We start from the raw sequence: 70,895 nt of genomic DNA, 5'->3' as shown, positions 1-70,895 counted from the left end.
GCATGACTGACCAGGAGAGGCTGGGAAGGGCAAAAAGAGATGAGGATGAGGAGGCCTCAGCCTGGGTGACTGGGAGGATGGCTGTGCTCTTGTTAGAAATAGACGCATTTGGAGGAAAGATGTGTGCGGAGTGAGGGGTGCAAGTGACCAGTTCTGTTCTGGGTATGTTGAATGTGAGGTGCTTCCAGGACATCCAAGTGGACATGTCCAGCAGAACTTTGTTGACAAGGGAGGGAGAGCAGGACTCCCCAACACACAGTACATCTATATCCAGGCACTGTCTACACATGGCATCTGTCTTGGAGATACTTTTCTAGGCAGTTCCTTGAGATCTCCATCTGATTACATTAACACTGGTTTTCTAGGAAACTGACTATAGCCTTCATTTATTTCCCTGCGCCCCCAGAGAGACAAAAGGAGTAATTAGAATTCCTGGGATGGATGGCCCCATTCCACAGTCAGTGAGAGAGGCTATAATAACCACACTATTGAGATAAAGGGGCAAGCCAGAAATGCCTTTTTTTTTTTTTTTTTGCACAGCCACAAGAGCAGGAATGAGCTATACTTTGCAGAAGTATCCATCCAAGTGATCTCAACTTAACCTTGTTACAGAGTTTCAAAGACTGACACCCAGTTCAGAGATCACATACATCCTTGCTGTACTGACCTATCCCCAGAGAGATAACTTTGTGTTTGCTTTCCTTACCCCTAAAGGGCCGATCTAAGGGAGTGTAGGATCTGAGCTATAGAGCTGGGTGAAACCTTTAAAAGCTATTTAGTCCAATCAACTCATTTTAGAAATGAAGGAAATGAGACCAAAAGCAAGGAAGCGACTTACCAAAGGCCACTTTTTTATTTTTTTATTTTTTAATATATTCATTTCCTTTATTTTTAATGTTCTACAATCACTACCATAAAACTTAGATTTTTTTCCACCTCCCTCCCCAAGACGACATACAATTCTGTATAGGATCTACACCTACTTTTCTATTGAATTCATTTTCACTATAGTCATGCTGTGTGGAAAAACTAAAATAAATGGGAGAAATCATATAACAAACCAAAACATAATACACACACACACACACACAAAAATAATCTGCTACATTCTGCAATTGAATTCCGTAGTTCTTTCTCTGAATGTGGAAGGCATTTTGACTTAGAAGACCACTGGGAATTTTTTTTTTAAGTCCTTGTATTGCCATGAAGATCCAAGTCTACCAGAAAAACCTCTCGCACACTGTGGTCATTGCTGTGTGCAAAGTTCTCCTGGTTCTGCTCCTTTCGCTCAGCATCAGATCATATAAGTCCTTCCAGGCCTCCCTGAAGTCTTCCTATTCATCATTTCTTATGGCGCAATAGTATTCCATTACATTCATATACCATAATTTACTCAGTCATTCCCCAATTGATGGGCATCCCCTTGATTTCCACTTTTTGGCCACCACAAAGGGTGCTGCTATGAATATTTTTGTACATGCAGGACCCTTTCCCATTTTTATGATCTCTTGGGGATACAGTCCTAGAAGTGATATTGCTGGGTCAAAGAATATGCACATTCTTGTAGCCCTTTGGGCCTTCCAAACTGCTCTCCAGAATGGCTGGATGAGCTCACAGCTCCACCAACAACGAATTAGTGTTCCAACTCTCCAACATCCTCTCCAACATTTATCATTTTCCTGTTCTGTCATGTTTGCCAATCTAATAGATGTGATATGGTACCTCAGAGTTATTTTGATTTGCATCTCTCTAATCAAAAGTGATTTAGAGCATTTTTTCATATGATTATAGATATCTTTAATTTCTTCCTCTGAAAACTGCCTGTTCATATCCTTTGACCATTTATCAATTGGGGAATGACGTGTATGGTTGTACATTTGACTCAGTTCTCTATATATTCCAGAAATGAGGCCCAAATACCACTTTTCTAATTGGTGGCAAACAGAATGGCCCAGATTCAATATGGAACCATTAGCCAAAGTATCTTTGGAACCAGTGAATCAAAGGAGAAGTCTGTTTGGAGTTTCCATGGTAACCTTCCCTAACTTGGAACAGGGTAATTCTCCATGCTATCAATTTATCCAGTTCATCCCTCCATTTGGGACAGGGTCCAATGAATAGTGTTCCATTCATTAACAGAGCTAGTCCTGAATGGACCTAGATGTGTCAGGGTTTCATTCCCAAATGATGGAATGGACAAGTCATGAGCGACAAGCAATCCTGAGTGAGGGAGCAGGGGGAGGCAGATCCATCAGGATTCCCGAGGGAAAGGGCCCCTCACAATGTTCTTCTTAACAAGGTACCAGGACGTCATAAGCAGTGTTCCGTGACGATCCTTGACCTGCTAACATTTGGAGGCCCTGAGCCTTCCCCCGTGAATGACACATTATGGGTTGTGACCACAGGCCTTGCCCAGTCTTGGCCCTGTGCTCCTACTCTAAACAGAAGAGAAGAGTGTTGGTGTGGTGAGGGCCAAACAGCTCCATGGATACGGCTAAAATGGGCAGGGTTCTCCTGGAGTTCGAGCTCTCACTGTTAGCCTTGGCTAAGCATCAGAAGCTTACCAGGCAGTGAGCACAGTAGAGAGGAGAAATGAATATCTGCAGTTGACTTCCATGGCCCCACAAATGGAATGAATTGAGGCAAACTCAGGTCTCCACATCTTCTGGGGACTTTGGGCTCACAGTACTTGAGGTGCAGAGCTTGCCTTACAAATCTCCACTTTAGAAGTCCTTCCCTCTTCTTTCTAACCAGCCCCAAATTACTGTCTCCTCTGTGGAAGGTAGAAACAGGTGACTCATTGCCTTAGATTTTCCTTTGAAATGAGCCATTATCTGCCACAGTGGGGAAAGGACTCATATTAGTGAATTTCATGTTCTTGAGGGACTGAGGTCAAGGGAAAATGGGTTTCTGCTTTAGACTACAGAGCTATTCATCAGTAACTGAGGCAATTCTATATCTTTAGCAAGTGGGATTTTAGGGGAAAGTGGAATTATCAAAAACATATCACTGCAACTTTGGGCAGAGCACAGAACAGGCCAGGAAAGATGTTCAGCACATGTGATCTCAGCATCACAATATCCCCTCTGCTGATCCTTCTCCACACACATGGTCCCCTCCTTATGGAAGCCAAAGAAATCTTTGCCTTCAGGGCCCTAACTTCCATGCATGTTTCTGATCCAAGTCAGTTCGGAGGTTTCCCAAACCATCTTTATACTGGGTATTTCCAGGGGTAACTCTGGATTGATCTTGGAGAAAAGCAACTAGAATGATAATGGATGAAGAAAAACATGAGTGTGTAGGTAGATAAATGACAGATGGTGGATGAAGAGAGACCAAGAGATCATCCTGAGGTATATGGCAATAGAGAAAGAAGAAAACAGTCTTTAGAGTGAGGAAGACTGAGGTCAAATCTGACCTCTAACCTATGTCCTGGGCAAAACAGTCAGCTTTCCAGTGTTCCAGGAAGCTCTTTAGGACAAAAAAGAGGTGAGAAAAGGTTCTGACATACATTGGTATAAGGACTTTCTACACCAAGAGTTCCCAACACTGATGATATCACAGTTCCAGATGGAAAGAGAGAGAAAGTGAAGAGATGAGAGGACAGGAGAGGAGAGGAGAGGAGAGGAGAGGAGAGGAGAGGAGAGGAGAGGAGAGAGGAGAGGAGAGGAGAGGAGAGGAGAGGAGAGGAGAGGAGAGGAGAGGAGAGGAGAGGAGAGGAGAGGAGAGGAGAGGAGGGGAGGGGAGGGGAGGGGAGGGGGGGAGAGGGAAAAGGAAAGAGAGATGAATATGACATCGTCTACATCTTTCCTTAATTCTTTTCTATCAAAAAAAATTATTCTTAACTTCTTGGCTCTTGTAGAAGCTTGTGAACTGTTCAGAGGAGGAACTACATAACCAAGATACTTCAAAAGCAGCTGGCATGACCTCAAAATCCTCTCTATTCAACTCCCAAATCTACATATCTAGCTCTCTTGTCCTCTTTTTGAGTTTTCGTCCCACATCACCAACTGCTTGATGGCCCAAAGATGGTTGTTTTATAAACAAATGCAAAATAAATTTCAGTTGCAAATTCGTAGCAACAAGCTTTGGAAGTACAGGCTGTCCATAACTCAAAATACAAATATTTTTATAACAATAACTTACCAATATAAACATATGATCGTTTATAATTTCATTAGAAATGTAAACATTTTTCACACTTTTCAGTCATCTCTTTTAGACAGTGATCTTTTTATGAGTAAGAATTTAAGAAATACATAGCTTAAGTAAACCTCTCTCATAAACTGTTTGGTATTGAAAGCCCTTCACAGTCTGGCTTCAGCCCAATAATTATATATTTTGCATTACTTTCTCTCACACACTCTGTTCTCCCACCACCTGTCTCCCATCTCTCAAAAACCTGGAATTCCTGGAAATTCTGTGAACATGGCACTGCTCATCTGAAATGGCCCGGCTTAGAGTGATACAGAAGATGAAGACCTCAGGGCCCTCAGAATTTCCAGCCCTACCTTCCCAGAACTATGGGCCTACCAGAAATAAATCTACACATCATTGGCTTTAAGAGTAAGCAATGCAGCATGATTGGAAAGGTACAAAAATCTGCCTTTCGGAAATCTTGCCAAGGCTGTCCTCCAGAATTGACAGGAGAGAGGCCTAGGAGCTCAGACCAGGCTTCAATTCATCAGAAGCCTGTGTTGACTACAATCAAACAGCAGTGAGCAAGACAGGGGCTCATGGAGCCCACACCGCTCCTCCTCTCCATCATTTTTCTCTAAATCCAACATAAAGTTCATGTTTAGCTTCGTTTGGTACCTTGTCACACTGTTGAATCATATTGAGTTTAAAATGCACTAAAATACCCAGGAGAATTAAAATACCCACCTCCCTCATTTCCTGCTTCCACTCTTGATATTTTGAACCCAAGTGCAGATTCCTTCTCATTCATTAGGTGATTAATGGTTAGAGCACTGGTCCTGGAATCAGGAAGACCTGAGTTCAAATCCTGCCTCAGACTCAATAGCTGTGTGATCCTCTACAAATCACTTCACCTCGTTGCACTTCAGTTTTCCCATCTGAAAATGGGAATAATAATAGCACTAACCTCAACTGCAGGAGATCAAGTCTGTCAATTTCTATGTAAAAGTGGTATATAAATGCTAATCATTGTTATCATTCGAGTGCAAAGACCCAAAATCTTCAATAGAATGAAAATAATTCTTTGAATTCATAAATATCAAATCAATGATACAATGGGTAACAACCACTTCCAGATAAAGAGTTTTGGGCTCTAATCAAAAAGATCTTGAAATCTCAGCCCACAATAACTTCCCCTCCCCCGCCCCAGGAAGCTCTTCAAGGAAGTGGACTGGGACTTCATAAGCCCCCAGGAGCTCTCCATGGTATGGGACTGGAACTTCTTAAGCCCTCTTTGACCTACTACACCAAAATATTTTTTTTTCTGCCTGATCCTCCCTACCACCACCACCACCACCCAACACCAATTCTCTGCCTCTACCTGTGTCCCAAAATGTTTAGAACAAATGAAAACACAGACTTAGCTCTCAAAATTATGACAAATTTTTAATCGGTGTGGTACAGAAAGGAAGGATTTGGTGTGTCAAAGATAGGTTCTTACCCCCCCACCCCAGCTCTGCTCAGTCTTGCCTGTGAAATCTTGTGAATATGGTTCTACCTGTCTGGTCCTTAGTTTCCTCCTCTGTAAATGGGGGGACTTCTAAGGTTCTTTTCAGATCCCAGATTTACCCTTCGGCCAAATGAATGCACTTTTATAAGACAGCAGTACAGTATAGTCAAAAGTCGAATCCTGGGACCTAGTTGTGACTCTGATGCTAGCAATCTCTGTGGCCTTGTGAAAAATCACTTCATCTCCCTAAGCCTCAGTTTCCTTATTTATAAATAAAGTGAAATAGATAGGCTCAAAAGTCTAAAATTCTATGAAATATCTCTGATCAAAAATTTGGAGAGTGGGATGTTTTTGGAAGCTTCCAATGACTATCATGCTGACCTTTTTATTTGGGCACATTCAGGGGGAAGTGGCGAGCACCTATCCCACATGAATTTCCCCATAGGATTGCTATTTCTTTAATACTTGGAGGGTATGTGGTTTCATGTGTGTGCAGACTCCCTCCAACCTACACAGCATGGTCCTTTATTGATGGTCTTCTAGAGTTGTTGTGACTGAAAAAAGTATTACACTGAGACAAAGCTGATGGCAAGCCTCCTTGGATTTAGCCAGGCTGACCCTCAAATGGCCAGTGGATGGTTTGTCACTGGGCAAGACTCTAATCTCTGCAGATTTGTAGCACCTGAAGAGCTTGATTTCCAGTGGCATAACTTTCAAGAAACAAGGTCATCTTCACACTGTAGTAAGGCATCAATCAAAAAGTATTTATTATCCACCTAGAATGAGCCAAGCATAGTTTTTGCTGTCATGAATTCCATAAAGAGAGATGATGTTCATGCACACATAAATACACATAATAGTTAAGATAAAATTACAAGGGATAGAAAAGAATTCTAGTGGAAGTTGAAGCAAATTCACTTTTGAAACAGTGTTAATAGCTATAGTTTCCATTTTTAAAAATGCGCATTTTCACCATTGCCAGCAGTAAACATTATTTGTCATACACAAAGCTTGGGTGAGGCATTGGTCATACAAGGAGTATGAACTATGCTCCCTGATTTCAAGAGCCTTGCAATATATTGGGAGAAGGGAAAAACCTCCACAGACATAAAGAAAAATTCCCATGTAAGGCCCTATCTGTACACTCACATGTAGCCAGGCAGTTCCCTTTTGGGCAGGACGGTACACACCAAGTGTTCCCATATGAGGGGTTAAGCAATAACCCTGCAACCCTTGAGACAGAAGCTCTACATGAATTTTGATCTACTTCAGACCAAATCTAAATGGGATTGTATGATGCTCTTCTGGGTCTAGAGTACGAAAACAGGACAATTCAGCCCTTATTTTTCAGGCTTGAAGTAAATAGGACAACTCCTGACAGACTAATTAGTTGGTTTCAGTGTTCTCATCCAGCTGTGACACTCTACCTAGATACCTGGGGCCATGTTCAGCACTCACAGATCCTCACTTTCTGCAGCTTTGGCCTCAACAGTGGTAATGAATCTTCTCAAATGACATTCAGCCACTATGCACACTTCACCTCCCACCAACTCTGTCCTACTTCACTGTTATATTTCTGAGCTTCAAGACAGGAAGAAAAGAAAGGAAGGAGAGAGGAGGCCCTCTCCTATTTTTTCCTGGTATCAGTGCTTGCTTCTGAGTGATCTCTCCACAATCATGCCCTTAAACACTAATCAATGTAGCTCCATCAGAACTGAGTAGTTGCAATGCACCAGAGATTTTTGGTCCATAAATAGCCTTCAGGTTATCATAAAAGTGCTTTGGATTGTTACTATTAGCATAAAACTGAATTTCATCTGACTTCTTACTGAGCCAAGATTCTTGCTTCTAAGTTTTGCTTGCACTTTACTTTTGACAGAGTTAAGCACTGCCTTCTTAGAGATAAATAAATTATCCCACTGGCAAACCCTGTTGAGTTCTCATTTTTCATTCAGAAGTTTCTGAATTTCCCCATCATTTTCATCAAACCAATCTTGAATCTTCTCTGAATCTTGCAGACCATTTCTCCCTCACACTGTTATTAAACCTTTTATCTTTAATTAAACTATACACTCCTAAGGGTAGGTAGGAACTCTGTCTTGTGTCTTGTATCCTTAGCTCAAAAAGAGTCTCAGACACACTTAATACTCCACTCCTCAAAAGATTCATCCCATCCCTCCAGGGGTACAGATTGCAGCTCTTCTGTGGCTTAAGACATGGCCCTCAGCATTTGCTGCAGTTGAATAATCCTCACTGACCCTCAAGTGGCCACTGAGGCTCTCCATATCTTGAAAGGGTCATGCTTCACCCAGATATCCAAAGGGAGACCCTCCCCCTTCCCCTGAAGCCTCTCAGGCCAGGTAGGAGCCACCAGAGTTTGTGCCCCACCCCCAAACTTTGAGAATTCACGAGTACCCCAACACCCTGATGAAACATCAGAGAAGCCTGTCGAGGGGGTCTCACAGCAGACACTGGCATTACCACCTTGACACACTCCTAGGACATGCTGGATGGTGACCAGGAGCACAATGAGACCCTGTGGACTCTGTTTCCTCATCTGCAGAATGAGGCAGACTGGAATAGATGGAGGGCCTTCTATCTCAAGATCTGTGATCCCTCAATGAGATTACAACCTGCTTCATTTCAGTTCAGTTCTTTGGATTCCAAATGTTTCAAGATTGTCTGTTTGTGTACATTGTATATGGCGGCTCTGCCAAGCAGAATATTCAATCCACTCTCTTTGCTGTGTGTGAGCACACATTTTTCTGGGTTCCTGTTGCCACACCCCAATAGAATGCAAGTTCCTTGAGGACAGTCTCCTTTTTCTCCTTGCATCCCCAGCACCCAGCCTAGGACAAAGTATATGTAAGAAATCATTGTTGAAATGAACTGAAATAGACAAGAACAGTATGAAATGGAATGATCTGGACCTAGGAGGTGTCACTCCTTGGAGGGGCAGGTAAAGGGGAGATATCATCAGCCCTTCTGCCCCCACTGACATAGCCCTCCAGACTCCCACTGAGGCCATCAGGGCACAGCAATGGGGCAAGACTTTAGGGCAAGGTTATGATTCAGCAAGGCCCTCAAAGAGCTTTGTTCTGGGGCCAAAGCAGATATCTCAGACCCCTGAGACCACCGTATTACAAAGCGATTGGGTGGGAGCCTTGGTGGGGGCTAGGAGCATTTTAGAAGCTCTTCTCATCGTGGACTCCCTGAGCTCAGCTCTACTCAGGACCCTGCTCTGCCTCTGACTGAGGCGAGGAATCGGACTTCTAAAGATTCCACCTTAGAAAGGGAGAAAAAGATAACTGTGATTCCCCAAAGTTTTTAGTCACCCTCTTTGTGTGTCTGCCTGTCTGTCTGTCTGTCTATCAACTATTATCAGTCCGGCTCAGCTCCCTGGTGCAGCAATTTAGTCAGATGCCAATATCCACAGCCTGTTTTACGAACACATAGCCACAGGCACCAGGAGACCATTGCTGCTGAATCAGCAATCTAAGAACATAGTAATCCCATTAAAAACAACTGTTCTGCCAAAAAAAAAAGAGAGAGAGAAAAGAAGAAGAAAAAAAGTATCTCAGCTTCTCCTACCCACTTGTACAGCTCAGAGACTCACCACGACACCCATCTGAGTCACGCGTTATTGCTGGTTCATGATGGAATGTGTAATGTTTTAATTTGATTCCTGGGTACTCCCTGGTGAAAGGCAAGCGATCCTTAGAAGGGGGAAGAAGAACATTATTTCTGTCTGGCAAGACATAAATGAGCAAGGGAAAATTTGAAAGCAAAATATCTGCTTCAATGGACTCCATGTCTCCATGGGCCATAAATCCCAGGCCAACACCCAAATCACCCAGAATCATCTCTAGTGACTAGAGATGGCACTAAACAAAGTGACTATAGAAACCACCCCCCTACCCCTACCCCCTCCCACACACAAACATTCTGGGAGTTTTCCATGAATAACCATAGGGGACACTAGACTAGTGGGGAAATGTTGAGAACACACACACTGCACAGGGGAAGAGCTGGGCAAACCACATAAACATCCTTCTCTGAGAGGACTTGGAGACAGCAATGGCCCAGTCTCCAGAACAAACCTGAACACCCTTCTCGCATACCATTGCATGATGTGCACAGAGCTCCCTTCCAGCCCTTCTCCTGAGTTCTTTACCACATCTTTTGTTACTATCATTTGACCTGACTCCAGATACTTTAATAGTCCCTAGGGATCAACAAGGAGGCTTTCCCAACTCCTCCATCCCTTAGTAGATGTCATGAGTCAATATGGCTAAGAAAAATCCATGCCATGATGGCCAGTCTCCTAGGGATGAACAGCTCCAACTCTGCTTGGTCTAATCTTGAACACATCATGGATCAGTAAATCCATGCCAAAACAACTTGGAAGCACCTTCCAGAGCTTTGCCCTGAACTAGAAGAACCTTGGAAAATCCAGGTTGACCTTCCTGCCACCCTTAGGCATTGGAAAGGATGGAAGAATGCAAATGGCATTTATGAAGCATCTCCTGTGTCCCAAATACTGAAAAGAAGTTCTGGAGATACCATTCACCTTGAAGAAGTTCAGACCCCAAATGAAATGTTCATAAATTCAGTTTTATCCCCTAAATCACATTTTGAGATGCTCCACCCATTTTCCTTAGATTTATTAACTTCTTTCTTAAGTAGAAAGAAGAATACAAGTAGAATATGAGTCTCCTGAGGGCAAGGAACACTTCCTTTTTGCTTTTTGATCCCCAGTGCCTAGAAAAGGACAAAGAATATGGTAGGGACTTAATAAATGCTTTGAAATCTTTCCCAAATTTTCAACCTTATTCTTTCACTTCATATCCTTTCAACCCCCAGTGCCCAGGAACAGTCTAGGGGGGAAGCAGACCCCCTCAACAACTAGAATGATTTCCAACACTCAGGACAAGAGGAAAAATCCACTCTCTCCATTACCAATATTGCAGCACTTCTTTCTGCCAGTTTGAGCTTTGGGTCAAAATGGAGGTCAACCTGGGACTGACTCCATTATATCCTCCCCCTAATCCACTGGTTTGGCCATTGTCCCAGCTCACTCAACCCCAAGGCTAGATCTGTTCTTCCTTTCTCCATCTTCCTGTTTTCATTCTTTTTTTAAAATTTTATTATATTTTATTTTTCCCCAAATACATCTTAAAACAATTTTTGACATTTGGGGTTTTTTTGAGTTCCACATTCTATCTCTCCTTTCCTCCTCTACCCCCTCCCTAAGATGGTACATCTTCCCATTTTCTTAATGCCATGGCACTCACCACTCCTCACATCACATCTGTTCTCTGAGCCTGGTCCCCCTTCCTTTGCATGCTTATAAAACTCCACATTTGCATGGTTGGTTGGTTGTTATCCTTCATTCTTGCAGAGGACCAAAATGACATCACCATAATAAAGTGAAATTTCAGTGTGTCTGACTGTGACTGATCAGGCCAATATGAGCTCAGACTGCTCTACCACAGGTTGGGCACAGATACTTCGGGTGAATATTTGGGGTAGATACCCCAAATTTGTGCATCCTACTTTTACTTTGTGCTGTCTCAATTTGCTTTACTTGTAGAGTATAGCACCCTTTCTGATGTGAGTACACCATGCTAAGCAGTCCTGTGCCAGTGACTCCCATGTTGCAGAGTTAAATCCAAAGTTCTTTTTTTTAATGTTTATTTACTTATTTTTAGTTTTCACTTGCACAAAATTTTGAGTTCCGCATTTTCTCCCCATCTCTCCCTCCCCCCACCCCAAAATGTTGTGCATTCTGACAAATTGGCAGATTCTCCCAATCTGCCCTCCCTTGTAACACCCCTCCCTTCCCTTATCCCCATTTTCTCTCTTGTCTTGTAGGGCAAGATAAATTTCTATACCCCATTTCCTGTATTTCTTATTTCCCAGTTGTATGCAAAAACAGCTCTCAACATTTGTTTGTAAAACTGTGATTTCTAATTTCTCTTCCTTCCTCCCTTCCCACTCATCCCCACTAAGAAGGCAAGCAATTCAATATAGGCTATATGTGTGTAGTTTTGCAAATGGTTTCCATAATAGTCATGTTGTGCAAGACTAACTATATTTCCCTCCATCCTATCTTGCCCCCTGTTTATTCTATTCTCTCTTTTAACCTTGTCCCTCCCCAAAAGTGTTTCCTTGTAACTCCCTTCTCGCATTTGCCCTCCCTTCCATCATCCCCTCCACCCCACTTATCCCCTTCTCCCCTACTTTTCTGTAGTGTAAGATAGATTTTCATAACAAATTGAGTGAGCATGTTATTCCCTCCTTAAGCCAAATGTGATGAGAGTAAGCATCACTTTTTCCCTCTCACCTCCCCCCTTTTCCCCTCCACTGAAAAAGCTTTTTCTTGCCTCTTTTATGAGAGAAAATTTACCCCATTCCATTTTTCCCTTTCTCCTCCCAATATATTTCTCTCACCCCTTAATTTTATCTTTTAGATATCATCCCTTCCTATTCAACTCACCCTGTGCTCTCTGTCTATATGTTTGTGTCTGTGTGTCTGTGTCTGTGTGTGTGTGTGTGTGTGTGTGTGTGTGTGTGTAATCCCTCCAACTACCCAAATACTGAGAAAATTTTCAAAAGTTACAAATATTATCTTTCCATGCAGGAATGTAAACAGTTCAACTTTAGTAAGTCCCTTATGATTTCTCTTTCCTATCTACCTTTTCATGCTTCTCTTGATTCCTGTGTTTGAAAATCAAATTTTCTATTCAGCTCTGGTCTTCTCATCAAGAATGCGTGAGAGTCCTCTATTTCACTGAAGGACCATTTTTTCCCCTGAAGTATTATACTCAGTTTTGCTGGGTAGGTGATTCTTGGTTTTAGTCCTAGTTCCTTTGACATCTGGAATATCCTATTCCACACCCTTCAGTCCCTTAATGTAGAAGCTGCTAGATCTTGTGTTGTCCTGATTGTATTTCTGCAATACTCTAATTGTTTCTTCCTAGCTGCTTGCAATATTTTCTCTTTGACCTGGGAACTCTAGAATTTGACTACAATATTCCTAGGAGTTTCTCTTTTTGGATCTCCTTCAGGAGGGGATCGATGGACTCTTTCAATATTTATTTTGCCCTTTGGTTCTAGAATATCAGGGCAGTTTTCCCTGATAATTTCATGAAAGATGATGTCTAGGCTCTTTTTTGATCCTAGCTTTCAGGTAGTCCCATAATTTTTAAAATGTCTCTCCTGAATCTATTTTCCAGGTCAGTTGTTTTTCCAATGAGATATTTCACATTATCTTCCATTTCTTCATTCTTTTGGTTTGGTTTTGTAATTTCTTTGTTTTTCATAAAATCATTAGCTTCCATCTGCTCCATCCTAATTTTTAAAGAACTGTTTTCTTCAGTGAGCTTTTGAACCTCCTTTTCCATTTGGCTAATTCTGCTTTTTAAAACATTCTTCTCCTCACTGGCTTTTTGGACCTCTTTTGCCAATTGTGTTAGCCTATTTTAGAGATGTTATTTTCTTCAGCATTTTTGGGGTCTCTTTTAGCAAGTTTCTGACTCACTTTTCATGATTTTCTTGCGTTGCTCTCACTTCTCTTCCAAATTTTTCATCCACCTCTCTTACTTGATTTTCACAATCCTTTTTGAGCTCTTCCATGGCCTGATACCATTGCATATTTATTTTGGAGGTTTTGGATGCAGAAGCCTTGACTTTTATGTCTTTCTCTGATGGTAAGCATTGTTCTTCCTCACCTGAAGGGATGGAAGAAAATACCTGTTTCCCAAGAAAGTAACCTTCTATAGTCTTATTTTTTACCTTTTTTGGGCATCTTCCCAACCAGTTACTTGATTTTTGAGTCCTTTGTCAAGAAGGGGATATACTCTGGGGACCTGTAAGTTCTCAGTTCCTCCAAGGTGGCACAATCAAAGGAGAGGAGTTTATTCCTCTCCTGGCCTGTGCTCTGGTCTGGGAGCTACCAAAGCTTTTCTGCCCAGGATCTGCAAGTAGAATTCTCTTCTCAGAGCCTCCACCAGCTCCACCATACCAGCCAGCACTCTTTCTCACCCCCGGGCTACCACTCAGGGCTGAGATGCAGATTAGCCACTCAATTCCCCTAGGGGCTTTAAGCCAAGGGCTCCAAAAATGGACACTGTTGCTGCTACCGCTGCTGCCACCACAGCTGCCTGGGGCTGAGGCTAGGGGAGGACCCTGCTCCCTTCTCACTCAGGTGAAAAACTTTCACACTGACCTTTGAAGATATCTTTGGCATTGTGGGTTGAGGGATCTGAGAACCACAGGTACTGCCAGGGATTCCGCCCCCAAGGCCTGTTCTGGTCCTATTCCTCCTGGTGCTGTGGGGCCAAGACTGGGCCAGGCTCTGCAGGCTACACTCCGTTCCATACCCCATGTGATAGACCTTTCCTGTCAGCCTTCCAGGATACCTTGGCCTGGAAATCTCTTTCACTCTGTCATTCTGTGGCTTCTGCTGCTCTAGAATTTGTTTAGAGTCATTTTTTATGGGTATTTTATGGGCTATGAGAGAAGAGCTAGAGTATGTGGCCAAATACAAAGTTCTTGAGAAAGACCTTGAGAGTGTCCTTGTATCATTTCTTCTGGCCACCATGTGATCACCTGCCCTATATGAGTTCTCTATAAAATAGTCTTTTTGGAAAGCGTATATTTTGCATTCAAACAATGTGGCAAGTCCATCAGAGTTGTGCTCTCTGAAGCATAGTTTGAATGCTTGGCAGTTCCGTTCAAGTAAGGACTTCAGTGTCTGGTACTTTATCCTGACAGTTAATCCTCAGAATCTTCCTAAGGTAGCTCAAATGGAAGCAATTCAGTTTCCTGGCATGGCACTGGTAGACTGTTCATGTTTCACAGGCATATGACAATGAGGTCAGCACAATAGTTCTATAGACCTTCAGTTTGGTAGTCAGTCTAATACCTCTTCTCTCCCAAACTTTTCTTTGGAGCTTCCCAAACACTGAGCTAGCTCTGGCAATGCATACATCAACCTCATTGTCAATGTGTACATCACTGAAAAGTACACTATCAAGGTAAGTGAACTTATCTACAGCATTCAAAATTTCTCCATTTGTTGTAACCAATAGTTCCACTTATGGATGGTGTGGTGGTGGCTAATGGAGCACTTGTGTTTTCTTGGTGTTAATTATTAAGCCAAAATTAGCACTGTCAGCAAAGAATTGATCCATACTTTGTTGCATCTCAGCTTCAGAAGCTGCATTGAGTGCACAGTCATCTGCAAACAGAAAATCGTGTACCAACACTCCCTCCACTTTGTTCTTGGCTTGTATCCTTTTCAGATTTCATGTGGCAAAGCACCTGGTGCTGATTCTCTTCCAGCTGAGATTTACAAGGTATGGGGACCATTGTTCATACAAAAGCTAACTGAAATTTTCCAGGATACATGGCAAGAGGAAGTTATCCCCCAGGAGTTCAAGGATACCTTCATTGTCCATCTCTATAAAGGTAAAGGAAATAGATTGTCCTGAGACAATCACAGTGGGGGGGTCTCTCTTTTAGTCATTTCTGGCAAAATTCTTGCTAGAGTCCTCCTTAATAGGCTGATCCTTCACCTGGAAGATGGTCATATACTTGAGAACTAGTGTGGCTTCAGAAGGGGCCGAGGAACAGTCAATATGGTGTTTGCTGCCCAACGACTCCAGGAGAAGTGCCAGGAGCAGAACAGAGGTCTGTACACGATGTTTGTAGATCTGACCAAAGTCTTTGACACTGTTAGTCATGAGGGTTTATGGAAAATTACGTCAAAATGCCCAGAGAAGTTCATCAATATTGTACGTCAATTTCATGATGGCATGTTTGCCTGGGTTCTGAATGGTGAACAATGCTCTCATGCCTTCCCAGTTACCAATGGAGGGAAACAGGTTTCTGTGCTTGCTCCTATGCTTTTTAGCATGATGTTTTCAGCTATGTTGTCAAATACTTTCAATGAGGATGAACACGGCATCAAGGTCAACAACCGTACATTTTTGCTTATGGTCTTTCTGGAAAGGAAAGTGACCATTTTCCCTCAAAATCTATTTTCAAACACTTCCTGCAACCTAAAATTCCACTAACAAAGTCATCTGGTTAGACTGGGCCGGGCTCTGCAGGCTACACTCCGTTCCATACCCCATGTGATAGACCTTTCCTGTCAGCCTTCCAGGCTACCTTGGCCTGGAAATCTCTTTCACTCTGTCATTCTTTTCTGCAACTGCCTGCATGCAGGTAACCCATGGAAGTGGGAACTTAGAAGCTCCTGCAAAGCCCAAACTCCAGTTGTCTTCTCCAGGCTGGAAACCTCTGAGTACTGGGTCCATGAGTGGGCCATCCATCTTTCCCCTTTGGAGGTCCAGCCTGATGATGTCCAGAGTGTGAATCAGCAGAAAGAAAGTTGGACACCTGAGGGTACATTCTCTTTATCAGAGCAGCTTGGGAAGGCCTGCTCCTAAAGTGAGGACCTGTGTCAGCAGAGCATCCACACCCCCTGAAAGGGGCAAGGATCTTCCAAGAAATACCAAGAGCTTGGATTTACCCTGTTCTGCTTGGCCCAGTAATGAGAAGACCCGGGAGCCAGAAGAAGCTGCAGAGGAGTCAATTTAGGCTTTCAGGTTGTTGTTGTGTGTTTGTCCTTCGTTTTCAAAGAAGACCATGACATCAGAGAAATTATGACATGACTTGTACTTGACTTTGTTTTGAGTAAGAGAGGGTTGTGCAAGGTCACCAGCCTCACTTCTGCTCCAGAGCCATCTGGATGCAGTGACCAGATATTCACCAGGATGACTGAACGTGGGCCAGGATGCAATGGGAGACCTTGGCCTTTTCAGGTACTCACTGAGAGGGAGATAACTGCCACTGAGTGAATAGGCCTCTTTAAGAAGTAGTCAGGGAATGGCCCTTTTAATGAGCAAAAGAAAAAAATAACTAAATTACACCAGGAGGGAATGAGAAACTGTTACTATCGATAATCACGCTAAGTCAGCCATTAAGTGGAGCATGGGTAGGGACCTATTGTTGTCAAACCTATGGCCTTCAGAGTGCACTGGGTTTAAGGTTTAGGGAATGACGAAGGAAGGAAGGAAGGAAGGAAGGAAGGAAGGAAGGAAGGAAGGAAGGAAGGAAGGAAGGAAGGAAGGAAGGAAGGAAGGAAGGAAGGAAGGAAGGACCAGTATACCCCAAAGGAAGGGGAGAAGGGGACAGAAGGGAAAGGATGAGCTGGGTTACTCCACTAGCTAGGTCCCCACTCAGGCAGCTTAGTCTACTCACAGGTTGTGTTTGTCCTTCATTTTTGAAGAAGACCATGATATCAGAGCAATTATCAGGCTTTCAGGAAGGAAGAATCAAGAGTGTTGGCTGTCCCAAGAGGATCAGGCTGGCTGGGGAGGTGAAGGGGGTCCCTCAGGCTATGGGTTGGATTCAGTGGCTGCTCCCAAAGCCTCTGATCTGGTGCTGCTGAGGTAACACCTCCCCACCCTGAACCCCAACCCAACCAAAGCTGGAAGGCCCATTCACCACTGGGGAATCAATGGCCCCACCAATGGCACTATACCACTTTGCAAGGCTTTCAGTCCAGGTGGAGGACAGAGGGACAGTCTAGCCAAGAGCTGGCTGGCATGGAAGTTCAGCAATGCCCTGTTGTCTATGCATCCAGGTGAAACTAATCTTGAGCTTTGAAGCCTACATCATCCCTGCTGTTGTTTTCATCCAGAGGGGGCTAGCCATGTTCTTTGGGGCTTTGTTTCTAGCCTCTAGATCATAATCCAAGGGACACCATGGTGGCTGCTGAGGAGATGAGGATCATTTGGACACCTTGAGCAGAGAATCACCCTGGACAGTCACAGCTTTGGGATGAGGAGAGATCAGAACCTGAGAATGGCATTTGTATAAAACACACCCTATGACTGTCAAGAAGAGGCCATGCAAAATGCATACAGTTGGGCATCACAAGATATTCTCCAAAGAGGAGTTTCCTAATATTAAAAATATGTACATTTGTCAAATTCACCCCCAATGAAGCCCTTCTCCAACATGTCATGTGTAGTACGAAGATGATCCTGGGTTCTCCAAAGCTAGGCCACTGGGGCCCAAGTTTGGGACAGTCCTGACAAGTTCAAAAAACTTTCATGATCTCTCTTTTGGTCTGTTTCTTCTTTCACAACATGACTAATGTGAAAACATGTTTACATGATTGTACATATATAACCTCTATCAGACTGCTTGACATCTTGGGGAGGGAGAGGAAGAGGGAAGGAGAAAGAATTTGGAACTCAAAATTTTATTTAAAATGAATGTTGAAAACTATCTTTACATTAATTGGAAAAATAAAATACTATTTACAAAAAAACAAAACTCGTTTTACAGTGGAGACACCTGGGGCCCAGTGATGGTTAAGTGACTTGTCACAAAGGATTGAAAACCAAGTCTTCTTGCAGCCTGGACTGGCGCACTCTCCACTTCCCTACCCTTCCTCTATTCCTGTGATGCTAGAGCCGGTCTTCCTTCCACTGAGCCATGCATGTTTCTCTCTCTCTCTCTCTCTCTCTCTCTCTCTCTCTCTCTCTCTCTCTCTCTCTCTCTCTCTCTCTCTCTTTCTCTCTCTCTCTCTCTCATACACACACACACACACACACACACACACACACACACACATATGCACAAAACACCTCTGAATTACCAAAATATGCACAACTAGCTGTGTGGCTCCTTGATTTCCCTGGTGCAGATCAACACCCCTTTGAGCCTTTGTGAGTGGTCAATGCTTGGGTAAAGAACCTCTCCAAACAGGGCTCAGTGGGGTCATCAGGAACCATGAGGCCCAAATTCGAAGTCTTCCTTGCTCAGGAGGACCTGCAAGACTTCACACAGAGGCATCAAGAACCCAAGGTCACTCCCAAAGTGGGAGGAGACACTGGAGGAGAATTTTAGAGGAGACATTTATGAAAAGTCCTACTTTTCATTGTGCCCCCACTACTTCTGTACTCTAAACAAAGGTTCGCTTTACCTACCTCGAGTCCTGGCTCTGGGAAAGGCACTGAACTGTCATACCCTTTCTAGTCATACTTGAGTTTTGGGGATATTCTGAAAAGCCGACCAACTTAGCAAACTACTTATCTCCCTAGGAAGCAAAGCTATAGGATTGGGGAACAGTTGCAAGACTAAGCTTCACTATTGCAGGAGACAGAGGCAGGCTCCCTGGGCATCAGCCAGAGGGAACTTGGGCAGGGGGACAGGGCGAGAAGAGGTTTTTGAAAAGAAGCTCTATGTCAGTCTTGTATTGGGCATCAGACAGCCATCCAGTGAACAGGGTTCATGAATCTACTCCTGGGACAGGAGCAAGAGTTGTCATGACTAAGAGAGTCACTGGGCACCTCAGAGCCCCAGATTTCTCTTTGGGAACATTAAGGCCACCACATACTTCACCAAGTTGCCATGAACCCCAGGTCTTGTAAAACATAAGGGGCCACCAGAGTGGAAGCTACTATCCACGTTGTTATAAAGATGGGGTGGGGGAGGTGATGGGGGAGATAGGTTCCTCCTATCTTTCTACCAGCCATCAGGATCACTTCCCACAACACCTTCTGTGCCAGCCTGAGTTCTGACCAGCCAAGATTTCTTACAGGGCCTTGCTGCCCTCTTAAACGAAGTCCAAAACTGCCTCTGCAGGGAGGCAGAGGCAGAGGAGAGGACAGAGACAGGCAGGCAGACAGAGAGACAGACAGACAGAGACAGGCAGGAAAAATTCTGCATGAAATCTTTAACATTGGGTCACTGGCACAGGAGAAAGGAGGCAGGCCAAGAGTGGTGGCAGCCCAGGAATCTGCAAGGATCTCAGTCTGTGGATGGCCAGCCCAACCAGGCTCCGGAGGAGGAATGAAAACAACCAAAGGAAAAAGGGAAAGAAACGGGAAACACAGAGTTAATAGTTGAGGCAGGGTCCAGGACAAAGGCATTTCAGTATGTGAGAAGGGGCCCCTTTGAAGGGGAAAAAAAAGTCTCTTTCCTCTGCTTTTTAAAAATTTCTTTAGAAGATCTAACGGAGATTTTCCAGCTGAACCCCACCCTTCCCTGGCCTCCCTTCTGGAGAAAGCAATGTACCCCTCCCCCTGCTCCGCAGCAGGCGGGGGGGGGGGAGGGGGGGGCAGCCTGGCCCCCTGCCTTAGGGCCGCCCAGGAGGATCGGTGGATCTACAGTGACACCCAGCGGCCCTTGTGGGCCAAGGCCGCCTCAGACCCCAAAGTGGTGACACCCAGGGGGAAGGAGAGGAGGAGAATTATAAAGTAGGCAGGGACTTACTTGAGGGCCAGACAGCTGGGCAAGGCAGAAGTTTCGGCCACTCCCAACAGATTTTCTCTCTTCTTAAAAAAAAAAAGTCCATTAGGATTGCGAGAACAGCTCGGAGGAAACGGATCCCAACTTTTTTCTGGAGAAGATGCTCGGGCCGTACTGAGTCCCGACGCTCCAGAAAGTTTCTTCTCCCCTGCCTGCCAGAGTGTCTCCAGCCCCAGCGCCCTTGGATGACCCACTTCTCAGGTAAGCTGCCCCGACTCTACAGAAACACACTTTCTGGGAGTTGAGTCCCAGAGGAGGAGTCACTTTCTTTTGTAAAAGAAGGTGATGGAGTGGAGGGGGCAGAAGAGAGAGGGAGGGCTGACTTGAAGGACGTTTGCGGATCTAACACATGCCCTGGGCTGCTCCAGGACGCTCGGTCAGCCTCCAGCTCTCCTGCCAGCCCGGCTCCCTGGATCTATTTCAGCATCTCCCCTCTCCCCCACACACACACCTTGGATCAGTTTCATGCTGTCGGGCCCTCCAGAGTCCGGAAAGTGACTAGCCGGGGCTGTGGAGAGAAAACTTTCGGGGAAGGGAAGGGAAGAGAACGGGGAGAAGGGAGGGAAGGCAGACCTTCCGAGGCTGGGCTGAGAACAGCTCCTTGATCCGCCCGCAGACGAAAGCCGCGGGAATTCCAGTCTTTTTTGCTGCCTGCGGGGGCGAGCTAGGCTTCCTAGAGTAGGGCAGAGCCCGAGGTGCTTCCACTCCCAGCCCGACTCCCTCCCCAGCCCCCAGTCTCAGCGGCGGGAACAATGAGGGACCCCCTCCCGCCGTCTCTCTGCCCATGGCATCCCGGATGCCTCAGAGGGCATCCAATCCAGTCGCCTCATTTTAGAGAAGAGGAAACTGAGATCGAAGCCTTCTTTGGGTCCCCTCCAGGCAATTAGCTCTTCATTACGCCCTGTCCTCTCCTCCGCTGGACTCTACCCCGCAGCTTAACACTCTTAGAGCTCTGCAAGAGGCCCTCTGGGTGATGGTGTCCTGGGTGGGGACCCTCTCCCTGCTGTGGCCGGTGGTGGCGACAAGCTCTGAACCTTTGGGGTTTGGAGGCTGGGCACAGGGCTAAGTGCTGAGTGATTCCTTGCTGACTGGAGAACTCATCAGTCGGATAATAACTGACATAAAATCCAGTCAGTGGCCTTTTCCCTGGAGTTGATGCTTTTCTGACAAAACTTGAGCTTGGGGACTCCTAGCGAGGATAACGCTGCCTCATTCAGAATCGGGCAGACCTGAGTTTGAGGAGTGCCTCTGACACTAGTTGAACAAGTTACTTAGCCTCAGTTTCCTCATTTGTAAAATGGGTTCAGGAATGCCTGTCCTGCCTGCCTCAAATGATTGTTGTGAATTTCAAATGACACAGAGAAAGTGTTTTTGCAAATGCTAAAGCATAATAGAAATATGATTATGATGGTCAGAGACCATGGCTTCCTTCTGGTAGTAGGGGTCAGTCAGCTGGGGGGAGGGGAGGAGAAGAGGGGGAAAGGGGAGGAACTTTTCTGCCTTGAATTGTTGGGAGCAGACATTGGTGTCCACAAAGACTTGTCTATCTGGTCAATGGTGCCTCTGCATAAGGGAGTCAGGATCCTAGATATCAAGGTAGAACAGACTTTGGGGACTCCAGACCAGAAGAGAAATATGAGGCCCAAAGAAAAGGTGCTTTAGGGCCCAAAGTGTACAGACAGTAGCTGACTGAGCTGAGCCAGGATTTGAACCTAGGTCCACATATTTTATTGTCTTCCCACTGGTACTGAGACTGCCCAGGACACCCTGCTTTCAGGACTGTGTGAATCCCCAGGTAGATTTCATCTTTCAGGCAGGAGCGCCCAAGGGACCCTGGAAGGACTGGGAAGTGAGCCGCCTCCTTCTTCTCCCTGGCTTTGCACCCTTTTCTCCTGTTCTCAGGATATTTGTACTCAGGGAGACACCTGGGAGCCTGCTTGGAGCTCTGAGGCTCCAGGATGAGGAGGGGGCTCATCTTAGGCAGCAAAAAGGATCAGGGGGGATGAGCAAAGCCAGGGGCCAAGCTGGGTGTGCTGAGCAATCCCACACTCAGCCAACATTCACTAAGCATCTACTGTGCTGGATCTGGAAGGCCACCTCATCCAACCTGGCCATTCTACAAAGAAGGAAGCTGAAGCCTAGAGACAGAGGAAGTGACCTCAGAAGGTAACACAACTAGTGAGTGGCTTAGGTGGGATTTGAATTCAGGTTCTCAGACTCCAAAGCCAACACTCAGTTGTGTTCTTTCTTTGCCTGGACAGAAGAACATGCACATGCAAGTGTGAGCTTAGTCAGTGGACAGAGGGCTAGACCTCAGTACAAATGTAGTCTCTGATGTACTCTCCTAACTGTATGACCCAGAGGAAGTCACTTAGGGATGGCCCCTAAGCCTTTATTTAAAGGCAGTGGGTTACAGAGGAGAGTGCTGGATCTGAGGTCAAAAGTCAAGGCTGGGAGACCTTATAAGACTCTCTCTTCTCTGGGTCTGTTCCCTCATTTGTAAAATGAAAAGGTGGGACAGACCAGCTCAGAGGTTCTTGCTAGCTCTGCCTCTAGTCCTGGGAACTACTGAGTGTGGATGCTCCTATGCAAGTGTATGTGTGAGACAGAGAGAGAGTGAGTAAGGATAGGAATGAGAGTATTATGTGATAGTGTATGTAAGTGTGAAAGTGTTGTTTGACAGTATGTAAGTCTATTGTGTGAATGTGTGTGTGTGTCTGTGTGAATATGGAGTGTGAATGTATGTGAGTCTGTAAGTATTTGATAGTATGTGAGTGTATTGTGTGAACGTGAGTGTGAATGTATGTAAATATGTATGAAAGTATAAGAGTGTGTATATATGTGAAAGTGTGTGTGAGTGTATGTATGTGTGTGAAAGCATTATGAGAGTAGGTGTGCATGCTCGTGTGTATGTATGTGAGTGGATGTATGAGAGCGTATATAAATATGTGAGAGTTGTGCGTTGTGAGAGTGTGTATGTTTGTGAGAGATTGTGAGTGAATATATGTATGAATGTGTGAGTGTGCGTATTGTGCAAGTGTGTGACAGTGTTGTGAGAATGGGTGAATGTATGTGAGTGTGTAAGAGTGTGAGAGTATTGTGAGGGTATGCGTATATGTGTGAGGGTGTGTATATTGTGAGGGTATGTGAGTGTGTGTGAGATGGTCTGGTAGAGTGTGTATATATTGTGAGGGGGTGTGTGTCTGTTGTGTGTGTGAGTTTGTGTGTGTGTGTGTGTGTGTGTGTGTGTGTGTGTGTAATGAGCAGTTCAGTGTCTGATCTGTTTGACCCTCAGGCGCTCTTGATGGGCCTTCTGAAGAACCTGGTACCTGCTTGGTGGCCCTGGGGAAGCCCAGTATTCCATCTGCATCCACACGGATGGAATCTCGCGGGTCCCTCTCCTAGAATTACAGCAACTTTGCTGACTTGACTGAAATGCAAATATGCTCAATCTCCAGGCCAGACTCACTTTGAAAAGTGCCCATGGGCTTTGCTGAAAGCGCTACGGCCCAAGGGAGGGGGAGGGGTTCCCTGTTCCCGGGTTGAGATGGGATTCCAGCCCAAGGGCTCTCATGCGCATGAGCGACGGGGGCTAGGGGAGGGCCAGGTCACCCTCCAACATGGGATGGGCTGAACGCCCCCACTTTGGAAAAAAGAGAGGGCACAAGACCTTGGCTAAGAGCGGTAGAAGGGGACTGAGGCAGGAGAATCCTCAGACGTTTAAGTTGGAGAGGCAGAGGGGATCCTGGCCGGAACTCAGGATGGCAGACTCGGAAAGTCTTTCACATCTTAGATGAGAGGTGGTTAATAAAGCACACTCGAGCACGTGCGTGCATACGTGTGCACACACTCACGGGAAGCTCATTCTCTTCCCATGAGTCGCCTCCCAACTTGGGAGCGATCCTGACAGCGGCCCAGAGTTCGTGCGTCGGGCGGGGTCCAGGCTGGGTCCAGGCGGGGACATCCCTAGCTCTTCAGCCCGAGGGATGTGGGGGTGGAGGAGGAGAAAGGCACAAAGCGTCCTCTCGCGGGTTGGGGCGGGGTGTGAATATCTCACCTGGACAGTAACTAACGGAAAACTGTGAGGAAAGATCCCCAAGGAGAAACCAATCCGGACTTTGCCACAGGGAAGGGCAGTCCTTCTAGCCTGGCTGCCCATCAATCAGCCAATCAACAAGTTTGTATTAAGTGGGTAGGAGGAAGGAGGAGGGGGTCTTTCAGGTGTAGACCCCCTTCTGCGCCGCCTTCCAGGGTCTGCTCCGAAAGCGGTCTTGGAGCTTTCCCTGGCAGGAAAGGGTAGATGTAGAGTTGGGTCCGCTCCCAGATCCCCCTAGAGGCTGGTTCTCACCTTCTTCCCCTCTCCAGACTTTGCATTTACTTTGTACCTCTCTGTCTGTCCCTGCACCCTAAGGAAAGAAAAGTCTGCTCCCTTACGAGACTTTATTTTGTCCGTATCTCCATGGTGGCCGGCCCATAGTAGATAGCTTAAGAATGTGAACTGGATTGAATTGGATGGGTTTGGAGTTTCTAGGTTTTCTTGTAGTCCAGCCCCTACCTAAACAAAAAACAAATCCCCTACCATATCCATAATTTCTTCCTATCAGCTGTATCATCCAGATACTACTTAAGATGTCCAGTGACAGGAAGCAGGCTGCCTTTCTGGACAGATCTCCAGTTAGGAAACTTTTAGAGTCTTAGAACATTAGAGATGGAAAAGCCATTACCAAACATCTGACACTGTGAGTCCAAAGATGGTTGGAGACACAAGCATTTCAGGATGTGAGGAGCTAAGTGACTGATAAGGAACTGGGACACAGGTGTCCTGACCTCCAGTCCCGAGCTCTTCCCAGTACCTCCCACACCCTTGTATAGAACTGAAACTGGTGTATTTCTTCTGGTCTTCTACTAGGTCTGTCCCCTGGAGCCAAGTCTAGAGTGTGTTAGTTAGAAAGGGTCAAATAAAAATGGAGCCTGGGACAAAGCTGGGGAGTAGCCATCACCAGACAGCCAATGAACAAACCCACCCAGAGACGGAGTGGTCAGATAACAGAAAACCTGGGCAGGAGTCAGAATGGACTGGAAGGGAGATAGGGGAGAGGTCAATGCAGAGAGCCAGGCCTGACCAGAGAGGACCTGAGCTAGCTGGTGGCTGTAGGAGTGGGGAGGAAGGAGCACAAGGTGCCCTGGAATTCTCTCTCTTGGCTTTCTCCTTCACACCTATGGCTTCACTTACCAACTCTATGCTGGTGACTCCCAAGACTTCAGTCCAGCCATCTCTTCTGAGCTCCATCTGTCACCCAAGGCCCATCAAAAACTTGCTCCATCTTTGTCCCCACCCCCAATCCTGCCCTCCTCTCATCTGTCTGCAGCTCCACCCTTCACCCCCACCCTTCCATCTGTAATCTTTGCCCCTTCTCCCTCCCTCATCTTCCTTAGCCAGTCAGTAATCAGCTCCTTGGGATTTCATTTCTGAAACATCTCCTAGATTCCCCCCTCTCCTCTCTGTCTCTGCTGCCCCTCCTAGCTGCCCAACTCATCTCCACCTACCTGGTTGACTTACAGCCTCCCTCCACTTCCCCTTTCATATTACTTCCAGAATGACTTTTATTTTTTTCTCCTCTCAACTCTCTCTTTCTCTCAGCTAACAAGAAAATGGAGGACATTTTCTTTCTTTTACTTTGGGGGATGATGTCCTCTGACCCCCTCCTTTACCTTCTCCTATAATTACTCCACCTTCTCCTGTAATTCCCATGGAATAGTGATACTGATACATTAATATATTAATTGATATACATATATACATATTGATAAAGGAACCCATAGTCCCCACCCAAATCTCAGACATATGAGATACTCTGACTAGTTATGGCTATGACTGAATTATAATCTGAAGCCAAGCCACTGGTTTGAAATAGATGGCCATAAAAAAAAAACTCTACCTAATTTAGCTTACTCCATTCCGTTCTGACAGCATTACCAAGTATGTGCAGAATGACCTTTCTTACTCACAGCTCTGACCTCTCCAAGGACAGCCTCTCACCCAAAATCCACAGTGACTCCCTAGCACTCACTGAGTTCAATCCAACTTCTTCTGCTTAGCACTGAAGGCCCCCCACCACTGAAACCACCCTATCCTTCTCAGTTGTCAGACGCTGTCCAGAAAAACTGGATGCCTTTGCCCCACCTCTCTGTCAGGATGCACTGAATCCTCCTTGTGCCTAGAACATCTTCCCTCCTTCTCTTTGCAGGGCCTATTGAGGGCCCATCCATTCTTTAAAAGATTAAGGACAGGGACTGATGTTTCCCTGGTTTAAGAAACTCCCAGATGAACAAAGTTCCTCTACTAGTGAAGGCTGGCACTGACTCTGTAGCCATAGGCTTAGGGGTTGCCTGGAACATTCACTGTCTGAACTGGGAGCTTCCTAGGCCCAAGGCCAGGTCTGTCCACTAGGCTACACTGTCTCTAAGACTACCTCAAACAGAACCCCCTTCTCTGGACCAAACCTACAAAGCACATTACGATGACTCGGGGGCTGGGGAGTAGTGTGCTCTGATGCTTCACTCTCTTATGAGACTGTGAGCTACTTGAGGCCAGGTAGAAGGATTGAGCATCATGAATCAAAGAGGATCCAGGATTGGTCAGTCAAAAAGTATTGATTAAATACCTATTACATAGCAGGCACTGTGCTGGGCACCAGGGTACAAGTACAAAGAATGCAATGATCCCTTCTCATGAGGGAGAGATCACAAGAATATATGAAAATGTATACAGCATAAGTATAAACTGAGTAAATACACCCAAACTCCATAAATCCAAGGTCACTGGGGGAATTGAGGTGGGGAGAGACAGGGAAGGGCTTCCTGCAGCTGTGCCTTAAAGGAAGAGAGGGTTCTGTGAAGCCAAGGCAAGGAGGGAGTGCCCTCCCGACATGGGGGATGGCTGAGGCCAAGGCCCGGAAACTGGAGACAGTGTGAGGAGCAGAGAGAAGGAGGAAGGCCAGAGAGATCAGTAGGAGCCAGCTCGGGAAGGGCTTTGAAATTTGAACAAGAGAGTTTACGTTTGATTCTAGAAAGCCACTTGTACAGACTGGACTCCATGGTCTGAACTGGGCCTGAGGAAAGTCATGAGGGCAGCAGCAGCTAGGATGGGGAGGGGCAGGAGAGGCAGGGACACCTGCAAGGCGATGGAGGCAATAATAAGGGAAGGAGGTGGGGCAGTGTGAGTGGAAAAGAGGGGCCATATCTGTAGGGAGAAGTAGTAGCCACCAGGAGGGAGAGGGAAGTCTGGGAACTGCCGGGGGACTGGAAGGATGATGCTGCTTGCAATGGAAGTGGGGATATTGGGGAGAGGGGAGGGCCTTGAGGAAATGAGGAGTGCTGTTTGGGATCTCCTGCCTTCAAGGAGGCCGAGAGTCATCCAGTCCGGACTGTCTAGTAGACCACGGGTGATGCATGATGGACACATCGAGTGGGACAGACTCAATTCACACACCTGGGAGTATCTGCATAAAGACGATAGTTAACCCAGAAGAAAGGATGAGGTCACAGACACACAGAGAGCCAGAGACAAAGACGGAGAGAGAGGAGAGGGGAAGGGAGGGGAGGGGAGGGAAGGGGAGGGGAGGGGAGAGGAGGGGAGGAGAACCATGTGGAACAGTCACACATGTGTGTAGATCAGAAGTCAGAAGAGCCACATGGCCTGAAGTACATCCAAGCTTGGCCTGAACCAGACTAAGATGTAATTGGGAAATATTTAACAAGATGTTTACAATACAGTAAATACAAATACAATAAAACATAGGTGACGTGGGTATGTGGTATTCTGAGTAAATATGCAGCCCCCAGGGATCCTTAACTAAAGGAGGTTAAGAAGGCCTGACCAGAAGATGTTGAGCCAGGAAAGAGGAAGGGCATGAAAACCCATAGAGGTGAGATGATTCGAAAGGCGAGGGGGTCCCCCGCCCTCCAAGCAGAGCCCAAGACTGAGAAAGGACCAGCAGCTGTGGCGACTAAGGGATCACTAGTACCTTTGGAGAGAGCCCTTTGGTGTGGGTTAGGATCACTCACCTCCTGCATGCAGGCTGATGAGGAGAGTAGAATGTCTAAGGCAGATGCCAGGACTGTCCTCAAGGACCAGAAATGACATGGAAGGTGGTGAGAAGGGGCTGTCCAGCTCTCCATCTGTGATTTCCATTTTACAAGTGAGAACACCATGACTTGAAATGGGAAGTGATCGACCCAAGGTCATGTAGCTGGTAAAGGACAGAGCCGTGGTTTGAAGCTGGGTTTCCTGAGGCCCCCAGGTGACCTCTCAATGAAGACAACCTTGAGGAAGTCTGAGGGGTTAAAATCCTGCCCTTCTCATTTCCCAGCTCTGTGACCTTGGGCATGTTACTTCCTCTAATGAGCCTTGAAGTTCAGGGAAGCCTCTCGATTCTGATCTAAAGGTACTCATGAGCAAAGGTACAGAGGTGGGACTGAGTGAGGCCAACAGGGGTCTTCAAATCCACAGTAGGAAGAGTGTCTGTGTCCACCTTTGGCCTTGAGAGGATTTGAAGTGAGATCCTAGGGATGCTAAAGGTGTTCAAACACCCCTTTGCCTGAGTAAAGTTAGAGACACAGAAGTTATGTTTCTGGTGAGTCTCCTGTCTTCACTTCTCCAGCCCCTGAACTGGCCAGACTGCAAGGCCAGACTGAGCTGCCCCTGACAGGCCTGGGGCAGTATGGGCCAGGGCACTTGGCTGCTCCTGGAACCCTTTCTGTGCAGCCCTGAGGATATTCCCCCTTCCTCCCCCTCCCCCTTTCCGTACCTCCCTTTCCCTCCTCCTCCCCTGACCTTTGCCAACCTGACTGACTTTGCTGATGGACTCCCTCCCTCTCCACCTGCCTGGCTACCCCCAAGTGGAAGATCTCATGGTCAGAGTGATCATGATGGGACTCTTAAGGCCAAAGGGCCAGCAGCCAAAGAAAGGAGGAAGAGAAGTGAACCAAGCACCCAAAAAGGGTTCCGATCAATCCTGTAATGAATTAATGGAAATCAGGACTACTCTGACCTTTCTTTCTTTTTCTTTTTTCTCAGGAGGAAAATCCCCTTGAAGTGGAGCCTCAAAGATGTTCCAAAAGCTCTTCGCCACACTCCTGGTCTGGGGCCTTCTGGGCCCCCTTCATGTCCAACCACAAACAGCATTGTATGATATTAACACCACAGACAGAACCAACAACTGCCCAGGTAACAGCGTGGCAGAAGCCTTGCCCAGACACTAGGGTCCCTAACTCGGACCCTTTTCTATCCAGCTACTGTCCCCTCTGGTCCCCTGCTCATTCTCCCCGCCCCTAACTGAAGCCATAGAAAGTCCTAATGGACACAAGAAGCAACTGAGCTGGAAAGGACCTTAAGGTCCCTCACAATCAAGCGTTCCTTTTAAAGAGGAATAAACTGAGGCATGATGTAACTTGCCCAAGGTCCCACAGCTAGTGACTGGCAAAGCTAGGATTCTAAGTTACATTTTCTGGTGCTAAACCCAAGGCTCTTTCGAGAAGTTCTAGGAATATTAACAAATTCTTCTGGCTGATAATCCTCCAGTGGGCAGGACCAGGGACCCAAGCAACAGTGCCACCACAGTGCTGAGTGAGGTCATTTTCTGTCTCTCCCTCCCCTCTTCTCCTACTCCCTCTTCTTCACTACTTTATCCTCCAGATTCTTCCTCCTTCTCCTCTTCTCCTTTTCTTCCTTCTCCTTCTCCTTCTCCTTCTCCTTCTCCTTCTCCTTCTCCTTCTCCTTCTTCTTCTTCTTCTTCTTCTTCTTCTTCTTCTTCTTCTTCTTCTTCCTGCCATTGATATTATAATCATCATGAATGTAGACTCTGGAATAGCAGGAATCTGAGAGCCAGAAGGAAACTCAGATGTCTTCCAGCCCAAACCCATCTTTTCTCACTTGAAGAAAATGAAGCTTATCTGGACTCAAGTGGCTAAGCCATGGTCACATGGGCAGTAAGTAGAAGAGCTGGGATTCCAGTATAGTCCTGGGCACCTAAGGGCACCTTCTCTGCCCCATGAGAGAAGAACCATGAGGTGTCTGGTGCCTTTGGCAAAGGAATATCAATCAAAGCGTTTGACTTTATAGCAAACATATCAAAGGTTAAGCACAAGCACTCCAAGACCCTGGAGTCCTGCAGCCAAAGAGAGAACCCACAGTCACTCAGGCATCAGAAAACCAATTCCCTGTGAAGCAAACAGCAATCTGTGATGATCACAAAACCAGATCTGAACAATCCACAACCATACTCTTCACCATTGCATTTGCCAGCTTCCCTTGTATCTGCCTTTATGGTAGTCACAAAATATTAAGGGATAGAGTGGTTTGGTTTGAATACCAGAGATGGAAGGGGCATTAGAGGAGACATAGCCCAGCCCCACCTGGCCAAGGATCTCCATTCTACCACAGCCAACAAATGGCCATGCCACCTTTACTCAAAGACCTCCGGTGCCAGAGATCACTCTCAAGTTGTGATGTCTCCACCTCTTCATGCCTTATAAGGTTCATAGTGGTCTATTTGCTTATTCTCATTCTGAGACCCACAAGGACAGGTTACCAGGCTTCCCATGATAAGATCTGTCTTGTTGCCTTTCGGGCTTAATGAGAACAACTCTGCCAGGTTCTTTGGTGACCTCCATGAGTATGGACCTTCCTTCCATCCAATCCTAACATCTTCAGACTTCACTTATAGCAAGAATGTCAACATGTGCATAGCTCAGGTGCCCCAGCCATGTTTCTAAATCATCAGCCACTGGACAAAGGTCTCACATTCATTGGAGCAATACTTCAGTAGATGGAGGCTCACAGATAGTCTCAGTGTGATGCCATGTTTATCCCTTGATCTTCTGTCAGCCTTTCATGATACCTACAACAACCAGAGGATGCTGACCAGGCCTGAGCTTCCTTGGTCTTTTAAGGATTTCTTGGGTTCCTGAGAATTCATCTCCTGTTTGTGGTAAAGAGTTTTTCTGCATTTAGCGAGGACAACCTCAGACAATAGACATAGCCTATCCCTGGGACCTGACTCAAAGCATTTCTGGCTCAATAGGATCTTTCAAATCCTGCCCTTCATTGGGCATCTAGAAGACCTAATCAGGCATCCAAGAACTTTGTGGCATAAACACATTCTTTGAGAAGATACTTGGGAGGTCAGAAGAGCCCAGAAACTGACTCAGTCATTAAATATCCCACCTCTTTGTCATGTCAGCCAAGGGCAACCCTGCCTTGGGGGCCCAGATGAATTTGTAAAGCATTAAGGAGGAAGATAATCATAATAGCTAACATTTCTCTAACTCCTACTATGTGCCAGGCACTGGGCTAAGCACTTTGTCACTGTTATCTCATTTGATCCTCACAACAGACTTGAAAGGCAGAGGCTGTTATTGTCCCTATTTTATAGAGAGGGAAACTGAGGCAAACAGATTTTAAGTGACTTGCCCAGGGTCACATGGCTAGTCTAAGTGTCTGAGGTCAAACTGAACTCGAGTCTTCCTGATTCCAGCCCCAGGCTTATAACGACCGATCCACCTCTCTGCTAGGAAGATAGAAGTGCTGTACATGTCAATGAACATGCCGGTAATCTAGACAGCAAGACTCAGAACTCGGCAAATGGCCACACACAAAGAACAGTCACATATGATTCCATGTCACTTGAGATGGAGGCAGGGTGTACGAGAGCCACCTTGTACAGGCCCAGTTGTTCAGTCATTTCAGATGTTCTCTTGGCAGCAATACTGGAGGGGTTTGAAATTTCCTTCTCCAGTTTATTTTACCAGATGAAAAAACTGAGGGTTGAGTGACTGGCCCAGGGTGAAACAACTGCTAAGAGTTTAAGGCTGGATTTGAACTCAGGGAAAGGAATCTTCCTGACTCCAGGCCCAGTGTCCTGTGCACTGTGGCACCCCCTTGTACAATCCCACTATTGTTAGATAGTCAGTGTAAATACTTAGACCTTGGAAATCAGCAAACACTATAAATCAAGGCTTGAGTTATTGTTTGGTTAACTGCCCAGACTTAGTAAAGTGACAGAGAGAATGTGGATGACTCAGGTTAAAACAATGTTGTTTTTTTTCTTGGAGAGCCAGTTGTTAAACGCTTACCAGCACAGAACTGGGGACAGTGCCCCAGGGAGCTGTCCTTAGTCCTGGGTTATTTGGTGTGTTTCTCTATGATTTAGACAATGAGATAGAGGAGATGCTGCTCAGATGTACAGGGAGACATCCAGCTTGGTAGGAAAGCTGACCTGACAGGCATCAGGACCCAGAAAGAAATTAATCCATGACAATCTTGGTTCAGATCTGAAAAGATGAACTTAAGTTGGGCAAACGGAGCATTTGGCACATCAGCTTCACAAAATGGAAGAGATGTCCTAGACAGCCCTTCATCTGGAAAAGATCCTGGGATTGTGGCAGATGGCCAGTTCAGTACAACCCAGTGTGACGTGCCCTACTAGGAATGCTAGTGCCATCTGAGGCAGCCTTCAGAGAGGGATGGCTCCTGGGGTACCCCTGGGTTCTTCCCTGGAGCACCAAGTCACATTCAGTTCTGGGAGCTCAATTCTCAGAAGATTTGGAGAAAGCCCAGAGAAAGGTGAAGCGATCAGTCATAAGCATTTATTAAGCACCCACTGTATGAAGGCTCTCAATAGATGTGAAAGAATTGGAAGTCTGGAATGTAGAGTGCAGTCTTTAAACTTTTGAAGGACTGTCCTTGTGTTAAAGTGAGATCCCACTGGTTCTGGTTGGTCTTTGGGGGCAGAACTCCGAGCAATGGAGGAAAAATCCAATGATACAAATTGAAATTCGATGCAAAGAAAACCTTCCTAACAATGAGAGTTCCTCAAAGGAGAAGGGGCTGCCTCGAAAGGTCCTGACTTCCCTCTTGCTGGCACTCTTCAGACAAAGGTGGGGCCACCATCAGACAGGGATGGGGAACCAGGGGAGGTCACACCCAGTCATGGTATTCAGTGATTCTGTGATTAAAAGCAGCATTGCCTCACCAGTAGTGGAAGACTGCACAGGAACACAAAGCTGCAGAAATCTCGGTGGTTGAGCCAATGAAGCCAGACCCTGCCGAGGTCAATCCCAAGAACAACCAAAGAAAGTGAAATGGCTGGATCTGCGTTGGGAGCCAGGCAGTGTCATAACCGGGGACAGGAGCAGGGGCCTGGGCAGAGGTCCTCTTTCCAAAGCCAGAGCCCTATCCACTGTACCACATGACCTCTCACACAAGAGGACAAGGAGTCAGGTCCAAGAGAATGGAGAAAAGCCCGGTTGACATCCTTTCCCACAAACAAGAGACCTCCAGACGCACAGATCCCTATATGCACGCTCTTACCTTTTGAAGGAGAAGAGGAAAACCCTGGACGCTTTGAGGAGACTGGCTAGGCACACTTTGAGGGCATCCTTCATGAAGCCACAGGAAGAAAGGGGGAAGGTTTCTGGAGCAATTCTGCACAGGAGGCCACATTGTCACCCTCAATGAGCCCAATGCTGGGCACACACCGCCAGAGACTCTCTGAATGCATGTTGGCTGACTGAAAAGAAAGTGGCATGACCCTGGCTCGCAAGAATTTTATAATCTACCAGAGATAGAGGAGAAGTTCAATTCAATTCTTCAATTCCATAAGTAGCAATGAAGTGCCAGTCCCTGCACTAAATTCCTGGGACACAAGTAAGAAAAGAAAGCCAGTTCCTGCTCTCCAGAAACTTCTAATTGAATCAGGGAAGACAACACCCAGCTGTAATGGGGAGGGGTCACCAGTGTGAGGGCATCATGTTCCATGGAGTCAGAGCCAAGCAAAGCCCTCTCTAAAGGAAGGCTGTGGGAGCCCTTCTTAAGCCTCCGCCCTCCAGTCCTCCACCCACAGAGGAGAGGCACTGAGAGTGGGGGAAGAAGGTGCAGTGTCCAAACCTAAGTTGAGCTGTACGGTGATGAGATATGAGGAGAGGAGACATAAACAAGAGATTCGGCAAGTAGGAATGATGGGAGGGGACAAGAGACGGCATATGTAGAGTGAGGACAAGGGAGGTGTCCAGAAGGACTCCAGAAGTCATCCTGGCTTACTAGGGAGTATTAGTGTCTCTGGTAGCAATAGAGATGTTTAGAAGGTGGGGAAGGGAATTCAGGGGAAAGAGAATGGGTTCTGATTGGGACCTATTGAGTTTGAGAGGTCCACCAGTTTGAGATGTCCAAGAGGTGATGCTGCCCCAAGTCTCTCCCCACTCCAGCCCACCAAGGTAATGTTCCTAAAACACAGGTCCAATCATGTCACACACACACACACACACACACACTCATTCACTCAATAAACTCCAGTGACTCCCTATTGCTTCTAGGATTGAAGCTCTAAATCACTCCACACCCCCATCCCCACCTTTCCTTCTGACTTCTTTCTCCCCTACACACCCTCTTTGGCCTCTTGGCTTTCCCACCAAGACCCTTCCTTAGTCAGCTTTGGCTGTCCCCCAGACCTGTAACACTCTGCCCCTCTGCTCTGATGCTGACCTCTCTGGCTTCCTTTAAGTCACTCCTAAAATCTCATCTTTCACTGGAAGCCTTCCCAACCTTTCTGAATTCCTTTCCTCTGTTAATTGTCCCCTACTTATCTTGAGTATCACTGGTTCTGTATCTGTTTATTTTCATGTTGTCTCTCCCATGAGAATGGAAGCTCCTCAGAGGCGGGGTATAGCATAGTGCCCAGAACACCATAGGCACTTAATAAATGCTTATTGATTGATTGATGTGAGGTGTCAGCCAACCAGCATGTGCTAAGTGCTAGGGATATAGAGAAGAAGAGAGGTCGGGGTTGGATACATAGGTCTGAAGATCATTTGCAAAGAGATGACCGTTGATCCTGCGTGCATGTGTATGTAGGTATGTCTGCGTAGACAGATTTTGAGGCAGGAAAGAGACACACATATGTATCTATAGACATGTGATATATACACACATACATGGGCACATTCATATCAGTATGTGGATGTGACCCTGGGCCGGCTGTTCACCTCGCTGGTCCTCAGTTTCCTCAAACCTCAAGTGAAGACAAAGGCCTAATGACTTTTTTAGATACTTCAGCTCTGTGTCCACAGCCCTTATCCTCCCACCCCCTCACCCTGACCTGGACTTTTGCTACAGTCTCCTGATTTGTCCTTTGACATCATGTCTCCCCTCATCGATCCTAGAACGTGCCCTTGAGAAAGCACTATAGCCAATGCTCATATATAGAAAGATGCTGTCAGGCAGTGATTCATCAAAGCCCTTCTGGGTGTGGAACAGTGACTGGAGCACTTGTCTTGGGGCCAGGAAGACCTGGGCTCCCATCCAGCCTGTGATGCCAGATATGGGGCTGGGGCGAGGGAGGCTGGTCAAGTCCCTGAATTTTGATGAACCTCAATGACCCATCTTCAAAATGGGGAAAATAAGACCCTCGGTGGGCACCTCATAGGCTGGTTGGGAGACTCCTCCCTCTATCTGGAGTTGGAAGGGACCCCAGAGGCCCTCTAGCCCTTTGTTTTATAGATGGGGAAGCTGAGGTAGGTGGGCTAAGTGACCTGCCTAGGGAGGGCCAAAGTGAGGATCAGGCCTGGGTCCTTGGAGGCCAAGTCAGGGCTCTCTGCACTGTCCCCCACTGAGTCCACTCATCTTTTGATTGACCATGTGGGGAAAGGCCTGTAGAATGGGACCCAGAATGTTGGCCACTGTTCTTGCTTGGTGCTAAGCTTTAGAGGGTGCCGTTGATAGACAGCTATAATCTTCTGTTCCCATGCAGAGAAAACAGACTGCCCCATCAATGTGTACTTTGTCCTGGACACCTCAGAGAGCGTGACCATGCAGTCTCCCATTGACAGCCTATTGAGCCAAACACAGCAGTTCCTTCTCCAGTTCACCAGTGAACTAAAGAACCACAACTACCGTGACCAGGTGGCCATCAGCTGGCACTATGGAGGTCTTCACTTCTCTGATGAGGTGGAGATCTTCAGCCCCCTGGGCAGCGATGAAGCCACCTTCAAATCCAGGCTCCAGAAAATCAGGTCCTTCCGCCGAGGCACCTTCACAGACTGTGCCATCGCCAATATGACCCAGGAAATCATGAGAAACCCCAGCAAGGGCATCAACTTTGCTATAGTGATCACTGATGGGCATGTAACTGGAAGCCCATGTGGTGGCATCAAGATGCAGGCTGAGAGAGCCCGGGACATGGGCATCAAACTCTTTTCGGTGGCCCTCAACCAGAACAAGAATGAACATGGTCTTCGGGAAATCGCCAACCTCCCCCATGAGCTATATCGAAACAACTACCTCACCATCAAGGAGGACTTATCTATTGACCAAGACACTATTGACAGGATCATCCAGGTCATGGTAAGGGGATGGATCTGGGAGGGATGGATGGCTCTGGAGATCTGACTTCCAATTCCACCACTGCGGGTCCCAAGCTGGGTGGCTGCGAACTCCCAGCATCCTCGGGGGGTAAGCACGGGGGGAGGGAGGGAGATACTACAGGGCAAGAGCCCTGGACCCCTCTCAAACAGGGGCTGCTCCCTCCAGCCTCATGGTGCCGCTGTGAGCAATTAGTCAGCCTGACTAGGACAATGCCTGCCTGCTTTCTCTTCTTTCTGGAAGGCTCAATCCAGGGTCCCCCGTCCAATGCACTGCTCAGAGATGGGGGAGCTCTGGACCAAGACTTAGCAGAATGACTTCTCCAAAAAACAAGTCATTGCGCTCATGCCAACACAGTGAAAAAAATGCTTGGGGTGGTTGTCCAATGTAGTAGTCTCAGTGTGACCATGTTTCCATAATGAATTTAACCAGTTTTGCTTTTTTATTTCCCTCCTGGCAGAAACACGAAGCATATTCAGAGGTAAGTTGGCACTGTTTTCTAGCCTGTTATCCAGTGGTAATTGGGGTGCAGGAGAGGGTAACTGGCACAACTCAAACCAAGAATGTGGGGTGAGACAGCCTTTCTGTGTGAGCTCCTACCCAGAGTCTCCACGATCACTCAGTTCTTCATTATTTCTGTTTTCTGTGTGTTTGCTGAACTCCTGCAGGTGTGATAGAGCTGTAGGTCCTGCCTCTGACCCCGCCCCTGGGCTCAAAGGCTAAGTGCTTCCAATCCCATGGGCCCAGGAAAGAAGGAGGCTACGATAGGCTCAGCAGAGTAAGATAGTCCTTCACAGGGGTTCAGTGGGTTGGGTCCACAGGCACTCATGTGAGACCGAGCACCCTGCAAGCCTCAGAGGCCAGGCACCCCCAAGGCTGTCTGCTGCTCACAGAGCTGGGAAGACAGCAAGGTGCAGAGCTGTGGGAAGAACCCTGTTTGGGGGCCAGAAGACTTTAGAGTTAGCTGAATGGCTACCCTGATAAGACTTGTCTGATTTGGGCTAGTTGTTTTGTCTCTCCGGGTCTCAGTTTGTTCATCTGTAAAATGGGAGAGTTGGACTAGTCAACAACAGAGATCCCCTCCAGTCTAAACATGATGTCACTGCCCTGGCCTGACAAAGTGGACTCTTTGCTGCCATCTCATAGGCTTGACTTTCAAGACCAGTACATGAGAAGGCATTTCTTCTGAAGAGTATTATAGTGAGGGTTATGCTGCTTCCAAGATATCAGTAGTCTCGCAGCTCAAACAACTGGGGTCCTCATAGGATAAGTAACAAAGAGAAAATAACTAATTGGTTCAATAATAATTTAAATTTTATGTATTATAATGCTGTGTTAAAACAGGTCCACATAAATGCCCATCATTAAATAAGGCTTGCAATTAGAAGTAAGATTTAAAGAAATAGAAATACCTAGGTATGTAACATTCTCTCTAAGCCCAAACTTTTTGAATATGAGGACCCCTTAACAGCAAAAAAACTTCAAGGGCCTCCACATTATAGCAACTGCATTCCTAATATATATATATACTTTGTGGGAATTAAATAAAGAGAGGACTGGAAAGGGGAGAGGTCAGTTGGGCAAATCTACCATCTACCACCTACCTACTTAATAAGCCCTTCAGACCCAGGTCTCAATCAGGGACTCACTCTGTGGTTTAGCCTCTGTCTTTCTGGGTTCACTTACTGACCACATCACTTGACCACACTTCTCTGCCCTTCTAGAGAAGTTTTGGAAAAGGTGTAGACAGGTGTTTGGCTTCCTTGGTAGTCCACCCATCCTGACACGGTATCTCTTCTGACTCTTTTCAGTGCTATAAAGTGAGCTGCCTGCAGATCCAAGGCCCTCCTGGTCCCAAGGGTTATCGAGGACAGAAGGTGAGCCATGACAACTCAGTCATCCCAAGCATTAGGACAGTGTCCTCAGCTAGCCCTCCTGATCTGGGACCTGCCTCCCTTCCATTCACCCCTCCATCCCTCCATCCATCCCTCTCTCTATCCATCCATCTTTCCTTTCCATCCATCCATCCATCCATCCATCCTTTCTATCCATCCATCTATCCATCCTTTCATCCATTAGCCTGTATGAAAGCCAAAGAGCTCCCTTCAGAGCCATACTGCTCCTGATCATCGAAAGGTAACAGAAAGGAATACTGTCTATGTGGATTGATTAAAATCATGTGTTCTCTTTTCTTAACTTTGAGAACCACTGAGTTTAGCCTGTTTCCATTCTCACCTATGCATTTTCTCTGAGTCTGCATTCACTTTTTAAAAGAGAAAGGACAATATAAGCATGCAATGAATTACAGAAAAAACCAAAGAAGAGCTGTGTGGACATTTCTGTTGTTGTGGAGAGTCACTTATTTTCTAAACATGGCTAATTAGATGATCAAGTCTGCTTAATTGGCTGTAAAGTATGTTTAATTCAACATGTTTGCAGCTAATTAGCCATGGTTGGTTTGTTGCTGTGTAAAGTTAAGGTCATAAATTATTTCTTGAATAAAATCAGATGAGCTTATGCAGCTTTGAAATGGAGGCACTCTCTGCTTTGCTGAACTAAAAAAGCCTTTGGCCAATTAGTCTGTCTTTGCTTCTACGCAGACCTCTAGCGATCTCTAGCGAGCCTCCATAGACTTTCTCAGAAGGAGAGCCCCTGGCCAGTCTTTAGAACATCACAGTGGGGGCTGCTGTGGACTGACCCAGACTGACAACAGAGATCCCCTCCAGTCTAAACATGATGTCACTGCCCTGGCCTGACAAAGTGGACTCTTTGCTGCCATCTCAGAGAGCCAGGACCCACAGATCCAGGGGAACCCACTGGGTCAGAAGGGGTAGATTCCACATGAGAGCTAACAAGAAGCCAGAATAAAGTGCAAAGAGCCAGAGGAATGTGGAGTCAAATGGGGTCAGCCAGCATTTCTTAAGAACCAACTCTGTGCCAGGCACTGAGTTAAGAACTGGGGATGCAAAGAAAGGCAGAAGTCCCCGCCCTCAGGGAGCCCCCAGTCTAATGGGGAGACAACATGCAAACAGCCGCGTACGAACAAAACACAGATAAGACAAAGCAGGGGCCAACGAGGGACAGTGGCTTTAAGAGGAATTAGAAAAAGCTTCCTGGGGAAGGTGGAATTTTCGCTGGGACTTGAGGGATCCAGGGAAAGAAGGAGTCAGAGAGGGAGAAAGGGAGCCCTCCAAGTACGGGAAACATCTGTGCTCCAAATGGCCCAATTCCAGTGCTTAATAGATGTATGACCTTGGACAAGTCATGTGCCTTCTTTGGACTGGAGGCTCATCATCTGGAAAATGTAGCCACTCCCTCATGGGCTGTTGAGAGGCTCAAAGTGGCCGACATCTGGAATGGCTTTAGCCAGCCTTGGCAAATGGTCATTCCTATCAACTCATTGCTTTTCTTGTGCTGGTTTTCAGGGTGCCAAAGGGAACATGGGTGAGCCAGGTGAACCTGGACAGAAAGGACGGCAGGTGAGTGTCCGACTCCCTCTTCCCACTCCCTGAGGACCACGGAGCTGGTGTGGCATGGGGCCACGTGTGACATCCCCACTAACTGCTCGGTCTTTTCTCTGCAGGGAGACCCAGGCATCGAGGGCCCCATTGGCTTCCCAGGACCCAAGGTAAAATGTTCTGGGCTTGCAGCATGTCTCTGATAAGGCATGAAAGTTTGGGGTGGGGGGCAGTAGCATCAACCACATGTTGGCTCTGGTTCCACATGGGGTACTTGAGTTCAAATCCCACCTTTGATGTTTACTGTCTGTATGACCATGGACAAGTCCCCAGCTCTCTCTGGGCCTCAGTTTCCTCCTCTGTAAAAAGAGGACTTTTTTTGGACTATGTGGCCTCTGAAGTCCCTTCAAGCCCTAGACCCAGGATAACATCAAGTAGCTGCCCCAAAATTCAAGTAACTGTGTCATAATGGATCAAGCCTTTGGGAGGCTTAGACTAGGGAGTAAAGGATCATTTCTTTTTTCTGTCTCTGATACTGATCTTGGGCCATTGACCTCTCCACTCTGGCCCTCGGTATTTGCTTCTTAAAATGAGTGGGCAGGACTAGCTCTCCTCAGAGCCTCCCCCGTAATAGTCTTTGGTTCTATCATCTGCTGGCCTCAGATGTGCCACCCCTCTGGGCAACAGTTTCTATGTCTGTAAAATGGGGGTAAAACGGTTGTTATAATCAAATATACTCTGAAGTGGCCTGGAGAAACTTGGCCCGAGCCAGTTTGACCCAAATCAGTCCCAGGCTTCTGGGACTTCCCTCTCCCAAGGCCCTGGCTTCAGTTGCCACGGAAGTAATGCCCCATAGGGACTATCCTGAAAGTGGGGGAGAGGGAAATGGGGATCAGAGAGAAAGAGGCCCCTTGCACAGGGATACACAACCCCTCAGAACCAGAGACTCTGCCATCTAAACTCAGCAAGAGGCAGCAAGAAGACAGTCAATGGGAACCCTGTATGAACCGTCCCTCAGCCTGGCCTAAATCACACTTCTCTCCCCCATCAGTGTCTCTTTCAAGAGACTGGGTCTGAATCTCGGCTGTCTCCATTACTCTGGGAGGATCCTTTACCCATGATGGCCCTCACAATCCTCTTCTTGTCAAATGAGAACAAGCAGCTTACCAGACCATGGCAGGGTGTGCAGACCATTGTAAACCAACATCCAGGCCCCGTGGGATGGACTTGTCTTCATCCTCCTCTTATTCCTACTCCTCTTTTTTTCTCCTTCCTGTCCTTATTCCTCTTCCTTCTCCTCTTCTCTTTCTCCTTCTTCTCCTCCTCCTCCTTCTCCTTCTTCTCCTTCTCCTTCTCCTTCTCCTTCTTCTCCTTCTCCTCCTCCTCCTCTTCTTCTCCTTCTCCTTCTTCTTCTCCTCCTCCTTCTCCTTCTTCTCCTTCTCTTCCTCCTCTTCCTCTCCTTCTCCTTCTCCTTCTTCTCTTCCTCCTTCTCCTCCTCCGCCTCCTCCTCCTCCTTCCCACCTCACAAGCAGATTTTCTCCTCAATATCTTCTCCATTTCCCCCTATCCCTTGGTAGCTTTTATTAGTCAAAATGGGATTCATTATAATCTTTCTTTTTTTCTCCTGCCTTTAGGGTGTCCCTGGTTTGAAAGGCGAGAAGGTAAGACTTTTCTGGGTTTAATCATCGTCAGGGAAGCCCCCTTTTCCACGAGGGCTTCCTCGTCCAGGGGAGCCCCCTTTCCTTAAAATAGGAACATTTTTGGTAAAGTTATTATGCTCATAAATGATACTAGTGGGGGAGGAGGGGGTAAGGAATGAGATTAGGGAGGAGGGGAATTAGAAAAAGAGCCTTGAATATTTTGAGCTGTGTGAGCTACAGAAAGAAGAACATAGCTCTGGAGGCAAAGGACTTAGGTTCAAACCCCGCCTCTTACTTTTGTTATGAGACCTTGAGCAAGTCACTTTTCCTTCTGAATATTAGTTTCCTCATCTGTAAAGGGATGTTGGGTAAGAAAGCCCGATAGCCCCTCCCAGCTCTAAGTCTGTGAACTACGACCACCAGAAAGTAAGTCTGAACAGTGTAAGAAGAGCTGGGCCTAACCTCATGTCCTTTTTTGTGCAGGGTGAATATGGTGGCGATGGAAGAAGGGTAAGTCAGCAGCCAGCTCACCCTGTTCTTTGATGTTCCCTATCTCCATTGGAGAATCACATGTGACAAGCATGTAACTTCCTTTTCTTCATCCCAGGGAGCAGCAGGGCTGGCAGGCAAGAACGGGACAGATGGACAGAAGGTAATGATCCCCATGACTATCCCTGCCACCTGCAGGGCTTCAGGGGAAGGATGGCACAAGCATGGAGGGATGGACCCTTCCCAAATCCCTTTTGATAAATGGGCCCTTGGAGAGGAACCATAAAACCAGGAGGCTCAAGGAAGCCCTGTGCTGAGGTAGGACCAAGCCCAGCTAAGCCCAAGCAGACAGCTGTCCTGCTAACTCAGTGCCTGCCGAGAGGGACCTTGGCCCTTGGTCATTGGTCTAGCCTCCTTCCAGCATGATGCTGCAGCCCCTGGCCTGATGATCAGCCTCCTCAAGATCGCCAAGCCTTCATCTGCCGCTGTAATCTAGGTCTCTCCCACAGTAAACTCACCCTGTCTTTTGGTGGGTCTGCAATATTCCCAGGGAAAGCTACTTGTGCCACCTACCCCTCCCCAGACCTGAGGAAAGTGGTGCTGTGAGAGACTTTTACATCTCCCATGAAGAGCCCATAACAGAGATTCAGAATAAGGAAATTTGAGTTTAACGCTAAGTAGCTTAGGCAAATCTCCTCCCCTTCCTGAGTCTCATTTTCTCCTTCTATATAATGAATTGGCTGACCCTGATGACTTGAGGTCCCTTCCATCCACCTGGTCAAGCACTCTGCAGAGCGAGGGGCTGAGATAAGGTGACTTCTAGGGTACCTTTGGCTCATAGCCTCACATCAGAAATGCCCCTGAGCCCCTGAGGGACAGCGATTCCTAGACCTAGGCCTGCTCTAAGGGCAAATCTTAAGACAGAGATATGCCTTCGAGACTGTTCTGTGAATGCGCAGTCACCAATAAGCTTTCTGAGGACAGGCTGCCTCCTGCCTGCTGACAGATGGTGCCCAGGAGCCAGAGTGCAGTCCAGAGGACCAGGCACATAGTGCCACCATTGGCTCTTCTGTTTGTGTGACCCTGGGCAAGTCCCATAGCCTCTCAGTGCACCCAACAACTCCTGAGACCATAGATCTACAGGAAGTCCCCACACAGCGTCATCCAGAGGCCCAGGCCAAAAAGAATCCCAGAACCTCTCCTCATTCCATGTTATCTCTTTTGCTCTTTGTCTAGGGGAAGCGGGGACGCATCGGACCCCCTGGCTGCAAAGGGGACCCCGGTGACAGGGTAAGCCCCCACTTCTGTTGGAGTCCAGTGCCACAGTATGCCCTCCACCCCAGAAGCTTGAGCCTTTTCCTGGGGGGTGGAAACACAGGGAATGGCCTGTGGAGATGTGGAGGCTGGGCTAGAGTGAAATATGATGTCAGAAGCCTGGTCAAGGGGGTGGCCAGACCCAGCGACTGGCTCATACAGCCCTGATAGGACTGGGGCACGCCGTCCCCCACGTCTGACGGGGGCTGTGATCAGCATCAGCGCAGGGCAGGTTGGCACCAGTGATGTCTGGAGTGCCTGAAGGCTCTAAATAGAACAGGCTGTAGAGAAAAGGAAAGCGAAGCCTGTAGGTCACAATGTTTGCTTTTGGAAGAATCCAGCACCAGACGCTTTGTGCATAGCCAATAGCAGGGGCTCCCCATGGCAAAAGATCTCCAAGCGCAGCCCCGAGTCCATGGAGCATGATGGATGCATTCAGGACTCCTGCAGCTGCTCCATGTGGCATGTCCCGAGCCCTCCCACTCCAATCCACCACAGAGGGGCTTGAGGTAGAGCTACCCTACCCACCACAGGGACCAAGGGTTCTCATTCCTGATCCTGTCTTCCACAGGGCCTCGATGGTTACCCAGGGGAAGCCGGAAGCCCAGGAGAGCAAGGAGACCAGGGCAGTAAGGTAGGTGATGTCCCCCAAAAGGCCCAGCAGGCAGAATCAGGGTCAGGATTGGGGGCCTGCCCTCCCAGGCCTTTTCCCTGCCTGTCCCTCTCATGAAACTTTTGTGGGTGCAGCCAATGAGAAAGAATGGTTGAGGGTGCAACCCTCAGCTTTTGTGTGTAGAGAACAAGGTAACGTGAAGTCCAGGGCAGTGTCTCTGGTCCTCTCTCCACTCATGACCACCACCCTCGTTCAAACCCTCCTGACCTGGAACCTACAGCAGCTTCCTAATGGGTCTCCCCTCCCCCAGCGGTCCTCCACACAGATTCCAAATGGGCTTCATTGCTCCCCTGCTCAAGAAGCTGCCATGGCTCCCTCCTGCCTCTAGGATCGAATTTAAAGTCTTTTAAAGGCCTTTGGTCTAACTCCTACCTACCTTTCCATCCTCTTTCACACTCCTCCAGATGTGCATGCTAAGTGGAATGACTACTGGCCATCCCATGAAGTCCATCCAACATCTCTTACCTGATGGCATCTGCCTAGGCCACTGCCCTTGCCTGATGTGCCCTCCCTCCCTGCCTTCAGATCTTTGTCTTCCTTTGAGGTTCCATATCAGCACCACTTCCTGAAGTTTTCCCTAATGGTCCCAGTCATGCATGCTCCTTACCACCCCCCGTTCTCCATGTTCTGTCCTTACCCATGTTCCCGTTGTATTCATCTTGGTGGCTGTCTCGCCAGCACCTCCCGGTACCAAGCACGGGGTCTGTGCCTATCAGAAATGTGCTGGTTTGGACTGAATTGAATTAAACATGGCACTGGCCTCAGAGCCAGAGGAGTGGGGCTTCTGCTCCCTCTATCAGCTGTGTGACCTTTGCAAAGCCACTTAACCTCCTCCCCTGCCTCAGTTTCCCCATCTACCAAATGAAAATGCTCTTCCTTTCTCAGGCTCATGATAAGGAAAGCACTTTGTCTTGAGCTGTGAGCCAACCCCAGCCATCCTCATGCCCCAGCTCTGTGAAGTTTCCTCTGAATATTTTGGAGGGACAGGATCCAAACCCCCCTCCCCAATCTGGCCATTTCCTCCTCCATGAAGGAATGCTCCCCTCTTGGGTAGGGGCAGGATGAGGAAGGATGGCCTGTTCACAAATGACCCTGACACCTGGAGAATTTACCCAATCAGCTCCCTCCGGGAAGGATATCCCAGGGAAGGGAGAACATTCAATCTGGACCTGGGATCAGAGGACCTGAGTTCAAATGTGACTCTATCATATACTTCCTTGGTGACCTTGGGCCAGGCATTTCTTAACTTCAGAGCCTCAGTTTCCTTCCCTATAATGTGAGGGAGCTGGGCTAGAGGACCCTTAAAATCCCATCCAAGATAAGTACTGACTTACCTGACAGAGAGTACCTACTCAACCATCTCTGACAATCAGTCAACCTACAAACATTTATATATTGAGACTTCATTGGGTGCCTTGAACCACTCTCTGCTGAGATTACAAAAGAAAACACAAGACCTCCAGGGATGGGGGACTCGCCCCTTTCCTACCTTTTCCCTCCTCTCCTGGCCAGGCTCCTCCAGTCCAGCCTCCGGGGCCCTGTGCTGTCCCACCTTGGTGCCCTTCTTTCTAATGGGTCCTGAGAGCAGGCCCCCTGAGCTGGCAGTAAGTGGCCCTGGGCTTGGGGGTCTCCTGGCAGGTTCTTATGACCCACTCAGGCTCCAGAGAAAGCTGCTTCTGAATCCTCTCCTCTTTTCAGGGAGATTCTGGCCGCCCAGGGCGCCGAGGACCCCCAGGACTGGATGGAGAGAAAGGAAACCCGGTAAGTGGTTTGGGGGCCTGCAGGCTGCTGGCCAAGTCCCCCCAGGAGATCTAGAGTTAATGGGGAAACCACAGGGGCCTGTTCTGTCACTCTCTTGTCAAGGAAGGCCTTGCTCCCAGTCAGCTTGCTGTGCAAGGCCTCTGCCCTCTCTGAGCCTCAACAACTCTGCCAACCTTGGAATTATAGCTGGATTGCCAGACTGGCAAAACTCCCCCAGGTCTGTGACAGACTGATGTATGCTGAGCATCAGGCCTGATACCTGTAAAAGCAGGGGCCTCCTCTGCCATGTCCCCTGTGCACAGACCCCAGCCATGGAGCATGGGGGCTCCTGCCTGGCCCCCACCCCTTCCAGCTGCCCACCCACGCAGAGAGGTTGACGTGTGTTGGTTGACATGTGTTTCTCCCCTCAAAAAGGGTTACCAAGGCAACAACGGAGCCCCTGGAAGCCCAGGCATAAAGGGAGCCAAGGGAGGCCCAGGACCCAGAGGACCCAGGGGAGAGCAGGTAGGTCCCTGACAGCTTCAGGAGCTCTGATTCCCCGCTGCCAAGCAGAATGGAGGTGCTTTGTATCCCCTTCCCTGCCAGGCTAATTTTTCATGATTCCCCTCTGCACTCGGGCTCACAGCCAACTACTTCCCCAACTGGCAAAGGTCTGCTCCTTCCAGCCTTCCAGGAGTCCTAGGCTGTCTGCCCCATTCCCGGAATGCTGCCCTCCTGCTCCCTCATCCCCTCCACTCAGAATCACTGCTTTCCAGGTTCTGCTCAGGATGTACCTTTTTCCAAGGTGCCCACCAGGGCTGCCCACCCCACCCCCAGCAGCAGTCAAAATTCTCTACTTTTCAGGCCCAGATTCAGAATCCCCCTCCCTACTCCTGGGAGTCCCCCAATCCATCAGTATTTGCTCCCTGCAGAAATATCTCTGGGACACCAAGTCCAAAAACTCAACCTTAAGAGACTGGAAGCTCCCAGAGGCCAGGGGCCACTTGGTTCTGTGAGTCTGTGTTTTCCTCATCACGCAAAGCTCTCAGCAACAACAGTCGCTTTCTAAGCACTGGACTGAAGTGACTGAACCTGGAGGGCACTCAGGATATCCTGGCACCACCTGTACTGTCACAAATCCTGAGTGTGCTTCCTAGTAACCATATGGGCTCCCACTGAGCTGCAGGGCAGTAACAGCATGCCACTTCTAGGTGCCCAAGGAAAGCTCTTGGTGCTTCCTAGAGGATCAGTGCCCCCTGTATCAGCCACTGTCCAAGGCCACTATACCTGTGGGCATCATCTGTCCTCTTGTGACTTTGCTTATTACAAACCAGAGCCATAACTAGGGTGGGGCAATAGGACTTTGTCCCAGATGGAAGATTTTTAAAGGTCCCAGGAGCACTTTCTCAGCTACCTTCCCTATCTACTTGGCAGTGGAGGCCTTCTCCCCCACCCCAGCAACCATGCCCTTTGTGAGTTCTGTCCAGACCTCCCTGCGCTTCCATTTAGCCTAGGTCCTGGCTCTGTTCTGAATGTTGGCTAGTGTTTGTAGAGTCACTTAGAGGAGACCATTTCCTTCAGTGGCATTTCTCTCTGCCAGGGCCGCCGAGGAGACCCCGGGGCCAAAGGAGGCCCAGGAAGTGATGGACCAAAGGGAGAAAAGGTAAATGAGTCTTGATGGTGTGAGGGAGGGTTGGTCATGGGTCTCTGGGCTAGGTTCAAAAGAGCAGAGGGCTCTGAAGCAGACTTTGAGTCTGGGCGGGGGACTGGGCCAGGAAACAGTCATCCAATCTCCTCTCCCTCCCCCATCACTATCATCTCCCTGCCTCCTCTCCCCCTTCAAAAACCTCAGCCAAGCGCATATATGGGTTCTCCTCTCAATATTGCACTTAGGGTAGCAGCATCACTAACAAGTCAGGAAATGTTGGACAAGGCCGTTTCCCTCCGTGGGCTTCAGTTTCCTAGTCTGTAAAATGGGCTGGGTATAGAAAAGATGGCATTTAAGGTCTATGTGCTAGACAACCTCTCCAAGCCTCGATTTCCACATCTGTAAAATGAGGGGCTGGGCTAGTCGCATCCCTTCCAGCTCTCCATCTGTGATTCTATGAATGAGACACAGAGAAGGAAAGAGGGAGGAAGGGAAGACAGGAGGTCTAGCTGAATACCAGTGGGGCCAGTAAAGATCTCTTATAGAGGCAAAGTGGCGAGTGGAGAGAAGGCTGGGCTTGGAATCAGAGAACTTAGGTCCAGTCCTGGTTTTGCTACCTTGGACATGGATGAGTCTCTCCAGCTCTGGACCTCAGTTAGCTCATCTATTAAATGGGCACCTGGGAAGAGCCCCAGGGGTCACATCTTTTGGCCCTTCCCCTTCACTCCGGATAAGGCTCTAGGGAAACAGCAAAGTTGTTCCTCTGCCCCCAAATCCCCCAGCCCTTGGGGGGCAAGTGAGCTCCAACACCCTAATGGAAAGCTTTGTCCCTGAGCCTTCTGATTCTCATGAGAAAGAGCCAAGAGATGTCCAGCATCCAGAAACACAGGCCACTCTCTCAGAAGACTAGCAACTTGGTGTTTCACTGGGATTTAAAGTATAGGACTTGTCCTGGTGCTTCTTTTCCAACAGGGAGACCCTGGCCCTGAGGGACCCAGAGGCCTGGCAGGAGAAATTGGAAACAAAGGAGCCAAGGTAAGTGTGCCCAGCCACCCACCCTTCCCCACCACTATCCACACTGCTTCCCATCTGAGCTGGGTCTCAGTGGGACAGAGGAAACCCCAATTGCAGAGATGCCTGTAGGGCCCCTGGAGCTCACAACTGTCTTGGATGGGCAGGAAGGGGGGGGTTGGAGCACAGGAGGCAGGTACCCTCAATTTCTGCTCCAGTGGGTGCCTGGACAGGCTCTGATGGACCATACATGTCCCTGTAGAGTTGTATGCAACCTGAGTGGCTGACCCTGGGCAACCCTGCCTTTGGCCTGGGATTCGGAAATGCCAGGGGTGCCAGCCAGGCCTGAGAAAACTCTGGGCTCAGTCCTCACACTTTCTGGCTTCTTCCTTACTCCCATTCAGCACCTTTGCCCAGGTCAGAGCTAGCCTAACATACCCAGACGTAACAGTTAGCTCATCCCTTCTCTTACACTATACTACCCAGGCTATGTCTGAGGGATGCCTATAAAACAGAGGTGGCAAGCTTTGCTGCAGTTCCCCAGGAAGACTGCCAGGGTACCAAAGTTCCAACACCTTCTGGGAGATCTAATGTATAGGGAAAAAAGGTCAAACCCCAGCCTTGGGTCTGCTACCTTGAAAAGAGTGACTGTCATCTCTGAGTTTTGATATATTCAAATGTTTGGCACAGTGAAGGCAAAATGCCAGCAAGAGAGGCTGTGTGGCATAATGGGTAGAGATGCAGTTTTAGAGGCCAGTAGCTCTGAGTTCAAGTCTTACCCCTGACACACACTGATACACACTGACTCAGTGACCCTGAGCAAGTCACTGAATATGTCTTTGTGCCCCAGGGAAGTCTCTGAGGTGCTGACAACATGCCCACTTGTGCTAGGAGAGAGAATAGCATTTATACCAATGAAGTCATAGGTCTGATAAACAAAAAGACAATCCCTCTGTTGGAATCCTTTAGTTTCCACCAAAACACCTGGGTGCCTGGAGAAGCATCTTGTCCATCATGTCTCAGACATGATACCTCAGGTGCCCCACCTCAGCAGCAGGCGTGGGAGGGGGCTCCCAGATAAATGAGCATAAGGACCACTTCCCTTTCCCCACAGGGTGACCGCGGCTTGCCTGGGCCCAGAGGACCTCAGGGCAGCCTTGGAGAGCCTGGGAAGCAGGTGAGTTACCTGAGAATCAGGAGAGCAAGCCCTCAGGGAGGCTGTGGCTCAGACCTCTGACTCCAAGTCCCAGGAGCTATTCCCTCAGCACCCCCAAATGGAGCCACCTCTCAAGGCTAGGAAATGGTGATGAATTGAAGGGCCAGGGGATGTCATGAGGACAGACTGGGCCTTGAGCAAAGAGAAATGCAGAGTGTGACCTGAGGGGCATCTCTCAAGAGCACTATCTCCCGTGTTCCCATGGGGCTACCCACAGCTGTCCTGCCCTTAGCCTGTACCAGCTACCTCACCTCAGGGGAGGGCACCCTGATGCCATGACCATTTGGCTTGGGGTGCTCCCAACAGGCTGCTCCCTGTCACATCAGGATGAGGCATCAGCTTGTCCACCATGGGTAGAGCCAGCTCTTTGCTTTGCCAGTTCACCAAATGTTCCTCCCCTGCCATCCTTAATTCTTAGTACTCCTCCATCTTACCCTGCTCCTCCAAGACTGCTGACCCTCCTGCTCCTGTCCCCCTCTCCCCAGAGTCCCACACCCCAGGAGCCACTGGACCAAGGTCACAGATGGGGGAGTAACCCCAGTAAAGGAGGGAGGTGCTTGACTGCTCTGCGGTCTAGCTCAGGCTGGGAAATGTTGCTCATTGCTAGAAATACAGCCAACTGATTAATGATGAGGGGGCTGCTCACCTTCCACTTTTCTGTCCCTTCAGGGATCACGCGGGGACCCAGGTGATGTTGGTCCAAGAGGAGATTCAGGACCTCCAGGACCCAAGGTAGGTGTGGATGGCTGACTGCCTGCTAGTGGCAGATGCAAGCCTGGCTCAGACCATGACATTTTCTTGGCTGGGAGAGCTTGGGGTCACCCTGGGGGCATCAGGAATTCGGAGGGAGGGAGGAAAAGAGGGAAGGAGGGAGAGGAGAAGAAGGAGCAAGGAAAGTCGAAATCCCTGAACCAGGGAAGTAATCCAATGGAGATGCTGCCTCCCCACCAGACACAACAGGAGGAAATCCCTCGTATGTGCTCCAAATGCAGTACTTATACCTCTGATACTAGGGGCGCTCCCCAGCTCTGTGGCCTCAGGCAGATCCCCTCCCCTCTCTGGTGGGCTCACTCTAAGAGGAAGCCTCAAAGGCCCCTCCCATGTCCAACATTCTACAGTTCCGATCCACATGGCAAGACCATGTTCATTCTCTTCTGGCTGTCTGGCCAACCCCGCCCTGGAGAAGCCCAGATGGCACCCACTGTATAAATCTCAGCCATCATTAATCATTCCCAACGTCTTCACAAAGACACTGCCCCCTTACAGGAAAGTTCTCCAATTTCTCTCCTGCTCTACATCGGAGCCACAGATGCAGCCGCCTATGGACATACTGGCCCCAGAGATGGCAGCACCAATACCCCTACTTGCATGTCCTGGGTGATCTACCACACTCCTGTGGATTGGAGGGTGTCCAGCAAATGGAGACTGGCAATTAGGTGGAGCATTATCTGACCTCCATGCTTTCCCCAAATGTCACAGTGGTTGCATGCAGTGAACATAAGAACTTTGTGTCTTCATCTAGGGAGACCGAGGTCGACCTGGCTTCAGCTATCCTGGACCTCGAGGAGAACCAGTAAGTACTAGACTGGTAGGGGAGGACGTTTCCTTTGGTTTGGCAAATTAGGGTCAGCAAAAGGTTCATTGGAGAAGCACAGGACTCTGCTCCCTCCAGAAAATAGCCCCACAGCTTTTTGGACCCAAAGGGTACAGTGCACCAAGCCCTGACTGAGGAGAGGCATCACCTGAGGGCCAGAGACAGGGCAGCCAGGAAGTGAGGCTCTGCCCCCTCTGTGGTCCTTCAGAATGCATCAGAGCCCTGAGGCCCCTTTTCCAGATGATGAAGCATTAAAGTAACAATGAAAACCCTCCCTAGTGAGGTGATAAATGGCCTAAGATTAACCTCATGGGAGCTGTCCCCAGGGGCAGTGATCGTGTCCGCTCAGGGCCAGTTGCTCACTCAGCCCCTCAGCCGAGGTGGCCTAGCTAGCTCAGTCACCCCACAAATAGATCCGCCATTGACCTGAACTAGGGGCTTGAACAGGCCTTTTTAAATGGAGTACACGCACTGCCCATGAGGCTGGCTGTTAGGAGAGAAGTTGGGTCTGATTACCGAGGAGAGGAAGAGCCCCCTTTGGTGCAGAGTAAGAAGAAACCCAAGATCCCTGGCCTAGAAGGTGTAAGACAATCCAAAATTCAGCAATTACAGAGCAGAGCAGAGGATGGGGGGAGGTCTGTGGGGTCACAAGACCCCAGTTGAGACTTTTGAGGAGGCTAACACCAGCTGAATCTCTCTAGGCCTCCATTTCTCATCAGGAAAATGGGGCTAATACCAAGGGAGAGGGGAAAGGAGGAAGGAAGGAAGGACAAAGAAGGGAGGGAGGAACGAAGGAAGCAGAAAAGGAAGGAGGGAGGGGAAGGAGGTTAAGGAAAGTAGCCAGGCAGGCTGGGAGAGAAGCTTGTAGATAGCACACATCCCTGCTGCCTAAAGATCCATGGAGTTGGGGTGGGGGGAGGTGTCTCTGCATGGTCTCCCCAGAGGTCTGTCTCCTGCCCCATGTCAGGATGTGGGGTCTTCTCTTTCTGGGCTCTTTCATCTGGATATGTTTATTCCACAGGGAGAAAAAGGCGAGCCTGGTCCCCCAGGCCCAGAGGTATGGTATCTTCCTTGCATTGTATGAGTCAGAAGAGGGGACAGGGTGGGTCTGCATGCTGGGATCCCAATCACCCTTCCCTTAGCAGTGACCCCAGAGGTTTCCCTGATATCCTTCACAGAACAGGGCAGTGCAAATCAAGACCGTGGTTAAACTAAGTCCTCAGACCTTGGTCACCCATGTGGCCCAGGCCAAGTCATTTGCCCTCTGGTCTCAGTTTCCTCATCTGTGCCTTGGAGATAATAATGTTGGAACCCTGGGTGGCCTTGAGGAACATGCTGGGTGAGCGTTGGAAGTGTTCACAGGATCTAGTGATGATGGTGATTATGAGGAAGGATTCGTTTTTACAAGACTAATTACAAACAGTGCATCGTTGACCTGTCATCTCCAGGCTAGAGATGTTCATTTCCCTGTCCTAGCTCCAGGCTTTGTTCCTCACCCAATTCAAATCTATGCCTATCCGACTGAGACCAAGAGAGATTTCCTGGACCACCCCCTCCTGTCCCTGACTGCTATGAGCCTCTGCTGAGCAAGGCTGTGCCTTCCAAAGCCCGGCAGCAAGGAGATCCCAGTGGACCCTCAGTCAGTTGTCAGCCTCCCTGGCACTTAGTAAACAGCATTCATGGGAATGTGGACACACATTTACCAAGGTCAGGCTCTTCCTGAAATGGTCACCATCCTGTGTAACCACATTCTCTTATGTAACAAACAGGGTGGAAGAGGGGACTTTGGTATCAAAGGAGCCCCAGGGAAAAAAGGAGAGAAAGGAGAACCGGTGAGTACATTCCTGAGCTGCCATGACTTGTGGGACCCAAAAGGCTGAACTGCAACTGATATGGAGGAGGAGTCTTGGCCTGGGCTCACATTCCATTTCTGACCCTTGTTAGCTGTGGGATGCTGGGGTCATCACTGTAGTTTTGTTGCAAATGGGCAGCTGTGAGGAGGTGATCTTGCAGTGCTATGAGGATGGGCACTAGGACCATCTGGCCAGCAGAGCCAAGGAGAAAAGCTAGAAGTAGAGCCGGCAGATGGGGCTGGTGCAGGGAAGGCCTTGGATGACAAGTTGGCTTGGCCCACAGGGCTGCATGACCAGTCCTCAGGATCTAGCTCAAGGTTATGTTTCCTGCCTTGCACTCCCACCCAATGAGCCCCCTACCCTTGCCGCTATGGTCTCTGCCTTTGGAGGAGGGGCAACCCAACACAACAACACTGTGTTCATTCTGCCCCTAGAGCTGGTCAGGAAGCAAGAGCAGTGGGGAAGGGGGGAGGGGAGAAGGACGTGCACTCACTGAGATCTCCTCCCAAACCAGATTTCAATGGAACTTGGTGTCTTCTCATTCAGATTTTTTCTTTACAGGCAGATCCTGGCCCCCCTGGTGAGCCTGGCCCCAGAGGACCCAAAGGATCTCCAGGTCCAGAGGTACTGTCCCTTTGCTGAGTCCTTCATCAGCTGCCCCTGGGGGCTGACCAGGAGGCTACACTTGTGAATAGGAGCCAAACAAGAGCTCCCTGGCCACTCCAAGTCCCAGCACCATATCCATGCCTCTACAGCCCTTATCCAGTTACTGGCAGAGCTATAATCAGGGATGGAGCCCACCAGAGCTGCTAGGAAAGACCTTAATCATAACCTTCTTCTTCCCCTAGGGTGAACCTGGTCCCCCTGGAGACCCTGGGCTGACGGTATGTAGGCCTGATTGAAGGGGCAGGGGATGGTTCACAGCATCCGGAGTGGGACGGGATCTATGCCCCTCCTGTGGGAGCCAAAGCAAATCCGACCTCATGAGGGCACAAGCCTTCCTTCTCCCAGGAGCAAAGACAGAGAGATAGGCTGGGGAGGGAGGATAGAGCCGTGGGGGAAATTCTGATGCTGGCCTCGATGTAGTGGGGAGATCCCACAGAACTTTCTGCCTGGGCCTTGACTGGAGGGGAGCAGCGGGTGAAGGGAGGCACCCCCAGCTCTCAATGACCTCTCCCTGGCTTTCTGGCAGGAATGTGACGTCATGACCTACGTGAGGGAGACGTGCGGCTGCTGTGGTGAGTTGGCATCTCTTCTGACTGGTGCTCCCAGGGCAGCAGGCACCACCTGGGATGGGCAGGCGCAGAGGGTCAGGACAACTTCCATACCAAGAGGGTGTGGGGTTCGATTCAACAACCAGCATTTATCAGGAGCTGTCTCTGGTTTATATGAGAAAATCAGTGAGCCTCAGTGGATAGAGGGCTGGCGGCAGAATCAGAAAGAAGGGATCAAGTTCTGCCCCTGGCTGTAGGACCCTGAGCAGGGTGGACCTCCTGGTGATGCTTTAGTGGCCAGCCAGGGAAGGGAGTGTGCACACAAGGGAGTTCCTCACAGCTCCAAAGTCACCAGTAGGAGAAAATTGTCACAGGTTAAGGTCCTGCTTGAGGCCAGGATTGAGATAAACTCAAGAGTTTACAATTAAATATGGACAGTCCACGGGATAGGAGAGATAATAGGCATAGATGAATGGTCCGGGCAGAGGACAGGGAAGATTTGAAGATTTGATTACATGATCCCTGTCTGGGGCATGAGCTGAACTGAGCCAAGCTCGTGCCACAATGGCGACTCACCATCTTTGGCCTCTTTCTGCCACTTGATTGGTATTACACCAATATATGCTATTTACACATTGGGGTCACTCACCCGATGCGACTTAGCACAACGCTGGATTCACTGGGGAAAGGAAAATCCTGTTCCTCCCTAGAGCACAAGGCCTATGAGGGAGCTGAGAAACCTAACGCCAAAGCTGCTCTCTCACATTTGTCGGGCTCTCTAATCACCGACACCGTCTCTCTTCTCCCCGGAGATAACTCCCTCCTTTCACCCTTCCCTGCCTTGGTTTCCCTCCCCAGATTGTGTGAAGCACTGTGGAGCGCTGGACATCGTGTTCGTCATTGACAGCTCTGAGAGCATTGGCTACACCAACTTCTCACTGGAGAAGAATTTTGTCATCAATGTGGTCAACAGGCTCGGTTCCATCACCAAGGATCCCAATTCAGAGACAGGTCAGTCTTCGCATAGGTCACACCTTCTTCCTGTGTGTTGTAGACAACCTGGAACACTCAGAAAAGGGAACGACAAGGCTCCCTGTTCCGGAATTTGTCTCGATAAATAGCAGAGTCAGGTTCCATTGAAGTAGGGGAAGAGCCAGGACCTCGTGGAGGCAGCCACTGACCTCAGAATGGGGGAGTGGTCTGGAAGGAGTCCCTCACGTTTTTGCGGGGTGCAGGGAGGTCATCTTTGGGAAAGGGTCGCTCTCCGCTCATCCTGTCCTCTCTGCTGCAGGGACTCGCATCGGGGTGGTTCAGTACAGCCACGACGGCACCTTTGAGGCCATTAAGCTGGACGACGAGCGGATCACCACTCTTTCCCAATTCAAGGAGGAGGTGAAGAAGTTGGAGTGGATCGCGGGCGGTACCTGGACGCCCTCGGCGCTCAATTACACCTACAACGCGCTCATCAAGGGCATCCGGCGGAAGAAGACCAAGGTGTTCGCGGTGGTCATCACCGACGGCCGCCACGACCCGCGAGACGACGAGCAATCGCTGACGGCATTGTGTAACACGGTGGAGAACGTCGTGGTCACCGCCATCGGCATCGGGGACATGTTCAACGAGCAGCACGAGAGCGAGAGCCTCAGGTCGATCGCCTGCAACCAGAAAGGCCAAGTCCGCAACATGACCTTGTTCTCAGACCTGGTGGCCGAAAAGTTCATCGACGAGATGGAAACTTTCCTCTGTCCAGGTCAGTGGCCGCGCCTTTGCTCACGGGGCGGGGCCGGGGGAGCTACAGGTCGCCTCCACGGCCTGGCGGTACGCGGGCCTGGACTGGGAAGGGGCCGGGCGCCTTCTCCCTCCCTCTGCTCTCCCAGAGAGGCAGAAATGGGAGCTGCCTCCCCAAGGGAAGAAGGCCGGCAGTCCGGTCTCTCCCCCCGAATCCCCGGAGACCGAGCGAGGGAGCGAGGGAGGCGCCCTGAGGTTGGGTCGGGGGGAGTGAATCGAGAGACCCTTGAGCCAGCCCAGTAAGCCCAGGTGCTTCCATAACCCCGGCCCCTTACAGAAGGCCGCGACACTGTGAACCTGTGAAGTAGGGCTTCCGACTTTTCTTTTGCAGATGAAGAAACTGAGGCAGACAGAGATTAGCTATTACGCGTCTTGCCCAGGGTCACATAGCTAGTTAGTGTCTGAAACAGAATTCTCACTCAGGACTTCCTGACTGTAAGTCACACTTTCTGTCGACTACACCAAGGGAAAAGTCATCACTCCGTCATTAAGTATCAAAGACCACTCGCCCAGCTGGGGCTTAAGGTGGTCCAGAACAGGTGAGCTCAGACCCAGCTTCCCCTAATGCTCCACACCAGTGGGGAGGAAGAAAGAAGAATCCACAGAAGAGCAGGGGTAGTTCAGAGGATAAAGCACTGGCCATGGATTCAGGAAGAACTTCATTGGAACCCTTCTTTAGCTGTTTCCTGTCTGGGTGACCCTAGCAAGTCACTTCCCCTCTCTGGGCCTCAGTTTCCCCATCTGTAAAATGAGAGCATTGTACTCCATAACTTCTAAAGTTTATTCTAGCTCTACATCTATGATTCTATGAATGTATCAGAAAGACCCCCATCAGACTTTTGTACTGGCATGAATCAGAAGACATTTAGGACTCACAACTGTCCGTTCTCATCAATCATTCTTTTCTCTTCCAGATCCACAGATTGTCTGCCCCGACCTTCCCTGCCAAACAGGTAATATTTACCTCGCCCCACCCCATCCTCCCTCTCTATTCCCCCACCCTTTCCCGTCACACACACACACACACACACACACACACACACACACTGTGTCTCTCTCCCTCTTTCTCTCTCTCTCTCTCTCTCTCTCTCTCTCTCTCTCTCTCTCTCTCACACACACACACACACACACACACACAAAATCTCTTTAGACTAGCTCAATGTGTTCATGATGGGGTAGGGGAGGTAGAGGTCAAATTCATGGTTGCCTTGGGTTGAAAGCTAGTCCACATTTGCTCTTAGGCTGGGCCTCCTGGGACTCATTTTCTCCACTGATGAGAGACTAGGGAGTGTGTCAGCTTAGCCCAACAAGACTTCTAGAGCTTGTAAAGGCAGGATGTTAGTTACAAAGAGAATACCCAGGGAAAGATTCCGAAAACTTTATGTTCCAGAGGTGCTGCGGATGGGGTGGGAAATTGGACCAGATGACCTCCCTGGAACCTTCTTTCTTTCCTCCATCCAGCCATTCACTTCTATAACCAACAAGAGCTTAGTATGTGCTGGACCCTGGGTATCACCCTCTAAGTGTGTGTGAGATAGGGAGTTCCCAATGGGAATGAGGCTCACTCTCACTGGTTCCTCAGTTTAAGCTTCAGGGGATGCTCTCTGTGGGTCTCAGGGCCCTTTCTGCCCACTGGCCACACAACTGCTGGATTCAAGCTGACCAGAAATTGGTTTTCAGAGCATGGTCTTCCCTCATGGTTGCTCAAGCTAGTAGGGTCTCCATATAGAGAAATCAGGTAGCTTTTGTAAGAGTTTCCACTGCTGGGAATCCACCCTGGAAACAGTTAAGAGAAAGTCAATACTGGGGGAAAAAAGGAGATAGTGTATTAATCCACAAACAAGATTTGGCATGAGCCTGAGAGCTGCAGCTGATATAAAATAGCAGGAATTGTTGAAATGTCTTCTCATTTAGAGTTCCTATAGTAGAAACTGGGAAACAATAGTGGCATATTTATTGTGCCAAGATGTCCAAAACCCCCAGTTTCACTGATGTGTATGTATGTGTTGGGGGTTGGGAAGTAAGGGGAGGGAGAGAAGACTCCTTGTGTGGAGACACTTTCCAACAATGCAGATCACATCCCATCAGGGTCTCAGAGTTACCTGAGAAAAGTATGTTTTCTCTTAGATGATTTATCTCAATAACTCTAAACCCAGTCGATAAACTAATGGCCTAGAACCTTGTGGACTCTCTGCTTGCTGGCTCTCTCCTGTCATTTGCTGCCTAGAGCCCTTGCCCTGCATGACTCCTGTGGATGCCAGCCCTGTCTCTTTTGGTCAGTCTAGTTAGTAGGGTCTTGCCTCTGAGGCAGCTTTCTGTAGTCACATGCAGCCTGAGGCCAGGCTTGCAACTAGGCAAAGGGAGGGGCAGCCAGATGGCCAGCCCATGAGCAGGGCCTGGGGTTAATCAAGGCCAAGCCAGGGCTCCAAAGGTGCTGGCTCGGAGCCTTCCTGTAGGTGTTGTTGGCGTGGCCTCATTTAGTGGCATTTAACTTGGAGAGGCTTTCCAAAGGTTGTGGTTGGCATGGTGTTTTCAGTCCTAGCAGTCACTGTCAAGCTGGCTCTTGTCCTCTTTCCAGGGCAGACACCTCTGGCAGGTGTCTGGGACAGAAGGAGACAGAGTGTGGAGGTGAGGCACTAGCGTTGGCTAAAGATTGTATCAGCAGGGAGCACCAATTGTGAACCACTAAAGGGAGCTCTAAGCCAAGTATCCAGGACTTAGGTTTGATTCCTGGTTTTGCCATTAAGCAGGTGGGCCACCTTAGGCAAGACTTTTCTGGGTCTCTGTTTCCTCAGCTGGAGGATGGAGCCAAAGACAGCTGCCCCAAGCACCTTCCAGGGCTGCTGCTAAGGACAAATGAAGCTGGGGGAGGAGGAGGAGTGCTTTGAAAAGTCTAAGATCTTTGACAAATATTTGGTGGTACTCCATTGGGCTCCCCCCAACCATGGGGAGACAGGACATCCATTGGTACATTGAAAAAGTGAGCTGGGCTCTGCTGACTTCTCTGCCTGCTCAGTGTCACTTAAACGTCAGCCTGCCTCACAGGGTCAGGACTGCATGATGTGGACTCTCTCTAGGCCCCTGCCTTCAGATCCAAGCCATTCCATTCAAATATGTTCATCTTTCCAAGGCCTTGGATCTTCTTCCTCCACTGACACCCATCCAGTCTGGTCCAGAAAGACTGTGGGTGGGGTCTCTGGTCTGAACCTCAGTTTCTTAGCATGTAAAATGAGAGGTTAGACTAGATGACCTTTGGGTTCTCTTCTAGCATTAAATCTTAGCCATAATTCAGTAGGTCTTCCAAGTTGCTGGACCAAGTTGCTGAATCCCCTCAGGCCAATCCGGTGATGAACCCCTGAACTTAGAGCAGCTTCAAAGGCATAGTCCAACATAGGCTACATACTCAGCATCTTTTCAGTTTAATGGGACTGGTCAGAGGTTGTCCTTTGCTGGCCCAGACCTGGAGAACCCAAGCTCACCCCCCACCCCCAGCAGGACTGGAGTAGAAGTTGGAAAATTGATTGTTCCATGGTACCCATAACTCATAGCCTAAGTTCAAGCCAGACACTTACTTAAAGCTGACAGAACCTGACAGCAGAACATGAACAGAGCCTTGACTCCCAAATTCGCTCCATAGTTCTCTCCTCTGCTGCATACAGAGTCCGGGTCTTCTCTGAGGACATGATCTCTATTAATTCAGCTTCTTCCATGTGGGTGTACATTGAAACAGAACCTCCATGCCTCCTCCCCTCATCAATGCAAATTCAAAGGCTTCACTTGGAGGCTCCTGGTGCCTTTCCTAAAGGAATGCATACCAGACTTTGATGCCTCTTTAGCCCTATCCCCCCCTCCACCAAGGGCTCAGACTGTCAGGTGATTTCCAGGACAGACTCCATGGAGCTTGGCTGCTTTAGCAATGGTGCATCTGGTGACAGCATGTCTGTACTCTGTGCCTCTGGTGGGCTGTGTGCTTTGAGGCATCCCCAGCAGTGGGGATGGATTTTCACTGACCTCCACACTTCCTCCTCCCATTCCCCTCTAATGGCATGACTAACAATGTGCATCTGCAAAATGGCGGGCCACAGTCTGCAACTGGGAGCAGACAAGGGTGATCTGCCCTCTAGCACCACATGAGTATTATGCTCCACCCAATGGCTACCATGGATGGAGATGGCAAACCCTACATAGGAACCAATAAGAAGTGATAAAACAGGAGGTGAGTCACCCCCTTCACGCTCCTGCTTACAGCCTGCCTATTGTAATTATTGATGGTAATCATCATAAATGATGACAAGGCATAGATCATGTGCCATGCTTTGTAATTAACCATGTCCTCTCAGTCCCCTTCCAGCTCTAGAATCCTATGTCCATGTCCACTAAGCTACTGTTGATCACCAATGGTGCCAACTGGCTGGAGGGACTCCTATCTATTGCCTGTCTCTTATTTTAATTTGCCCAGTGACTTGGGTGTAATTCACAGTCATGGGGCTGGACTCTCTCCAGCACAAAGAATCTACCAGCTAGAAATTGTCCACCTATTGACTCATTGCCCTCGTAGACATCCCCCAAAGTATTCAGACACCTAGCATGCCATGCCAAGAATTAGACAGCACCCACAAAGTCACCAAACAAGCTGAAAAGTACTAGACTCAGTCAACTGGCCACTCTGTTTGCCTAACACAAACTGGCCATTTTGACACATATTCTCCTCCCCAGATTCATTAACCTGTTCCTCAGAAATAACAAGTTGCTAAGGAGCTACCCAGATGCAAACCAGGTCCCAAAGACGTTGATTTTGAGTCCTGTCCTTTGCTCTGCTCCTTTACCCTCAAGGGGATGAAAAAAGTCAAAATGGAAGAGAGAAAGCATGGCCAGAGGCCTAGATGGCCCATCCATTCCCGCAAAGCTCCAAAATAGAAATAATTTAGTTTTTTAGTTTAAATTTAATATTAAATTAACATCTGTAATTTTTTTATCAAAAGAGCATTCATCAAAATTAAGTCCACATACCTCCAAGGTAAAAAGTCCTGAGTAAAAAGTCCAGCCAAACTTGCCTTTTAGCAGCAAACAGATAAAAACCTGGATTTTTGGATGAACTGACCAGACCCTGTTGCTATTAGACACTGTCCAAGTCCTACCAATAACTTTCTGTGGGCCTCTTGATGGCAGCACGCATTCTGCCATCTTTGCAACCCAAATTAATTCTTCATTAAACAGGGTCAAAGTAGAGTCAAGTCGCTTCCCACCAACAAAAATTCTACAAAGATAAACAGTTCAACCTGCTCACATCCATCCCAAGTGTGTGATGACACAAGTGTATGAGACAAAGGCAACATGGACTTTCTGAGGTCCTGCTTATAAGCTCCAGGCCACTGCCATGGATGCCATGGATGCCCCGTAAGACAAGAGACCCCACTAACCATCTGCATGTATTTATGAAGACTTGTCTCAAGATCGGCAACCTTTAACAGTCCTGAATGGTTCTCCCAGCTAACTCTATGACCCTGGGCCATGCCCTTTTCCAGTCTGAGCCTCAGTTGCCATGTCTGTGCCATGGGGGATTTGGGCTGGATAAATCCCCAAGGTCTCTGGCAGCTCTTGAATGCCACAGTGCCCTGACTTGACCTGACCATGTCAGTCCATGGCTAAGGGTGGATTCAGTGCTTTGGCTTAAGCCTTTCCCAGTGCTGCCCGTCTCTGCCATGAGAGGACTGCTGCCTTGGTCACACTGTCCATCAGACCAGTAGGCAGGGCCCCCACCGATGCCAGAATGCCCTAAAACCTACTTTTGACACTCACTTGCAGATGGGGAGCCGTTTAGCGGCGAAATCCCAGTTACTTTCCTCCGCACAGAAGAAGGGCCCGACATATCTTTTCCCAGGACCATCCCCTTGATCGAACAGTTGCTAAACTCCACGAAGCACAGCCAGGACCCCGCGGCGTACTCCCAGCTGGTGGCGGTCTTGGTCTATACAGCTGAGCGAGCCAAGTTCGCCACTGGAGACGAGAGGCAGGACTGGATGGACCTGTTCATTGACACGTTTAAGATGGTGCACAGGGACATTGTGGGGGACCCGGAGACCGTGCTAGCTCTCTGCTGAAGCGCCTGCCGCAGGCGGGGGCTGTAGCCGGGCTATGTCATGTCCAGCCAGGTTCAGTTATCTCACCCCGCCCCCACCACTCACAACAATCTGACAGCATGGTTTGCGTCTTGGCACAGGAGTGGCAAATCAAGCATACGGGGTGGAATTCTATGTCGGAAAATGTCTCGGGAAATCTGCTCTCCCCGTGATTCTGAGTGAGCCGGGAGGATGGGTGAGATAACAAGTCTAGACTGGACATTGCATATCGATGACATATACTTTTAAACATATTATATATAGACAAAAGTGTTATATGAATAGATTTATAGAGGAATCATCTTTAAATGACATGGAAAAAAATTTCCCAATGGCATCATGACATAAGCTAATATTTGCACTGCAAATGAAGGACTGGATACAAGGCTAGTTCCATTTGGATATGATATGCAAATTTTATGTGGTCTAATATTTATTTAAATAAATCAGGGCAAAGGAACCCCTTCCTGTGCCAGGAAATTCAGAATTCAGCTTTGGGGAATCCCTGAAACTTCAGGGCTCCCTTTTCCAAATCCAAAATGCCTGGTCATCCACCACTGCCAGATCATTTGAACTGATAAGGAATGAGGTCCCCCAGCTAACTGGACATCCAACAGACATCTGGTGATTTGAAAAAAAACCCAGCATCGGCTGGCATTTCTCACCCTTCACCCTGCTGCCAATCAACATTTCTGACATACAGTGGGCATAGCCTGGAATGTGGGTGATGAGAGTCCCTTAACCATTCCCCCAGTCTAGTGTGGCAGCTGTGTCCAGGAAATGCTGCTGTTCTCTAGTTTGGCTGTGATTTTGTGGACAAAATGTTCTTTGGTGCTCAGAATAGAGTAATAGAAGTGAGAATGGTGACTCATTTTCCAGTGCTAAGCATTCCTCCCCGGAGCCTCATTGACCCACTTTTGCAAATGGTGCTCTTTGTGGATTTTCCTGTCAGGTCAGAGAAGAAAGCAGGTGTTCACTATGGTTCCGCTTTGGTCATGTGTGTTTTTGTATATCTTCTCCACCTGGTTTCCATTGTGACTGTCTGTGATTTTTTCTGTGTTGTGTTTTGTTTGCTGTTTTACTTTCTTGATGCTTCCCTGGAATCTTGAACAACTCCCCCGAGGTGAGGGTCCCTGGAAGGAACCACTGGAAGGAGCTCTGACCTGTACCCTTATCTGTCATTATCAGGGGGGAGTTCCTCCTCTGCCAATGCACAGCACAGTCTTACCACCTTGGTGGTCAGTTTTCATGACCTGCTGGAGCTCCCCAAAATGTATCACCTGGGGGCGAGCCCCTGGTCATGAGCTTCTCTCACCTTAGCTACACTGGTCCTCACACAAAGGACACACAGTTCTCACTGGGCTCCACTGGGGTCGTTGCTGGCCCCAGACCCAGGCCTTTCCAGTTTAGTGGACTTGTCAGAGCTTGGGCTCCACCTGATAGTCTTCAACAACCCAGGATCATCTTCAGACTGGGATGAGGCTTCAGAGAAGGGCTTAATGGTGAGCCACAGAACCTCTGAGGTGGAAGGGACCTCTGAGCCAATCTATTCCTGATCAAAGAATCCTTTCTATAATAACCTCAACAAGTAGACATCCAGCCTTCACTGGAAGACCACCAGAAAGAGGAGGCTCCCAACCTCCAGGGGCAGCTTGTTACATTTTTGGACGGCCTTCACTGATGGGAAGTTCTTTTTGACATCCAGCCTCAATCTACCTCTTGGCAGCTTCCATCCCCAGCTTAGTCCTCTCTGCCCTCTGAGGCCAACAGAACATTGTCCAAATTGACCACATTGACAGATGAAATCTGTTGTCCTATCTGCCCAAACCTTCTCTTCTTCTCAGTTCCTTCACAGGCTGTGTTCTCAAGACTCTGCACAATCTAGGTTGGTCCCCTCTGAAAGTTTCCTGGCTTGTTGATCGTTATAAGTAATGAGGGGTTAAAAGAAGTCTTACTGTATGAATGAAACCAGGGACACCTGAAGAGTGGGCCTCTCTCAAGGGAAGACAGCCTAGGGACTCATCCTCATGTCTTCCCATGCCTGCATGTTGCTTTATATGTGACTCTCTTTGTCTTTTGTATGTTTCATGTACATTAATATGTTGACAGAAAATGCTGCTGAAGCTCTGGCTTTCTTGTCACTGTGTGTCTCTTTTGTGGGGAGCCATGTCTTGGCCATGTATGTTGTGGGGTCAAGGCCCCTTGAAAGAAAATAATGAATGAGGGGATGCATGTGTAGCATTTCCCTAGGGGAAGGGAAGTCTCAAGGCTGCATCTGGGAGGGTCAAAGGATGAGGACATCTGAAGCCAGCTTCTCCATCTGAGGTTGAGTCTTAGACAGACACTTCAGTCTTTCATCAGTTCATTAAAAATCAGGGTTTCTGAGCCAGTGGGAATTCAGGGAGCAGGATGAAGGTGGTCTTCTTGCCACCTTCCAAGGAGATGATCCCAGCTGAGTTGATCCCAGTTAGATTCAGAACAAGGAGACAAAGAACTCAAAAGCCTGGACAATGGCCAGGTAATGGTGCCTGAACCTTGACCAAGTTGCTCCCATTCAAAGGATTTCCATAGTGATGGGAGGAGGTTACAAGGGTATCATCTGAACCTCGTGGGACCCCAACAAGGGAGGCAGAAGAGGTGAAATTAACCCCATTTACATAGGAGAAGACTGGTTGAAAGAGGCCCATGAGCACATAGCTCTTTACAAATAGAACCAGGACCTGATGGACAGAGGTCTGTTGACTCCAAGTCCTTTGCTCTTTCCACTATGCCAAATGTCCGAGAGCTTGGGAGTCTGTATAGGGCCAACAGAAAGGAAATGATAGGTGCATGTGACTGTGGTCCCATAATTCCATCCAGATGTGGTTTCTGGGATAGATAAGTGTCATTAGCTTCTGGGATCATTTCATCTAACTGCTTCATGTTACAGAGGAGTAAACAAAGGCACAGCCTTAACTTAGAAAAGACTCCCTTAAGCTTCTGCAGGTCAGCTGGTGGCTGAGCTGGAATCCAAACGTAGATTTCCCTATTCCAAATCAAGTGCTCGATCTTCTTTGTGGCCCTAGCAATGCCAACAGACAGACTGCAGCAAAAACAACCATCTCCCAGTGTGAAAAGGTCTTCTTTACCTTTTCTCCCTTTCAAGGAGGTCATATTCTGCAGAGGTGCATGTGAAAGAGAATCATCAGAGGCAGTTGGCTTTAGTGGATAAAGTGTTGGCCTCAAAGGGAGGAAAACCTGGATTCAGATCCTGCCTCTGACACTTCCTGACTGTGGGACCCAGGGTTAGCATCGGGCATTGTTCACCCTCCCATTGCCCTCAACTGCCCAGTAAGATGATATCAGGTACAGAGTAGGTATCAGCCTGCATAGGCAGAGGAAGTTTCTCACCAGAAGCTCACTTTACCCATTAAATTATTAGCATGATTTTTGAAAGAAATTCACCCCACTTCTGGGAGATAATCAACTAAAAGACAAGAAAAAAATCAAAAGGGGGAAACAAGGAAGTGTTCTCATTCCTGAGACATGAATGGGTCCCATTGAACTATATCGGCTCTTCTGTCTGTCTTGGCACATTTCTATTATGTCAGAAGGGACGTAGAAGCCACATGTAGCTGTCCTTACTATCAGGTTAAAATGAAGACTAGAGGCAGCCAGGAGGGGGAAAGGTGAACAGGGGAGAGACTAGAGGGTGGACAAAACTGGGAGAATGACTTTCCCAGTTGATAAAGAGTCAGCAACTGGAGCATGCGATGATTTTGTTTTCTTGTATCTTATTTCCTTCCAGGCCATTGCCCAATGGCCTGATTCCAACAAGGCAATGGGGCCCCAGAGTTTGAAGACATCTCCACACTTGTGTCCTGGCTCAAAGCATTGCAGCATTCCTCCTATTGTTTAAATGGATTGGAAAGTTGTAGGTAGTAAGAAAAGAGATGGACTGGCATGCTAGACTAGAGTGTCTCTTCTAGACTTTGGCCATTGTCAAGTTTGGGGTTTGATTGTTTGGGGAGGGGGTGGGAGGATACTAAACAGGACAGATGGGGGAAATAGCATTTGGAATGGGACAGGTATGTTTTAGACTGGACCAGTGATTTAGTCCTGATGAAGAAACTTCTTTTGCTGATGCAGACTAGCAATTTATTGGAAAAGTATAGTCTTGGGGAGTTGACTAGTGCACTGAGGGGTTAAGTAACCTTCCTATGGTCATATAGCTAGTATGTGTCATGCAGGATTTGAACCCAAGTCTTCCTGACTATCTCCACCATAGCATGTTGCCTCTAAAATACTCATGTTTTCAGGAAAATAAGGTAATTGTGATACCAGGTGATACCTGCTGATTCAGAAATGGGCCGTGTTCTAGCACCAGATCTCTGCCTCACTTGTCTTCCATGGAGCTAAGTGATGGCCCCAGAACTCCTCATCTAGATTCAGGTAGTGAGTAAAGGGGGATGGGCTTGGCACCATGAGTGGAGAAAGGGGTCTTCTGGCAGCCATCTCTGGGCCTGGCTCATAATCTGACCAGAGGTGGTGCATTCCAGAATCCTAAATCATGTTCTCCAATATCTCCACATCTACCCAACGATCCCTCAACAGACATCTCCGCTCTCAGCCAGGCAGGACTCTAGACATGACGGCTGGCTCTCTGTCCTCTCCCTCGTGCTCGGGGCTGCCCTTCCTTCCTGTCATCACTGAATCTTTCCTTTCCTTCCCAGAACTGTACGTAGCCCAGTGTACTCAACGGCCTGTTGACGTTGTCTTCCTATTGGACGGCTCGGAGAGGATTGGGGAGCGCAATTTCCACAAGGCTCACCGCTTTGTGGAGGAGGTGGCCCGGAGGCTGACCCTCGCCCGGCGACACAACGACCCCATGAATGCACGCGTGGCCCTCCTCCAGTACGGCAACGAGCGCGAGCAGGAGGTTGTCTTCCCACTCACCTCCAACCTGACTGTGATCCAAAACGCCCTCAGTAACATCCGATACCTCAACTCCTTCTCCCACATCGGCACCGGCATCATCCACGCCATTAACAACATCGTCATGGACCAGCAGGCAGGGGCCCGGCGCAACGCCGAGCTCTCCTTTGTCTTCATCACCGACGGCATCACTGGTGAGATGAGCCTCAATGAGTCACTGCACTCCATGCGGAAGCAGGACGTCGTGCCCACAGTGCTGGCCCTGGGAAGTGACGTGGACATGGACCTGCTTATGAAGATCAGCCTGGGGGATCGTTCTGCCATCTTCCAAGAGAAGGACTACGACAGCCTGTCTCAGCCCAGTTTCTTTGACAGGTTCATTAGATGGATCTGCTAGCTCCCAGGCAAGGTTTCAGAAGGCTCATGTCCCAAGCATTCCATGTGGCCCCCACCCCCTCCTGACCCCAGAACACAGATGTCCGCAGACGCCTGAGACGCGGTCCCGCTCCTCCCCTCTGATTTCAGCCAGTGATGGGGAGCTCCACGCCTGGGCCTGGTGGGGTTCCTGTGAAGCTGGAGCACCCTGCAGGCCAGGCAAAGAACGGATCTGGATTCTTCATGATGAACCACGAGCAGTAAATAGTCCGAAACTCTTAATGGTGCTAAATCAAGAACAAGAACGCAAGCCTCCAAGTCATAGCCTCACCTTTCCAATACTTCTTCAAGTACCAAGTAGTTCCCCACTCTGCGTGGATGTGTGTGTGAGTGTCGGGGTGCAAGGTGCACAGAGAGATCCACATCAGAGCCGTGTATAGAGGGGAAACCTCAGCATCCCCCGAAGATGAGGCACAAGTGTCCTCACGAATCTCCAGGATGCTCCCAGGCTTCCCATTTCTCGTTCCCTCCCTCATCCTGACGAAGTCCAGATTATCAACTTTTCAGCCCCACCCTCGAGATACCACCCCCGGCAGAGGCGGATGCCAAGCTTCCAGGAGCGTGAACAAGGGAGCAGACATCATTAGAGTGGCGCTGGCTCCCGCTAGTCCAGCCCACTCACACAGCGCAATGCTTTTCCTGGAGCGCCATGGTCTCTTCACCACCTCCCAACACCAGGACCTGCAGGGTCCCACTCGTGCCTCTTGCACCTACCATGAGCATCGTGGTATCCCATCCAAGATCATCCAGCAAGGAGACACCTCCAAATAACTAGACCCAAGGCCCCCTGTCCCTGCCCCCTCCTTCTCAGCAGCCTCTCGCGAGCCTCCTCGTCAAGGTTCGCGCTGAGGGGACTCGAGCTTTGTGCTTCCTTGCCGGCATGTGCTGCTCCGCCCTTGTCCCGTCACTCTTTTGGAATCCAGCCCCAAGAACCCGTTTCTCATTGGATGGTTGTCTGCCTTCTTAGCGCTCTCACACTGCTTTCCCTGCATGCTAGGAGAGCTTCTCGGCGCCTTTCCTCCATCGGTGCCTCATCTGCCCCACCTCTAATCTGAGAGCAGTATGGTGGAGGACCACTGCATACACTCGGTGCCGCATAAGTGCTCGTCTTGTTCGCTCAAACCTCTCGCTTCTCCCCTCGCTGCAGAGAGCCTTGTTCTTCCCAGGGTCGTTCGTCTCTGCTCGCCTGCTGCTCCCTCCTTGCACTTGGGGCTGCCTTCGCTCTCATGGCCCCCATGTGCCCCCTCAGGCGTGAACTCAGGCCTTCCTCAGAAAAGGCAGCAGAGCCTGGCTGTTGACTTCGTGCTGTGGCTAACCTGGTCCTGGCAATGTAACTCCGGCTTCTGTCTTTGCTAGAGTTAGGACCCCCACAGCACGACCACTACCTTCCTCCTAATCCCACTCGGGCTGCAGACCTCCTTCTCACCTCTTCTCTTGGCTGTCCTTGATCCCCTTCCATGAGAAGCTGCCTCCTCTTAGCTCCATGTGCCACTGTGGGCAGCAGGTTCAGCCACAGAATTCAAACCCAACACATTTTTTCCAGAAACAAACTGTGTGACATTTGACCAATAAACTTATTTCTTGCCTTCCAATACGAAGAGGCTTACCGTGTTTTGATTGGCTGTAGAGGGTGAAATGGGCGTGCCTGAGACCTGCTGATATTCTCCCCACAGTGAATCCTGGGTCATCTGGTTAAATAACTCAGAAATTCCATATTCCACCTCCATTTATCCACAGAGACTTATCCCCTATTCGCATTGTTATTATCCTACGTGTTAAATGCAGTGCAATCAGGCAGGATGTCTAGATCCCAAAGTAGTCATTAACAACGGAGATGGATCGCCCTGGGTGGAGGTCTTCAGTGTAGTGTCACAGGAGTCTGGGCCAATGATGTGGAAGAAGGTAGTGATGGCAGGTATGCATATCACACTGGCAGGTGACCTGGAATTAGAGAGACCTACCCCACCCAAACATCCCTACCCTGCCAGGTAGGAATACAGCATGAGTCTACTAAGATGAAATTCGAGAGATAACTGTAAAGTTCAGCACATGGGTTCAAAAAAATTTCACAACTACAGAACAGGGAAAACCTAGCTGGAAAATGTTTTCTAGGAAAAGACCTGAGAGTTGGTGCGGACTACCGAATGAGTCAGTGGTATGACACGTCCAGTAATGGAACTAGCAGCCTAGACTCCACATAAGAGATTTAATGCTCAGAACATAGGAGGTGATAGGCTCACTGCTCTCTGCCCTGCTCAGAGGATTCTGGAGGGTTGGGCTCGGTTCTGGGTATCACTTTTTACTAACTGTGTGATCCTAAGCAAGTCATCTTATTTCTTTCTGCTGCCATTTCCTCATCTGTAAAATGGGGATGATAATGGAACTTATTTCCCTGGGTTCATATAAGATAATGCTTGTAAAGCATTTGGCAAACTTAAAGGTGCTATAGAATACTAGTTATTGCTATCGTCATTAGCTGCAATGCTGGAGAGAATCTCTCCCCAAAAGAGGGGAGGGGTAAGACTCTGCTAAGGCTCAGATAGCCAAGATGCATGAGGAACTAATGCAAATGTAGAAGAGCAAGAGTCATTCCCCAATGAATACATCATCGGAGAATATGAACAAGTGATTCTCAAAGAAAAATCTCAAACGATTATCAACTACAGAAAAGATGGTCCAAATCACTAATAATAGAGGAAACGAACACCAAAAGAGCTTGAACTTTGCACCTCATACTATACTCAGCAGATTGACAGAGAACAAAAGACAGAATTAGTCAGTTAGAGGGGATATGGAAAATGAATACATTGTTGGTGGAACTATGAATTGGTCCAGTCATTGTGGAAAGCAGTTTGGAAGTATGCTTTTTCAAAAAAGAACGAAAATGTCTATACCCTTTGACCCACCAATGGGTGTATATGCCAAGAAGGGCAGAGATGGGGAAAAAAGAATTCTATGCGTGTCAAAATATTCACAGCAACCTTTTCTATGACAGCAAAGAACTGGAAACAAAGTAGATGCCCATCAACGGGGAAGTGTCTAAACAAATTGTGATACATGAATATACTGTGCTTTATAAAATAAGAAATACAGAGAATTCAGAGAAACATAGAAAGATCAACTGAATTAACAAAGTAGCAGAATCCATGACCATATAGATGAGGACTACAAGAATGTGGATGAAAAGAAAAACAAAACTGACCCCACCATTGGAATGACTTTGTTTCCCCTGGAAAAGGATGGAGAAATGCCTCCTGCCCCTAATACCTCTTTGGCAGAGAAAGCACACATGGATTCTTCCCTCTAATTCCCATGTATCCTCACATCTTGATAGACAAGTCTACTTTTTCTTTTTGGTTTTGGTTTTTACCTAGACTGTTCTTTCTGAATT

The 70,895-nt window shown here is 48.4% G+C and overlaps 1 protein-coding gene across 2 annotated transcripts; it reads left to right on the top strand.

Moving 5' to 3' along the window:
* The first annotated feature begins 19,906 nt into the window (after nucleotides 1–19,906).
* On the top strand, nucleotides 19,907–69,098 carry COL6A2 (collagen type VI alpha 2 chain). 2 transcript variants are annotated; one of them, XM_072640792.1, is made up of 28 exons: nucleotides 19,907–20,182; nucleotides 29,061–29,210; nucleotides 35,788–36,380; nucleotides 36,859–36,879; nucleotides 38,210–38,275; nucleotides 39,824–39,877; nucleotides 39,982–40,026; nucleotides 41,491–41,517; nucleotides 41,980–42,006; nucleotides 42,104–42,148; nucleotides 43,222–43,275; nucleotides 43,871–43,933; nucleotides 45,671–45,733; nucleotides 46,148–46,237; nucleotides 47,313–47,375; nucleotides 48,333–48,395; nucleotides 49,486–49,548; nucleotides 50,257–50,319; nucleotides 51,110–51,160; nucleotides 52,203–52,238; nucleotides 52,951–53,013; nucleotides 53,596–53,658; nucleotides 53,883–53,918; nucleotides 54,227–54,272; nucleotides 55,107–55,259; nucleotides 55,540–55,998; nucleotides 56,951–56,989; nucleotides 66,868–69,098. In XM_072640792.1, the coding sequence occupies exons 2-28, from the start codon at nucleotides 29,093–29,095 to the stop codon at nucleotides 67,464–67,466; spliced, it is 3,063 nt and encodes a 1,020-aa protein (XP_072496893.1). In that variant the 5' UTR covers nucleotides 19,907–20,182; nucleotides 29,061–29,092; the 3' UTR covers nucleotides 67,467–69,098. The 2 variants fall into 2 exon arrangements, with proteins under 2 accessions (XP_072496893.1, XP_072496894.1); XM_072640793.1 differs by lacking the exon at nucleotides 66,868–69,098 and adding an exon at nucleotides 61,842–62,615.
* The last annotated feature ends 1,797 nt before the right edge of the window (nucleotides 69,099–70,895 follow it).

The sequence above is a fragment of the Notamacropus eugenii genome, chromosome 2 (assembly GCF_028372415.1).
Source record: "Notamacropus eugenii isolate mMacEug1 chromosome 2, mMacEug1.pri_v2, whole genome shotgun sequence".
Lineage (NCBI taxonomy): Eukaryota > Metazoa > Chordata > Mammalia > Diprotodontia > Macropodidae > Notamacropus > Notamacropus eugenii.
Note: the sequence above shows the minus strand (reverse complement) of the source record. Positions and strands in the feature narration are given on the sequence as shown.

Coding starts and splice junctions, on each gene's coding strand:
- COL6A2 (XM_072640792.1), top strand. CDS start 29,093: ATGTTCCAAAAGCTCTTCGCCACACTCCTGGTCTGGGGCCTTCTGGGC. Junction 41,518..41,979: donor CTGGTTTGAAAGGCGAGAAG/GTAAGACTTTTC, acceptor TTTTTTGTGCAG/GGTGAATATGGTGGCGATGG. Junction 54,273..55,106: donor GGAGACGTGCGGCTGCTGTG/GTGAGTTGGCAT, acceptor TTCCCTCCCCAG/ATTGTGTGAAGCACTGTGGA.